The following is a 72,089-nucleotide window of genomic DNA, read 5'->3' on the forward strand; positions in this document are numbered from 1 at the left end:
AAAATCTGGCATTACAAGGCCACTTGTTCAAATGGATATCTTGTGCCTTTTGTTAATTGCTAGCCTAATACTGGGGAGGGAAATTATATCAACAGTTTTTACTAAGAGGCAAGAGGATCTACAGGGCAGCTCACTAGGAAACCACTGATACACAGTGTAATGCTCTGGACAACAGATGTGCATTTTTATTTCATTTTCTGAGTACAGCTTTGAGATGAATGTAGGTGCTCTTGTCCTTCTCTCAGAGACATGAATGAGTGGTGGGTTGTTAGATTTAGGGTAGCATGGTCAGGTTGTGGTTGGACCTGGTGACCATTAAGGTCTTTTCCAACTCAAGCAATTCCATGATTCTGTGATTCTCCCCAGGTACAGCAATAAACAGTGAAGTTTTAGGTACCTTGTACATGAAAGATGGACTCAGCTTACAATCAGCATGTGCATCTGGCCTCTCACAAAGCCTGTATGTGAACTCTAAAATGGAACAGACTCCAAGCTATGAAACCCACGTGTTCCAGGTGAAACCAGATGTTAATTGGCGCTTGTTTGCTCTCCTCTCCCTACCCCTTTCTCTTTAGAACATATGTAACGTATACAGTTTGTTGTCATTGCAGCAGTATGGATATCTTCTAAGCTGCAACCAATAAAGTCTATGAGCACTCTTCTGTTAAAGCAGTTATATAACTATTTTTGGCAACATTTTTTTGTAAAAAGTCTAGGAGTTAATTCAAGTCCCTTTTTTACTTAAAAAAACACCTGACTGCGCACCCATGAGTAATAATTCTGCTTTTCAGCATTTATTGGGATATCACATGATGAACTGGATTGCTCGTTAAATGCTCCTCTCGCCATGTTGTCACCACTAGTGTGAAGTCATCTGGGTTTTAAACAATGTATAACACTGAAACTTCCCTTTCCCTTTCTGCAACCAAATGTTTGTTTTTTAATAATTTTGATCCTACGAAGTTTGGGGATTATTTGCACCTCAGCTCGAGTTCTTAAATCCCTTTTAGGGAATACATTAAGCCTAAAGAACATCAAGATGCAATAATTAAAAAAAAAAACAAACACAAAAACACAGTATTTCAAGAAGGTGTCATAGCTCAGTATGGAGAAATTAATCCAACATTTCCTATGTTTGGATAAAAAACCCACAGATCCAGGGACTGCCAGGTAAAGAGGAAGCAGGAGTGAGGGCTTTACTCCATCCAGACAGACATTGGCATCTTTCCTTTTAAAGCACAACATGCCACATCCAACCCCATTGCTTTTTCAGGGCTAGAACTCATTGCACCTTTCAAAAGCAATGAAAGAAAGCACACTGTATGCTGCAAATGCTATTTAATCACTATGTCAACAATAGTACTGGCTTTAGCATTTAGCAAGAGCTATTTACTTTAGGGCTAAAAAGCCTCTCATCGGCTGGGGGAGATGGTACACAACACCATTCTCAACACAAGGTGCCTATTTTTTTCCGGTGTTGATACAGCAAGGTGCAGAAATGCTGCGCCCAGCTGTTGTCAGTGCTGTATTTTGCTACTGTCAAATTTGGTTCAAACCATTTCTACCTTGGTCACGTTCCAGTTAGAGGAGACATGGAGGAGAAGGAGGTTGCGGCACGGAAAGCATTAGAAGCTCCGTATCAACACTGTTTGCCAATCTGGAAAGGAGTTTTGCAAATAGGTCACTCATTAAAAGTTTATATAGCTGAATTCAGGAAGCCTCCTCTAAGTAGAACAACGGTAAAGAAAAAACAAACCATTTTATTGAGCCTTCTGGGTGGGCACAAGCACCTGGCAGAATCCAAAACCTACATAAGTCATTACCTTTCAGATACCTATCTAGCCCCTCAATAAGCGGCCAGTTATTATTTAGCCTTATGTAAACAGCTCTGTAATCGTTTTTGTACCTCTTTACAGAAGTCTAAAGGAGGAAAACTTGACTACAATATTAAATGAGTCACATTTGCTGTTTTCTTTTTAACCAAAAAGACTAATTGAGATGGGAAAACAAAAAAAAAAAGAAGAAGAAGAAAGAAAAAAAAAAGCCACAGTAGAAACCAACCTTACAAAAGAAGCCTCTCTTCTCAACTCCTCCTCTTCAAAAGCAAGGGGACCACTTAGAAACATAAAGTGAAGATTACGTGCTAATGTTGGCAGGATTTGAGACCTTACAGCATGTGAAACTATCTGAATTTGGTCTCTTTGGCTGGGCAGGGCAAGTATATTCTGTAACACACCTTCCTTTCATAATTGTTCATATCCAAGGATATTTTCAGAGCTCTCTGCGACTCCCTTCCTTTGTACGGAAACCAGCACACCAGAAGATGGCATGCAGAGCAGAATTTGGAGCTGGGAGGCTCTCCTATGTCTTGCAGGATGGAAATTAAATATTAACATACATCTCCTGCTACCTGCCTGGAATTCACACAGTTACAGCATTTAATTTGTTGAGCAGTGAGGAGGGCATGTTTGAGAATCTGCATAGTGGCAGACTCTCCTGTTCCCCACTGTCTGCAATTAAATACTCCAAGTCCTTCTGGTTTTTGCACTACATTTTGAATCACTTCTCATTGTGTAAGAGACTGAAATATTCAGACAACCCCTATATTCTGCTTATGTTGCAGCAGTATGAAACAGTTCACCAGAGCTGAAAGAACCTACACAATTCCTTCATCAGTATAGAGGCTTGTTCCAAATTTATCTGATGGAGCTCATAGTTAAGTAACTTTGCATCATAATGGAAATAGGTTTTAAGGTTATGTCCGCATTGCTAAATGAGAATTGAACACTGAATGCAAGCAATGGGGCCCTGATCTTCTGCACTGTTGAGCTATTAGGTCATTCTCTGGCACTATTTCGGACTGCCCTAGCTAAGCTCTCTCCCCATGATTGAACTTGGATGCAGTTCTGTCAAGAAACTGTATTCCAAAGTGGCTCCCAAAAGGCAGCACAGCTAAAAATGCACCAGGTTTGACTCCCTTTCCTCTCCTACTCCTTAAGTCCTTGGAAAATAATACTTCTCACTGAAGACCCAACAGCCAAAGCTGAGTGCTGTGGATGTACGCAGCATAGATGCAGCCAACCAACTTGGATCAGGCTAAGTTGCATTTGTTTAGATGTACACCACTCCACATCATTGGCCTGGGGACCAAGGAGCCTCTTCTGATCTGGCAGAGATGCTGGCATTTTTGGGAGGAGGATTTGAGAGTCAAACAAGGCCACAGGTCTCAGAGTGCTTGGATGAACACTTGATATCTCAAAATCCATCCAAAGTAGCAATTAATCCAGAAATAATAAAAGCCATTCATAAGCTATGTAAACATGCTGGGAACATGACAAATTTTGACTAGCAACTCATTGTCTGGCATTCTTAACACCTCGCCAGCTTTATTGAGAAAACATGCAGCCCCAGAAACTATACCAAAAGGAGTATAGCAATGGAAAGTTATTTATCTGGTCTTTGTAATGAACTTAGTTGCTCTTGTCACCGCAGTACTAGGGAAAGGAGTCCCACAGCTAAATGGCATGTTTTGTGAAAAAATTCAACATCTGCATACTTGCTTCATTATGTTCCCTCAGTTCTTGGATGAGAAGAGAGCAAACAGCTGATCCTTATTTACTTGTGAAACAAAGTCAGTAGGAAAACAGGATTTCATGAAGTCCAAACCATTTCATTAAGAATACCACAGAGTGAAGCCTACTGCCAAATACGAAGCAGGATCCTGCAGGAACCCAGAGAACTGGCGACCCTGGAAGTTATGGTATCCTCAGACACAGGACAGATGTGCCCACAGGGCAGGAACACTGGGAGCTGGAGTAAAATTGCTTCACAGAATTCCAAAGACAAAAAGTCAGTTTCCTATAAATGAGAAACTCTTCAACAAGTTTCAATGTGACCAAAAGCTATTGTTTTCTTATGAATGTGCTGGGCACATTTTTTAGAAGGTATCAAAAGGTACAGTTTGCAGTCCGAGTTCTTCTGAACACTGATTCAGTTGACTCCATTTGGGACATGCATCTTCACACATGAAAAAGCATCCCTTGCAGATGACACTCTAGAGATAGCTGCAAACTAATCCCTGGTGACTAGCTTAGACCACACAATCAAATATTTAGGTAAATGAAATTAGAAGTTCTAAATACCACTCCAAGCGATTTAGATACCTCAGCTTGGAGTTAGTCTACAGTAGGACACACAGAAGGATACCTAATGTCATGTATGGAGGAAGAGGCCTACTGGAAGTGGCAGTTTTAAAAATTTACAGCATCCAGTGCTCTGAGGATCAAGATCATTGAAGAAGCTGACAGCGGAAATAGTAGAAGGAGGCCTGTCATCCCTTATTCAGTGTTGGAAATGCCAGCAATTCATTAGAGACCGGATGCTCTTTCTCCCTCTCAACACTTGACAGCTGAGCAGTTTGCATGGCTGCTTAGGCACTAAGACATCCCTCTTCATGCCCCAGAGCCTGGGATTTGCCTGTCAGGAAATCACTCAGGGCTCTCGGGTACTGTGGAAGGAGCCATTGATTGTCTCTTTCACAGAAACTAGGTCAACGATGATCATGAATGAGGATAACAAAGAACTGGAACATGGCGTCCAGAGAGCGTGTGGAATCGCTGCTCTCTGGGGATTTCAAAGTCCTAAGCAATATGGTCCAAATTCAGCACTGGCCCTGCTTTGAATAAGAGGTTGAACTAGAATACCTCCTGTGCTCCCCTTCAACCTCAACAACTGACCCTGCAGTGAGCGCAGAAACTTGGTCCAAAGGAAAGCAAATAAGAAGATACCTAATTCTTTAATGTGCTGAATTGTAGCTCTCAGACAGGAGCTGGGATAGTCAGGAAATTATATTTTCCATTACACAAAGAATAGAAATGATCCTGAGGGTAGTAACTCAGCTCCTACCCATCGTACACCTGAGCAGTGCACCACAAAACATAAAGAAACTTGTTACATATATCAGGTTGACACGCATTTCTCACTACTATAAAATGGTCCAGGGATAAGATGTGCTAAAGAACACCATGCTGATTCTCAGAGTGGCACAAAAGGCACAAAAAAACATCTGCCTGATCATATTTGTTTTACCTCGGTTGCAGCCATGATCCAGGCTGGCTCCAAAGTGAAATTTCTGCACAATGTTTCCCACTAGTCCAGGTACCAAACATACAGCACAGGAAATCTAATATGGCACTGAATGCAGCCAGCTCAGCTTCAGAGGATGTATTTGCTCTGTCTGTGACATGTAATGGCAGCGATAACACTTCTAAACTCAGACCTAAATCAGGACTCACAAGCAGTATTGTTGCCGTGACTAAACTGATGAGTGTAGAGCTGGCAGCCAAACAAAACCACTGCAGGTGTCAGTCTATGGCATTCATTGATTCATAATGCAGATAAACTACCTCTGGATAATTGAGAGTTAGCTGTATGGCATTTTTCATTTGAAAGCAAAACAATTCTGTACTAATTAGAAGCACAAATACTACTGGATTGCATTTTATGCATTTTACAAGCCTGAAATCTGGAATAAATCATACACACTGGCTGTTTAATCATTTTTATAACACAGATGATGCATAATGAGAAGGTCTAAAAAGACATGGAACAGGACAGTGCTTAGCACTGCACAACAATTAGGCCTCAAAATACGGAACAGAAAAAGTCCAAGGAAAGAGAGAAGGAGAAATCACTATTATCACTGCACTGACAGCAGAGATGCAGAAGCAGTAAGCAGCCAACTGAACATCCCAAAGCAAATCTCATCACATTTGTATTATTTTTTAATCACACACCATCTTTTCTCTTGACACCATCACAGATGAAATGTATACTACTGTCCATCTATAAAGTACAGTAGGTTACTCTGGGTATGGACCACAGATACAGCTCAAATTTTACATATAATATACATACGGTCCAGTTACCATCGTGAGAAAGATTTANCTACAGGGAAATAAGCACACAAAAAATACTTTGCAATAATGTTCACTGACATAAGACTAAGTTCTTTGACTTCAAAATCAACAACATAGCTTCTCATATTCTAAAACTATTAATTTGGCACTAAAGACAACAAAAGTGAAGGACCATCTTGAATTACGTATCTTTAAGAGAACTTTTGGAGGCATGGACTATGCATCTTGCACCACACACTTGTCAAGAGTTCCCCAGTTACTTCACACCATTTCTTTGAAGAATCTGATCACATAAAAGAGGCGGCAGAGAACACTTAGAAAAGACATTTCTAAGTGGACAAAACTTAATTACTAATCACAGGATAAAAACCTCTCTTGACTTACAAAATGTGGTGGTTTTCTTTTTCCTGCTAAGGAGTTTTTATATAATGGAATCATGCATTACATTAGACCTTATTAGTAGGGCAATGGAGTGTTCTGGGTAATGTTCCTCCTACAGCTGTTGCTGTAACTGGATAGACAATATTTCCAGTAAGCAGTAGTTTGTCTTACAAAGTGAAAATTTTATGAGTAAAATGGTAATTCCTAAGAAGTCAGTCACGAATCACAGCATTCTCTTTGTACCAGTCAATTATAGAAAGTTCCACTTAAGATCAGATACATTGCACCAACCTGAAAGATCTTAAAAAATATTCTAGAAAGAAACACGCCATTTTCCACTCTCAACAGAACCTTGTGTCAGGAAGAAAGCTGCACATCATCCCAAGATTTGTGCCAAAATATAGAAGTTGACAATACTCATTTCTTTGTTAACGTAAACCTCAATATTGCAAAAGATGAGGAGGCTGCATATGCCATGCAGATTATATAATAAAAACCAGGGCTAAAGATTACATTCCTAATGTTAATGCAGGTAGACAGACAGAAGTATTGACACGGGACAGCTAACTCTCACAGCCGTTGCCCAAGTGTCTTCACGGACAGCCAGCTGGGACTTTCCATCTGCCCAACTGCAGGAGAATTTGCTATTCCACTTGCCTCCAGGAGAGTAAAAAAACTTGAGGACTACTACTAAATCTGGAGGTTGGTGGTCCTGCCTGCAGCAGGGGGGTTGCAGCTTGAGGTCCTTTCCAACCCAAGTCATTCTATGATTCAACATACAAACAACAACAACAACAACAAAACCCATGAAGTGTGACTCCTTGCTGACTCCTCATCAGAAAGATAGCAACATTTCAGAAATCGAAATAACACTACAACTGAATGCTGATAGTTATTTACAATAGAAACCAGTGCCTTCATAAAGTGTCAGACTATCCTCAAAGTAACAGCATTTAAGTTGGGTTTGACTTCAATTTCTGGTAAAAATAGTAGGGTTTGTCTCATCAATTTCTTCTGCAAAAGTGATTCCCATGGAAGAGAGAGTGACCTCTTTTGCTGTTGCTACTGCTGAAGTGTGCCACCTATCACCTCACTGTGCTCTCATCCACTGTTTGGTCTCTATAAACACTCAGCAGACATCAGTCAGTGTCAGTGAGTGTCATTTTTTCTGCAAGGAGGAATTCAGTGATGCACTTTTGCTTCATACACGCTTCCATGACTTCTTTACAGTGAGGGTGACGGAGCACTGGAACAGGCTGCCCAGGGAGGTGGTAGAGTCTCCTCTGGAGATATTCAAGACCCACCTGGACGTCTACCTGTGTGACGTGGTGTAGGGAACCTGCTTTGGCAGTGGGGTTGGACTCAATGATCTCTGGAGGTCCCTTCCAACCCCTACAATTCTGTGATACCAGTAGCAGTCTGTTCCACACACAACTGGGCATTTGGAAGTCAGGGTACTACAGCAATCTAGAAAATCAAGGTTAGATATTTTTGTAAGGCATGTGTAATGAAGAATCAATGAAACATTTCCTGCATTACATTGAGGGTACCTTCACATAGTTTTTCTTTTACCACAAGAAAATTTAAGAGTGAAGATGCAAAAATTGCAACCACGTGCAAAGAGGAGAAGATACAAACAGTACCTTTGGAATAGAGGAAAGCCACGCTAAGCATCTTGGGATAACAGAAAAAGAAGTAACATACATAAACCTGGATAGCAGTGTGTACATGCTAATCCAGTTTTGGGATGATTAGAAACACCTTTGATACTGAGAGATACCTATTTTCATACCAGATGTCAGTCACTTTTCAGAAATGAAAGTTTGATAAGATCACAAGATGAATACTTTGTTCAAGTGAACAAAAAAAACACACCAGACTGACACAGAGTATTTAGGGGAAGAACATTCTCAAAAGGCAGAAAAGAGATTAAAAGCTTTCTGATGTTACAATACATTAATAAAATCTCTTTTCCTCACCTGTTGCCATCATTCAAAGATGGAAACAGACTCAGAAAGAGCAGGGCATTGAAAAAGGTCAAAATATATTGCATGCAGGATGGAGCCTACACCAATACACTGGAGCTGAGACAGCAAAGTGAAAGCATAAAGGCAACCTTCACCTCCCCCCAGCCACCCAAAACTATAATTTCAGAGTCATCTGCTTTGGAAGTGTTAGTGATGGATCATTTCCCAAGCGTGAGCCGCAAGCTTCTTGAATAACACTCATGATATCCATCTCCCTGTGGTGTCCACATCAATAAAAGTAGATGATAAAAACTAAACACATTACACGCAGACAGTTGAATAAAACGAAATTTTCCCTTCTCCGCATCCTCCAACTGTTTTTGCCCCAAACTTTCAAAGCCCTATTTACATTCATACAAAATCTGTTTACAGTCAACTTCAACATTGAGTTGATGATTTTTATTTTTTTTTTCTTAACACCAACTATAACACAAAGCAAAGCTGGCCAGGTGTCTCTAAACCACAGAGCCAGCTGTTCCTAACCAAGCTCACAGGAAATAGCAAGGAAAATATGCAGTATTTGAAACATCTGGAATAGATTGCAGAGTCTTTGAAAATTGTGTTACAATTCCCTTCCTCCTGCTGATGAGATTTCAGGCTACCAAACTGCTGCATCAACTATAGAGGATTAGATAACCCTACATATTGTTTGTCTGAAAGAGAACATTTCTGAGCTAGTGCACTAAAAAGCAACACACACGAAAAGCCAATAAGCATCTGTAGGAAACCTTCTGTAGAACGCATTGGAGCAAACCAAAATAAATCTGTCAGATGACTGCCATTTAATTTACGGAAATTGACACAGATGGAAAACTGTACTAGTTAACAGTGGTAAACATACAAAAAGGAATCGATACTGCACGCTTTGCACAGTTGCATCAACTCATTAAAAGAAATGCCGTTACAGTATGTTGCCATAAAACATAAGAAAAGAGACTACAGACTGATCTCTTTTGTCAACTAACTTGCTTGAAATTCCATAAATATTGGAGTGGGTGGTTTCCAATATGAATTAGAAAAAACAAACAAACAAACAAAAACAAAACAGCCTAAGTCTTTTTTAGCAAAACAAAGCACTGTTTTATTATCTGTTTCTTATTTCATAAGGACAATGGATGCAAAAGAACAAAGAAACCGACAGCTAAGTTTAGAAGGAACTTCTACTTAATTTTATTTTCCATAAAAAGCTGGGAAGTGAAGGTGCCCCTAAGTTTTTTATCACTTTCAGTATCTCTGAAAGATTAAGAAAACTAATAACAACCAGTTTACATATGCATATTTTAAACATTCATTACAGATACAAAATTGAATACAGCACTAACTCAAAACATAAACCTCTTTTTTTTTTTCATGTTAGTAACAAAAAGGCAGAATTCTAGTATTAAAAAAAAACAAAAACTGGAGGAAAGTATTTGCAATTTTTTTCCCCAAAGGTGCAACCAACAACAAATGTATTTTGCAACTGAAATTCCAGTTGTACAAAGGACTGAGAGATGCATTCTACTTTTTAGGTAGAAGCATAAATGACAAACATTAAAGGAAATAAAATGTGCATTAACACTTAAAGTAACCCCCCAAAGAGATGATACTTAATAGCAAAGTAATGGTATAACTTAAACAAATACTCAGAGAGGTGCAACACACTTTTTCCAATTTTGGGGCTTTAAAAGTAAGATTTCTTTTCCTTCATAGATTATTTTCAAAGTTACGTTGCATTTATTTAATTCTTATGAAATGGTAGAGAATTTATTCTAAAACAAGCCTTTCTTCCTCTTTTTCTTGAGAATATCCTAAATAGATGTTGAGTTTATATCAAACTCAAGACTTTTTGAACAGAACCAGCATCATAACTCAGGGAATATATCTGCAATTCACTGTTTCAGGAACAAAGGTGCACACACAAGGATCCAGCTGCATAATCCAGGACTACAGGTGCAATGCTGTTCATCCCTGCTAATCATGAGTTCCATTAAGTAATGGGATCATGCATACACATAAGAGCTTTCAGACTCAAGCCCTTTCCTGCTAAAATCCATGTGAGGAAAGCTGTGATGAGAAACAATTCAATGCCTTTACCTCAAAAATTAGACCTAGTAGTAAGTATACCCAAACAGTCAAATTAACAAAAACAAACAAACAAACAAAAAACTGCATACAGTTCTTATGAAGATTAAACAATTTGGAGAATATACTGTTACAAAATATATTCTGACACAGTTCCTAAGAAGCAATTTAAATAGTAATCTATGCAGAATTATTTACAGGGGACTCAATGTGGGGTATCATCCTTAAGAAAACCAGTATACTGGTGTGAATTTGATAAAATATTGATGAATGCAAGTTTGTGACACCAAGGAAATTCTGAGTTTTAGTAAACTTAGTAAAATTGCTCTACATAATCATTAGATGAATCTAAATTATAAGGAAAAAGAAAATGGTGTGAACTGGTTAATCTAAATCATTTAATGCATTTCATTTTTCTCAAACTTCAGATCAACAAGTCAGTGGCACATACATTTTGTGAAACAAGTTACCACTTACATGTCTCAGGTAAAACAAGCACAGATTAACCAAGTCTGACTGTACCTAATCTATACTAACAGATGATTTGTTCTTATTTCAGCACTATTTTTTTTTAGTAAGCACAAATGCAAATGTGCTGAAACAAAAGGCAGCATTTATAAATATTTATTAGAATGACCACAACTGGCACTTTAGCATAAGCCATACTGTCATTCAGTTTTGAAGCTGTATCTTCACTAATTTGTCTTCTGTTTTTAGTAGTCTTCTATCCTATTAACTTGCAGGATTACAGATCATCTGGAAATTTCACACTGGTACAAGAAAGGAATGTCTGTTTGATGCAGTCTGGAGATAAAGAAAGAATTGTACTTCAGTTCATTGGAGAGATAACATGTAAGCAACACTGCCAAATGACATGAAATGCAGAAGCAGAAAAGAACAGCCTTCCCTCCACCCATGTCTGGGTGGTACAAATTATTGACATCTTACTATTTTGTCAAAGCAATGTTTCTGGAGAACATCTGAGAATATTTTATTAAAGGTTACATTATTTCTTTATTAAAACTAATAGTCATTATGCACAATGTCTACAGAAGAATAAGGCTATTTGAAGTGTGCAGCAATTTATTTGAACTTCTTGTTTCGATACTTATGACACATAAACAAATAGCATTTAGGTGTCCAGTTCTCTAAGGAAGTTCCAAACCCCTTATCAACTCATACATCCCAGTGGTTAGAAATACTTATAGTTAAAGGAAGCCACCAAAGTCAAGCAGGACAACTCATTAACATCACTCAATACAGAGTAAGGTATCAGTCCTTTATCCAAATGCAGAATTTTAGGCAGGGACAACAAAGAATCACAGACCATATTATCCTACACTCTCATTCTCTTTAAGGTAGTTTTCAAATAGCACTTAGTCCTAGAGATTACTTTTAAAACAATATTTTTGCACTTCATTATAATGAAAGCTAACAGGTACAGGTTTTCACAGTCTCCTTTATATGAATTTCAATATTCTGAAAAGATTGTGTTATTCAAGAAAGTGAGAAACATGCTATTCTTGTACAAGGGTAATTCTGTCATGCAGATTCCAATTCAGATTGATAAATACCGATATACTACATTTTAGTGAAGTTTAACTTACTACTGTTTCACAAAATGTCAGAGTAAAAAAACATTGCAATAATGTAAAGAGGTTCGTTCCATGACCAAGAACTGTACCACATGGCACAATTATTTATTAGTGTTGTTCACCATACAGCACTGTCTTGCATAAAAACAATCATCTTTTCCAGGTAAATACTTTTTTTCCCCCCCTCCTCAGACCTCAAAAAAGCGTGTTGCTGTTTACTCCATATTAACACCACGGTCAATCTCAAGAAAAGTTAGTCTGCATTATCACATAAAATCTTCTACACAGTTAAAATGCTTAAACACTGTGCTTTGACTTAAGTAAACTGCAGAGTAAAGGAGATGCTACAGTACTTATTTCTGGATTTAAATTTATCTCATCATGCTGTTCAGGTAAAAAAAGCAGAAACCTCCATTTGTATTTAATTCACATTATGAAGTCCAATAGGTCCACCTAATGGATAAAAAGCATTAAGAGTGGATATGTGCCAGACTGATTAGTCAGCTACCTGAAGGATACACAAAGCACATTGTTGTATACACAATAATCATCCTTGTATGTGACTGTCTTAGGCCAGTCATGTAAAGAGAAGCAACACTTATCTATTGTTTGCATGTTCAGACTCATGTCAATCAGATTTATTATGCAGGCAGATTAGTGCTTCCTAGCTTGCTAACATCAGGTTAACTACTAAAGCAAGTTTTCCTACACAAAGGACAGTATCTTGATGGGCAGCAAATACTACATCTTGCATGTGATGAACTACTAGTCCTATTTTGTTTTGGCTACTGAATGCTGGTTCCAGGGAGGACTGGGAGTAGCAATAAGTATGCATTGTTTATTTTCAAATGTAATGACTTCAAGAGACCTAAGATACTCCCAAGTACATGTACAATAGATGTAACATTCATGACAGATGCTAAAAAATCACACAACGGCAAGATGTTCTTGCTGTGTGACTGAAGGTTGTTTGTTTTTAATTGCAAGTATTTCATCCAGTTTGTCGGGGAGATAAATCTCATCTCAATGTATAAACTGCTTACCTTTAATACAAGAAAAAGAATCTTGTTCTGTGAGCAGCTGCCATGCTTTCAGACATGTTTCTGACTTTAAGATAATTGACAAAGCCTCGAAAGAACAGAAGGAGTCCTGAAAGTGTAGAAAATTAACAAAATGAAGTATATCGACCTGAAATACCCCACTTAAGATAATTCATAAAAATTCACGTTATGCAAAAAACGGAGGCCTTCATGCATCATTTACAAATTTACAAAGCAAATCTTCTACTTTTACTTTGTATTATATAAGAATATATCCTTATGGAATGTTTTTCAATTGTTTTACACTTATTCTGATTTCATGTATCAATCTACTAAAGAGACTATGTGAAAAGCACTAAAAAGAGAATATATATTCCACATAGTATTCAGATAAAACTCTTTAAAGAGCCTACTAGTGTGTTATGAGTATCTGAAGTACAAAACTTACTTTGGATGTATTTAAGGAGTCAAAATAAAAAGAACACAGTACAAATTGATCTCACAACAATAATAAGTTACAGAAGATTATGGCTCAAGAGTAAATCTTCTAGAAAACTAGAAAAATGCACTTGTCGAAGAAGAATATGAACAGCAGTCAATTCAAAGAACACTACTCATCAAGTGTAACAATGAACTTTTTGTCAACTACACAAATTATTTTAAACTTTTTAAATTTAGACACACCCAGAAAAGCACTGGTGTACAGTGAACATCTAGAGAGACGTATAGCAATTTGGTCCATTCTCCTGTGATAAATGTGTTTCAATAGATTGTTTTAGCTCTGTTGGATTCTCCTTAACCCAGCAGATCAATTCACCCCTAAAGAGCTGGAGGTTGAATTCTGACTTTTACAGATAGCAGAGAGAAGCAGAAATCTAGAGAGTAATTCATTCTAGAACAGGATGTACTATCTAAGGAGGTCCATGTTCTTCCATTCATATGTGAGAAAAAGCCCCCCAGCCTGTGATTCAGATACAGAAAACCAACTTGTTAATGTTCAAGGCAGAGCTATCCATTTGAGAGCTCATTTATCATTTTGACAAGCATCAACAAAATAAAGCAAGTAATAGTAAATATTTTCAAAGTCTATGGAGACAACACAAACCCTTAACTTTTTTTTTTTTTTTTTTTACATCATCTAAGACTGATATGTTGGCAAATCTTTGTATTCCTATGCTCTACCTGGTACTTGCCCTTAGAGGAGCAAAATATACACTCAGCAAGATCAATGCTAAGTATGATCCTCTATGAAAAGCCTAAGTTTAGATTAAATATACATCTTAGCATTTAAAAGGCAAGATGACCACAGTCAGAAAACTAAGTTTACCACACATACGCTTTAGGTAAATAACCAAACTCCAGGGGTAGCTCTCAGTATACAGGGATTGGGTTCATTTATGCTTTTAAAGAATGTCTAGAAACCTTGAATATGTATACCTGTGTTTATATGTACACATAAACACGTTCCGAATATTCAAACAAAGAATTCAAACAAAGATTAACAAATTCAACAAGAGTCCATTCTGTTCTCTCATATCTTAATAATAATGATCTACAGTTACGTAGATGTATTTTATGTCCCTGTTGAGATATTTCTTTCGTAAATGTTTTCTTGCCAATTTTTATTTCACTTCCCTTTTGTGTCTTCAAGTTCCTTAGGACATACACAGACCAAAAAAAAAAAACCAAAAAAGTTAAGAAAACAACCCTAGAGAATACTATACTAACTACTGGAACCTTGACCTAAGCCAAACACGTTTCTATGATTAAGGTGAATTCTGGATGGAAAAAAATTTTAAAAAAATCAGTCCATTACAAAAGCTACAACACAAACATTACCAGAGATAGCCCCATATTCAGCTCAAAATCAGCTGAAACAGCAAAAGGTGGTCAGGAAGATTTTAAGGTGTCTGAAAACATTATCTTCTGCATTACAAGCTGGAAAACCAGTCCATGTTCAACCCATATTTTATATTTCTATTTTTAGAGAAGAAAAAACAACACAAAACACAGTTTCTATTGTGTTCCTTAGAAAGAAACCTTGGCTAACATTTGAATTTATATATGAAAATTGTCTCTCTCTCCCCAGCCTGCTCACTGTGTATGATAAGTCCTTGGAAATAGACCATTTCACTTTTCCAAGATTTTTCCAGACTTTAGAAGAAGTGAGGGGAACATAAACAGATACTCATCTGTTCATGAGCAACATAAACTTTCTCTTCTGAACAACAGAAGAGAAAGACAGCAATATGTGTGCTTGAGCATGTCAAAATACAGAAGGAGTCAGATTCTATTTACTCACTTTTAAAGAGAAACAGGATATACTACTTAGTACATTCTGACTGGAAAGTTACCCGAAACCATGATATACAGACCTAGCTGGCAGAACCTCCATGATTTTTTTTGATAATACCTCTTCATTTGCTACTAAGAAGGTATATTGGGGCAAATCCATGTATGGTGTTCTTGCAATTTCAGATTAAGCCATGTTATCAGTTTAAAAACACTGTTGGCTTATGTCATGTAAAACATTTGTAAGACAAGGGAATGCTAACACTGGATATAAACTGCATAGATCACAGTGCCTTGGAATAAAAGGTGAGTAAAGCTCAGGCTGAAAATAAGGCTTTCAAAAATCAAAGTGGACTGACTTCTGAATAGGACAAGTAATGCAAAAGACCAGTAAAAAAAGCACCATAAAGGTTTGCTTTAACTAGATGTTTATCTGGAGATATTTGAGCATGTAAAGAGTTGTTTCACTTGCTACTTAAACGCAATCATCTCAGAATATGAAAGTATTAGAAGTACTGGTGTTGTGGAGTGTTACATCTGCCTCCAGTAACCAAGAGGTACATAGAGCACAACAGTAGAGGAAGCTATATTAAGAAGCCTAATGAGTATCCTCAAACATTATTAAGAGAAAGATATATAAAATACAGAAAAAAATAACTTTTTAATGTTCTAGGTTTTTCTTCTGTGAGATAAATAAATCAGAAGCAATCAGGATCTCTCTCTCACAGACACAGAAACCCAAAAAACTTAATGTTTTACTAAGATGTGCTATTAGACTCAAAGGGAAGAGTGCCACCTACTGAACTAGCACTTTACTATGCTTCCAGAGCTAGAAAATAAAATGGATAGTGGCACTCATCCTGTAAAAGCAAATCATTCCAAATTTCACATTCAAATCACAAAATCCACACTAGGAAAAAGGGTAAAATGCTTGAGGTTTGGTATATTATCATTAGAAGTATACCCATCAAGTTCTGGTCTTCTGTCTAAAACTTAGAGAACAGGCAGACAGACTTCAGAAAAAGCTGATGTTATGGAAGCACTGTGATCAGAAAGCATGAAGCCGTTCTCTTGTTTGACTGAGCAACTACTGATGCAGTATGCATTTCAAAGGGCTAGAAAGGACACTTTATAACCTACATGCAAGGTACCTGATTCCACCTTCCGAAGGTCAGTTGTATTTCTTAAAATGTTAAGGCTTGATGTACATGTCATGTATAACTACTTGGTATCACTCACTTTCACTATGTTTTCTGCATAAAACCTAGACACATCATGCAATTCTGCATCCTTACAGCAGCACGAGCAAATTAAAATTCACAAGTTACAAGACTCAGGTACTTACACAATTACACATGCAGAACAGAATTTTCAGATTAATATTAATTGAATATTCTGCAGTTCACACAGTAACATGATAGTAACCTAGTAAACACTACAGAAATCGAACAGCATACAAAACTATCAGTAGCAAAAGAAAAGTATACAGATGAACATGTCAAAGAACTCTACTCACAAGGACATAATTAACTTCAACAAATTAGAAATATTTTCCTTTGCCACTTACCAAGTACCAGAAATATCCACCAAAGCCAGTACTGTCCATTGAAATATCCAGTAAAGTAATCCGAAAACTGCAATTTATACACAAGTCTTAGTAAGACAAATGACTAAAACACATTTAATGCTTCAGGCAAATACTGGGTGCAGAGAAAAAAGTAAATTCAAGTTAAAATAATGTATTCTTTTAAAATGCAGAACCAATATTTGTGCATTAGCTTAATATACAAGAAAAGCTACCAGTATCACGTCAACTCTGGCGAAGTTATTTCAGTAACTTTAAAGAGATATTATATATATATGTTATATCTTTACACACACACACACATATATACACACACTGGCAAGTAATACTTGCTAGAATCATCTGACATTTTCTATTAGGATGAATCACCACTGACAATTTTTTTCCATGCCATCCCAAACACATTACAGCAGCCTGCTGCTTCAGATATTAACACCAAAAGCCACATTAGTTTAATCTTATCAGATGGGGATGTTCTGCTGACCCCTCAAAAGAAGAGCTTTTGACCTTCTGTATACCCCCTACTGTTAATCGCTGCCAAGAATACCAGCCCCATAAAGACCTCCAACTCATTAAAGTCTTTTCATTTTCAAACTAGCATTCAGTTCCCAGCAGTGAGCTGAACCAACTAAATGAACCTTGAAGAGGCATTTCAACTGTTCCTGTTAGTGACCATGGTAGACAGTTTTGTCCTCTCTGATGTGGGAGGCAGCTGGAGGGCAGGGTGTGATGATGTTGGAGACAGGTATCTTTGCCTTTACTAGGCTCCAGACTGCATGCTTCACTGATAAAAAAAAAGGCTAATCAAATGTCTCCAAAGCATACACAAGAAATAGGAAGGAGGAGATGTGTGAAAAGATGCTTGACAGAACTAAAAAACCTTTTTAGTATATTTCTCATACACCTCCATTCCTTCAGTCATTCAGTATGTTTATTGTATCCTGTCCCAGTAGACACCATTTTCATTTCTAGGACATTTCAGTAGTTATCAACCAAGAAATCATGCAATTCAGGCAACACTTAGTGTAAAATATATACATATATATATACACACACACATATATATACATATATATATATGTATTGGGCAACCTCTTCAAACAGATAAAATCAGAAATGCTAAAAGAACTGTAGATAGAGCTGTTGTTTTTTGTTCCCCTCAAGTAACTGCACAGAAATTAAAAGGTTTTCTTCAAAATAAGGCCACCTCCTCTGAAATTTTTAAAGGCCTAATGCTGTACTGTATTCACTTCTAATGACAATCCAAAAAATAAAAATAAAAATATCTAGAAATAGAATTGCTGAACTGAACTAAAAGAACCAGTAGATACTTTACCCCTATATAAATACTACATTTTCTGTTATTCAGCTGTAAGCATGATATATTTTGTAAGTTCATTAAAATATCAAATGGATACTTAATTCCCAGGAGAAAAAAAAAAAAAAAGAAAAAAAAAAAAAAAAAAAGAAATCTTTTCTTTTCTTTTCTTTTCTTTTCTTTTCTTTTCTTTTCTTTTCTTTTCTTTTCTTTTCTTTTCTTTTCTTTTCTTTTCTTTTCAAAAAGACCACACATTTTTATTCACTTGGAAAGATATCTTAAAATCATGGATCAATCAAGTATTGGCCTATATGCATTACTCTCTTTTTTCCAGCAAAAGAAATAATTGTTGTGGAATTTACTGAACAACAAAACCAATTCTATTTGTTTTCTATATATATATGTTTTAATTTAGACATGTGTAACGTGTAAAATATGACTACTTAGACGTGTTGTTTTCTTACTACTGAATGAAGAAGTGCAGCACAAACCTTTTAAGGAGACTGAAATAATGGAACAGAATATTTGTGTGCATATGTACACACGTGCATCACCATTAAAACAAGCATATATCCTATTTGCTTCTGTTATTTTCTCTAGCAAGGGATACAGCACAGGAAGATAACCACTACTGTGAAAAAGTAGCTTTGAGGTAATGGAATTAATCAGATCTAGCGTTTCCAAATGAGTAACAGACTATACAAAAGTTCTGAAATACAGACTGCAACTTAGTAATTATTTAAAGAAGTTTAGCGTACATTCATTTTTGTGTTATGAGCATATCTTCAGGTAGTCAAGAAAAACAGAACTGATAAAACAATCAAGTTCTGCCTTCTGTTTTCTGTGCCTCAAGTGAAGTTCAAAAGAGCCCCAGCATAGTTAAAAAATTCATATCTTGTCCATCGAGACAAATTCCATTCCAGACCTGCATCCACTGAAATATACCAGAATCCAATCTAGTCTGCTATATTCCTCTGTCTTGGGGAAGAAAATACCTTTCAGATATAAGATGGACATGTGCCATCCATGGCCCCATGTAATCTCTCCTCACTACAATCCTTGTGCTATTGTGCAAAGAGTAAATGAAGTTCTGTTACTAGCATGTACAGAAAAAAATTTAAAAAAAAATTAAAAAAATCAGAGTTGGCAGCACATAAAAGATGACTAATAATCCAAGATCTCCTTCACTAGGCAGGGTGTGATTTTAATGTTGTGAAATAGATGTGCAATTCTCGTTCAGAATCATTAAGTTTTATCTAGTATTCTCTTAAGTGAAATTGCCTCCATTTACTTAACATAACTTTCTGAAAGTATTTAAGCTGGTCAAAACATGACTAACTTCAAATTTGATTTTGACTCAACATTGTGCGTATGTACCTGGCTTTCTTTTCCCCTGGGAAGATATAAGAAAGCAGTGTTGTTCTTATTTTCCACTTGATAGTCTGAGCCACCACTTGTCTTTCTTTTAGGAAACTTTTTGAATAATAAAAACGATATTTTTATATTTGCTCCACTTATGCATGCTTTTAAATATTTGTGCAAAGAATGAGTCAACCTACATTTGTTTTAGAAGAAGAACCATGTAAATGGTAAATCAGATAAAAATAGATTAAGCTTCATCGTTACTAAGCATATATGAACACACAGCAAGTAAATTCCCTACTAAAGTGCAAGTTAGAAAAAGTTCTAGGCAGTAAGTGCTGGAAATTAATAAACTTGTTTAAAATGCCAATACTGTGAATACTTGGATAATTTGACATGGGTTGGGTTTACAAGCAGAATGGAAAAACATACCCGTACAATGAGAATCCATTTGATCAGAGAGAGACCAAATCCACAGATTGCACCATACCTTCCAGCTATGGTATTTGTTATACAGAAGGATAAACAAAATCCAATCCAGTTGAAAATAAATGCCACTATAAAATAAAAGAAACAGTATCTTATGTTAATCTGTATATCTAAGTAAACAGACTTAACATTAATTTCACTTATTAACTAACAATGACATGCTTATAATCTCCAGTTCCCTTTTGGTAATTCAGGCTGTTAGATTACTTTGAACCCAGACATTCTCAATGGTATACTCGCTTAATAATAAAGTAAATGGTAAACAGGCTCTGACCCAATTCTTTAAACAAGAGAACATTCCAACACAAAAGGAAGTAATACTTTGCTACAGAAATCTGACCAGACAACAGTAGGCAAGAAGGGTGAATGCAAATAAAGGACTTGATCATATAGTATTTGGATTCAAACAGAAAATAACCTTGCTACAATTTTATAATCCAGTTATATGCACACATTCATGTACATGCAGGCGCTGTGCATTCATCTTCATTCAGTTTGAACAGAACAGAGTAAAAGCATCTGATCTTGCTCTGCAAACACAGTATATGAAGTTGAGTAGTTGGTGTTTCATTGATTACCATCTTCTCTTTTAGATCTATACCCAAGCATCCTTTACATAGAAGCTTATAAAACGAAGCAACAAAAATGACATTGAGCATGAGTACTATTGATACTTCTATTCATTTGATACCGCTTTCAGTAGTTATACAATTAAATGTTTCATGTCTTACTGTTTATCCAGTTGACAAGCAACAATATTATATGCACAGACTTCATTCTGTGAGCATTGGGTCAAAGTGGGGTAATCCCCAACTAGGCAGTATAACAGGAAACTAAAGAAAAGGCCACAGATCAGAACAGCTGAGAGTGCTAAAGGAAGATGACAACTCCTAGAAAGGATCAGACAATGTATATGAAGGAAATGAAGCCCACATTAGACCCAGAAGACATCAAAGAGTCAAGGAGAAATGGATGTAGGACAGAGGGGAGAATGTCTGCACACAAATTCATAATGGACTAAGACCCAATATTTGGGGGCAGAGCACTACGTCATACAGGAAATAAGTCGGTCTTTGCAGTAAAAATCTGAACACGCAGTAAAACTTTATGAACAGAAAAAATGTTTCTGGGTAATCCTTCCAAGTGTTTATTTATTTATTTATTTGCAATATAAAACCTCATTACAACTCCTCCAATAACCACACTGAGTCATGATGATTTTCCCCTCGTGATGATTTTCCCCACAAATGCAGAAATTGAATGGTTTGTAACACTGCAATTCCATTCGCTGTAAAGAACTGAGGTTTCGAGAGAAATTCTGAAAGACTTCACATCACCATCCCAGTCATTTTGTACAAGTGAGAAAACATTCTGCCTCTGATGTTGATGAGACAGTTTGTTAATTACCAATAAAAATTGCTCAAAACTTTGAATAAACACTAATCCAATCCAGTATATGCAGAAAAGAAATAAACAGAAATAGTGTTTTATTATGTATCAGTTGCAGAACAACAAGTTAGCAATCCTAACATTTACACAGCTTCCCAAAACAGACAACATTTACATTTGAGAAATCTTGGACATGTTAATCTGGAAGCAGGAATTCCCATTTTTAAGCATGCTTTCCAAGTTCACCATGCTTTCAAGAGTAACAGATTTACAGTAGTTCTTCAGTGTGCCTGTTCCTGCCTCACCGTGACTGGTTACTGCTCTTCCCCTTTTCCTCATTATTCAAGCTACTAATCATGACTGACTGTGGCTCTGACAGGCAAGCCAGCAAGGAGAAAGAAGACAGGCAAATATCTAAGGGACTAAGCATAATACTTACCACATTAATGGTTATATATAAAGGTAAGGATTTATAGCACCTAAATTTTATATATATTGTAAAAAATAATTTACCCAAGTATACAAAGGGAATTAAGCTTTACTCAATGCGTTGTCCCATCAAGTTAGCAGCAGACAACAAAAATGGGAAAGGAAAAGCATAGACTGTCTACAAGCTTTAAACTACATAAGTTTAGCTTTATCCATGGACTAAGTAGTGAGATTTGCCTTCTGTATGTTCCTACTTATTTCAAAGTAGAGGAGAGAGACACTGATGAAACAAAGCACCTCTGTTTACAGCTTAGAAATCACTAAATTGTGCAAGCTTCTTTCTGCAACAAAAGCAACCTTCTGCATTATGCAACAGGAACTGTTTCCTATTCCAAAGATCATATTCATATTTGATCCTAACTCTCAGCTTCTGTCCTCTTCTCTTTAAGAAATTTAAGATATTTAGATTAAACTTTCAATGGCTGCACTGAAGCCATGACTTTAGTCTCTCTCTTTACCACTCTAACAACACACAAGTAGGACTGTTTAAGGTTGAGGTTTTTATTTTTAATACATTTTGGAAGTGTATTAAACACAGTGTATTAAACAAGGAGTGTAAGCGTATATGAATGTATTTCAAATTACATTAAAAAAGCAGCCATTAGAGTCATTTCACAACAACAAAACTCATACTGAGCACAGGTAAGAAGCTGCCAAAAAGCGCAATAGGTTTTGGTGTTTTCTGTTGGCCTTCAGAGCTGCAAGAGCACACTGCTGGCTCATGTCCATGTTATTCCTCCATCACCATCCCTCCCCCCAGCCCCCCAAGTCCTTCTCCACAGGGCTGCTCTCAATGAATTCTTCTCCTAGTCCATACATACCTGGGATTACTCCAAATGCAACATCTTACATTTGGGTTTGTTGATCCTCATCAGTCAAGCTAAACTAGACTTTGCACTAAAACTGCCTCTGCGTTCATGCCCACTTGCAACCTCCCCAGATGGATATCCTAGCTTGTGTGCAGCTTACTGACTGAAGTATCTACTAGCTTTAAAAACGGTGAAGGTTAGCTTATGACTGACTGATACGGGTGGGTATTATTTGTTCCAATATAGCACCTGGAATAAAATTTAAATTTTTATTTCTCTGTGAGTCTTCTCTGATGCTGAGTTGTAGACATGTTTAAACTGTCCAGAAATTATTCAAAAATAAATTGCATCTACAAATGTAAACTTGAAATTCAGCTGTTTGATCCAACATCTTTCTTCTTTTCTTACTCCTTTCCCCATCAACTCAGCTGCGGTGTTCAAATTAATGTTTGGTTTTTTTGGTTTTTTTTTTCTGGAGTTCAAGGACACCTGCAGAGAAGGACTTGAGAAGCCCTGATGGACAAAAAAGATGAACAGAAGCCAGCAATGTGCTCTTGCAGCTCGGAAGGCCAACAGTATCCTGCACTGCATCAAAAGAGGACCAGCAAGTAGGGAGAGGGAGGTGATTGTCCCTCTCTACTTGGACCTTGTGAGATCCCATCTGGAGTACTGTGTTCAAGCCTCCAGTTGAGAAAGAATGCAGAGCAGTTGGAGCAGGTCCAGCAGAAAGCCACCAAGATGATTGAAGGGCTGGAGAACCTCTCCCATTAACAAAGGTTGAGGGAGTTGGGCTTGTTCAGCTTCGAGAAGACAACAGCAAGACCTCATCATACACTCCCAATACTTACGAGCATTAGGGAGATTGACTTTTAATTAAAGCAGTGCAGATTTGAGTTTGAAATTAGGAAGATTCTCTATTTTTACTCAGAGGGTGGTAATGTGCTGGAACAGGTTGCCCAGGGAAGCTGTGAATGGATCCTTCATAAGTATTCAAGCTAGGCTAGATTGGATCCTGGGCAGTTTGATCTAGTGGTTAGCAACTTTGCCCATGGCAGGGAGTTGGAATGATCTTTAAGGTCCCCTCCAACCTAAGCTATTCTGTGGCATTAGAAACTGATTGAAATCTCGCCCTGATCACTAGAGAGCAGATTCTTTGCTCACCAGCATAATCACAAATTCCAAAAGCAACACAGTTTCTAAACAAGCACTGAAACAAGTGCTAAATCAAAGAAAAAATACACAAAACCCTTAGTCATTTTGAAAACAAAGCAAAATGTTGATGTAAAAGACTTATTCTTTAGACTAAATTGTCTCATTTTATTTTATTACGCCAAACACAACAGTACTTTTCAACTTAGATGAGAAAGAGGTTTGTAACTTTTACACACCGAGCTCCTACAAAAGAAATATCTGGCCACTAGATGGCCTCAAAACAAATATTTTTGCAGGTTCTGCAACTACCACTAGATGGCAGCTACACATCACTAGTTAATGTCATTAATCAGGCAGGAACAGTTAAAGCAAACAAACAAAACAAACACCCTTTCCCCTCCCCCCGCCTCAAAAAAAACCCAAACCCACCACCAAACAAAAAATGCGTATTTGATTATACTTCACTGAATAAAATGAAGTAACTAAAGCTAATTTCTGTTTGATACTTAAAATTAATGCAACCACCTCCCAAGATCTTCCTACAAGTGCTGTATGTAACAGTCACAGAAAGGATCTGAGTGAGCACCATCTAGAACAAGTTGTTCTTTCTGCAGTCCTCTCACTATAACACAGTTCCTGATATTGTTTTCCTGCATTTTAACTACATGAGGAAATTTATTCTAGGTTTTCACTGATCTGTCACCTCTGCTCCCAGGATTTAAACACAACCCACCTAGAAAATAAAAATAAGAGAGCTGTTCTGGAAATTTCATTTTAACTCCCGCTCTCTTGAGTTTACATACTTCAAATTCATGATCCTTAGGAGAAGAGACAGGAAGCACTGAAAATGAGTATTACAGATCTATATATGCAGTGAATTGTTAACTCATCATATAATGAGCATAAATACCAAGCAAACTACATAAATTCTCATATGTATGTATTGTACTATTTGCTTCTAGCTCAGCTTCTGCACAGCTTCTGATTTTAACTACCACACTCCTAGGTGCAAACTGATGTGCTTTCATGATACTAAAAAGCTTGAAACATTTTGGAGCCAACAATTCACCCACTTGACTTCCAAGTGCAGTGCTAATGGAAGCCTGAACCAGGACTTGAAAGCAAGATCAAGTTTATACAACACAGAGCCTAAACAGGCTAAATACAAATGGCTGCAGAACACAGGGCAGGTGAAGAAAGGGAAAAAGAAACTGAAGAAATCCCTTCACCCCTCAAAATTGGACTCTTTTTATGGTCCAATTACAGAAACAGATTAGAATACAAAAGTCACTTGGTCACCAAACATAAATATTTGTGTATTTGCTTTGTGAGGTAGACCAATTATTCTCCTTCCAAGACACAACCCCCAAGCCGTGCAACATATATTAGAATGAAAAAATTTTGAAGTTCCATAACCTGCATCTCCAGTCATGAAATAAGTAAGATAGAGATAGAAGGGACATGAACTAAAATGAAGTTTAGGTTGAAAGGCATGAAGAGTATTTCAATGAATAATCAGCTTCCATCCTGATGACTGCTAAGAAGGATGGCTGCGTTCCCCACCCCAAATTTTTACACAGGTTGCCAAAAGCTCATTCATTTCAGAATGGGAAAATATCCTTAAAATTAGAAATAATTACATAATTAGTGAAACTGAAGCGTCTTTCTTCTTGAAGTAACTTCCAGCAGCTAAATCAAAGTTTGCACAACACAGTAGGTAAAGCACAAGGCAAAGGATGCACAACATACAGAGACAGTGCCCAAATAACTAGTCAAGTAGTGTTGGCTGTAACCAGAGATTACCTGAAAACTACATATTTATGCACTAGTGGATTGTTCAATGTGAAATTAAGCGTGGCTGCATTTGTACCACAAGGTCACACCGCTACTTAATTCACTCTACTAATAAAGACAACGTTTATATGGCGCACTCTTACTCAAATTTCTTCTACCTAAAAGTTGGTTGCCAGGTCTCTGATCCAGCCTTTAGTGCTGGTTGTCCAACTAGAAGATGACAGAACTACCCAACTTATATTATAACAGTATAGTCTTACTGTATCTCAGAACAGTGATTATTTTGTGTTCTAAATTGCAAAAGGTGTCACAGGAAAAAAGCAAAACACTGGCTACATCTAAAACAGGTTGTACATATCTCTGCATACAGGTAAAAAAAAATAATAATAAATTACAGTACATTAATGCAGTTTTATCACAGTCATCTTTTATATTCCATAGAAATAAGGTACAATTAAGAGATACCTCCATAGGTCTGGGATACAAGATAACTTACTGAAAAATGCCAACATGAAGATGCCATCATTGCCCACTCTAAGCTGATCTGCATCACTGAAATCATCCCGTGGTGGATACTCTTCTTCCTGGATTTACAGGTTAGTGATAATTTAGTGAAAAGTTTATTTTAGAATAACTAACTGTAGGATTACAGTATTAATCATGTTTCTAAATCTAGAAAAGAACTGACATTTCTGTAACACGTCCACACCAAGGAACTTTAAAGAAAAATAATATCTGCAAACAAGGCTTATGTTACTTATGTTGACAGAGCATGGATTTAACTGCACAGTTTCTGTAGAAGACATTATCTATTCATCTTAACTATAAATTATTTTCAACAACTACTTTGGTAGTCTAAACCAATAAAAAATTCTCTATTACTCTATTTATTTTAATATGCAGCTAAGTTGTTACTAATGATTTTTTTTTCCAGTAAGTTTGTTGTTTTATTTTTTTCTCTAACAAAAGATCTTCTAATGCTTTGAGTGGTCAGTATCTTAAAAATGCTGATGCAAAAGCACAGCACTCATCAATTTACAGATTATCCTACAAACCACTGTAAAATATATGTAAAGGAAACAAAACCTCCAGAGACACTAGAGGGCGTTAGCACATTAAAATTGTTTAAACAAGTAAACTCAGAAAACACAATACTTATATTAAGTCAAACAAAAGTAAACAGATGTCAGTCAAAACAGTGCAGAAATTTCTCTAGTCATGTCAAAATACTAAATCTTAACACACTGAAAGTATGCGTCTCTAATGTTTCTCAATATTTTCAGCAGGACTTGGAAGATCTAATTCACATACAGCTGTGTAGGCTTGGAAACCAAAGTTTTACTGTGACAGATAAAGAGTCTGATGCAAACTGTAGAAAACAGCTGAACATTATGTTAAATCTAAACATTATGTTAAATGAATAACAAAAAAACTAAGCAGGGTAATAAGTTAAATAACAGCTGTCAGTAATGGCAGCAATGTAGTCTAGGCAGAAACATGAGTAACGTCTATTTACTTTCCTGCAGTTTTTCAACGATTGATCATAATGACTTAGAACTGAAGTAAGAAATATCTGATTAAAATAATGAAAAACAAATTAAGCTTAAAGTGAGATTTATTTAGCTGTTTTACCCAGAGTAAACAATTACCAATGAAATAACGTACTTCTGATTTTAGCATATTATGCACTCACTGTATCAATGTATTTTTATACATACATCTACTCATAACTAAAAGGTAATTAAAAATCACAATGATCTGTCATGCAATTGACATATTCACTTTAGTGAACAGTAATAAATAAATAAATAAATAAATAAATCTACCATGGTATAGTGATTCCAGTTAAGCATGCTATAAAAAATTGTACCAACTGCAGGCAGCCACTATTAACCTTTATAACATGGTCATGAAGTTCCAATTGCTATCTGCCATTTCAGTTCATTTACCAGGTCTTCGTATCTCAAAAAATATTAAAACACTACTGTTCACAAAGACAATTCCAATTAAATCACAAAGAGTTGAACAGCAATCTTAAGAGGGTATAACTCAGGTCTAGATAATTTCAAACATCCATAAGTGGCCATCTTAAGGAGCTATGAAAGCATTAGTTTAGTTAGCACGACTTTGCTGCAGCTGCAAGACTGATGAAGGGAAGGGAAGTCTGAAAATACATCAAACAAAAGGATACATTTGAATGTGCTTATATTTAAAATATATATGCCTCAGAAGCTTTTTTTCAAGTTTTAGCAACAAATGTTTTCAATTCTAATTTCAGGAGGCCCATAAAATCCCATTTTTTCCCCCTTAAATTATTTGCTAGCTGCTGTAGCTCACACTGGCTTTTACAGATCAGTTCACCATCTCGCTCTTACCCTTCACTAAATGATCTTGCTTAGTTACAGTAATAAGTTTAATATACTTATATATATATATATTTGTATGTGTGTATGTGTGTATATATATGTGTGTGTGTGTGTGTCTGTATATATACACATACATTACTAAGGCTTGTATATGGAAGGAAAGTGCATCAATATATGACCTAGGGACAGGAAAACAGTCACCTGCACTAAGTGTGAGCAACTTATTCATCATATTCTATGCCAAAAGGGAATTATAGTAAGCGATGTTCTATTTACTGTCTTCAAGAATCAGCCCGTTAAAGTTACTTCAATCTCCAATGAAATGAAACAGTTTCCTACCTTTAAACCACATTCTGCACATATACAATCACACAATACTTGGCTTTTATCACTGGTCCCAGAGGCAAAATACATTAACTGTCTGCTGATCAAATACAGGTTGCCCTTCACAAACCAGTTGCTCTCACTCAGTATACTCAGTGTCAAAGCTATCACTTTCTTCAGAATATAATTGCTTGCTACCTTTTTGGTTCCAATTTTTGGAAATGAAAAGAGACAATACAAAATGACTGTTCTCCCAACTGATGCCTAGAAACTGAATAGTTTCATAATAATACTTCTATTAGATATTAATATTTTAGTCAATTAGAATAAATTTACGCTTATGCTTGTATTCTTATTGCCATTGATATCCTAGTGATATATGTACACACATGCACACAATCGCTAAAAAAATCTCTTTTTCCAATGTCTCACACTGCTTTTTGACAAAATAGTCATGTTAAGGATCATGGATAAATTTATTTTGATTGCTGAACATTCTGAAATTTGTATAAAAAGAAAATGTAATACTCCTATGACCAGGGAAATGGTTAAACAGCAAGATATATTCTCAACATGAATGACATATCACACAGATAAATTTCTATAAGCTAAATCTATAAGCTAAAGAATATCCAAAGGCACACAGCACATAATACAGTCAAATCTGTTTGCTCCCCCAGAACTACAGTGCTCTCCATAGCTATTTATGGAAGAGAAGGCTACTTGTTTGTTTATACCCTTCCCCCAAAGACTTTTAAACTGAAACCTGGCATGGCATATAGTGGGACAACCATCTTTGATTAAAGAAACATGTTGGATAACTGAACTAATAAAAAACTATTCTCTATGCAGAAGGTTCACAGGGAAAAATTAAGAAAAAAAAAAAAGATAAACAACTTGGTAAAACCCAGAAATTATATTTTCAGCATACAAAATAAAAAATGAAAACTTAATGATGAGAGGGGAAAAAAGGGTATGATGAAAACCCAGGAGCATTTGTGTGCCAGAAGGAAAATTCACAATTAGAGTCTAAACTAGAGAGAACTATACCATACCTCGGGACGACTGCGGAATATTTCATCAAACAGACTCCTAGACTCCCTAAACTGGGCGTGCTAAGCATGTAAAAACAGAAAAACATAAGACAAATGCAACTAAAGAGCATTAAGTAAAAGCCATACATTGCAACATACAAGTCATTTACCTGTAAGCAGTATGTTTGTCTGTTTAAATTAACCTTTGAAAACTAATGTTGAGAATAAAAAAAGGCAAGCATGAAGAGTCAGCATAGCTACTGCTGTCACAAGTGATGACAAATAATTGCTACAATTTCTTTGGTATGTTGAGCATGTAACTAGGAGCATAATGAAAGAAATGAATGTTTACATGATCTGTTCTTCTAAGGCAAAATACACGAAGGTCTACAAAATCTAGTACCAAATTTATCAGTAAATTTTAAGTTTTGATTGTTATATGACCTGTGGATTCAAGGACTATGACAAAGCCTTTAATATGATCACAGTTTTGTTTGTTTGTTTGTTTTTCTATAGCATCCTTATATCATTCAGGGAAAAAAGAAGAAATCAGTTAATTAAACACACTTTTTAATGCAGTTTTCTGCTCTTCTGGAAAATTAATAGGCTTGTAGCCTTTTTTGCTGTACATTTTAGAGTACATCATGAAAGGGTTATCAGCTTCATGTATTGCTCAAGGTAACATAAGCTCATCTAACATTTTAAACTGTTCACATTACTGTGGTAAAGCTGCAAAATATCCTCACTCAACAAGTAAGAAGTTAGAAGCATAGCTCTTAGCACAGTTCACTACCTTAAGAGCACTGATTTCATAAACATGAAAATTAAAAATGAAAAAGCTGTAGTCTGTGTATGTTTTTCAAAGTATGTAATAAGTTACTTAAACACTGCGTGCAGATGTCACTGATTGTAATCTCAAAGTGAAAGCAAGAAAATAATTACAGACCACTAGTGCAAATTTCAAGTGATTTAATTGCTCTTCTGCAAGTACTTGGAGCTAAGAATCAAAATCTTTCCCGCAGGATGGCAAATAACCCTAACCATTGCGTGCCACTTTCCAGAACCTTAATAGTGTTTTATTAATATTGCTTCTGTGTGCACTTAAAGGAAAATAAAGGAAAGATTTAGAGGCAAAATGACCAGAAACTACCATCAAACTTGAGATCCTTAGAAGTCAGCAGGACCTAACACTTCAAGGTACATCGAGAAAGCTTCTGATATAAACAGTACTGACTTAACCTACAAATCATTGAGCAAGCTTCTTCTTTTGGGGAATGATGGTGCATTCCTACTGATTTTTTCCTAAGTAGGTGAAACTTTTATAAATTTCAGTAAGCATCAGCACTTATATCCCAAGTTCTTCTGTGTGTTTTGGAAAAGAATGTACACTGTTAGATTTTATGCAAAAGTTCATTCATTAATTCATCACCATATTCTATAATCCTATGTCTGAAATCTAGATTCCTGCCCCTTGCCTCCATTTTACTTGTTTTCCTGCCTTGGCCATTCTTTCTTGACTGATCAACTAAGTTTTACTAATGCATTTGATTTTTACTATTCTCACATTGCATAATTTCTAAATAACTTTATTTCCCTTCCTCAATTCCAAAAGCATCTACCCACAAAGCAACACAATCCTATCAGTGTTCTTTCTTCACTTCTATTCCCATTTTCTCACTCAACACCTTCAGTTCCCTTTCCAGTATCACACTTGGTTTTCACTTTTATTCTTTTCTCCACTAACCTCAACTTATTCTGTTCCCTCTGGCTTCTCCTTAAGATCACTCTGTACTCTTTACACATATTTGGATTTGCTTTTTTTCATTTCAACTCACACCAATCCTCCCTCATCTTGCCTGTGTTCATTTTATTAGCAATCTTTTTGCCACCTAGATCTAGACTTTACCTCCTGCAACATGCAAGCTTCAGAGTTGCAGTCTTTGTCCTGCTTCACTCTACCTACTGATGACGTCCTTCTGTGAGTCAAATGGCCTTCCTTTTCCCTACCGATCAAAGGCCAAGAATAATAAAACTATCCATGGCACACCAGAAGCTCACAGTCCCAGTACTGAAAGTATTTAAGAGCAGTCAGATGGTCTATCTTTTTTTTTTTTTTTTTTGGTCTCATAATCTTGTTCTTATTCAGGAAATCTGCAAATGTTCTCTTGAGACAACACATCTGCAGCCCCAGCCCCTGCAGAGCTATGAGCAGTCTGAACTTGTTCATGGGAGACTATCTCCACAAATTTAGAGCTTTAGAAGCTCTACGTATCAACAGTGGAAACTCATTTTTCAGTAACTTATGTTGGCCAAAGCCAGGCAGATTTTCTGAGGCAGGGTAATAGATATTTCCAACACAAAAATCTAAACATATGAGAATAAGAGCACTTCAAAATAAAAGGCTTAAGAACACAAGCAGAAAAACAGTGTTTTACTTAGATCTGTTCTTAGGTTGGCTACATCTCAGCCTCAGGCTTCACTCTCCCTTTCCCTCCCCCCTACTTAAGTGTAGGTCAGAGACAAATGCATCTATGTCTAAAGCTTCTCCCCCATAGGGTTCCAGATATACAAAGTTAAAAGCATAAAGAATATTGCAAGAGTTGCATATGCCCCATCTGAAGTATTGTAAGACTGGTAACAGTACCCATAAAGTTAACCTTTCAGTTGCTAACATTTCCAATAAATTTAAAGATTACTGATTGAGATTGAGGGCTGCATTCAGACCGAAGTTTGAGCCTAATTACTCCTATTGCAAGCACTAATAAAGTAAATATAACCTATGCTTCTGTTAAAGCAGTTAAAAGGTTACAAAATCATCACCTCCTAGCAGGAACTTGGCAAGTAACCATGCAAATACTTTGCATTCACAGCTACATTTAGTAAAACAGACTTGTATAACACCTTCACTGGTGATGTCACATAGATCTATTTTAACTACAGCTGTGCGCACCTCTAACTTCTGTGCTCTGTGATTACTGCACAGCAGTCAAGGAAGAAACCAATTCTAGCTGAACGAGCTGAAGTTCTCCATTCAAAAGCATGCTATACTTGACATATACAACCTAGTTAGGAAGATTTTAAATGCATCTCAAACTCAATCACCATAATCTCAAGGTGTGGACTTCTAGAGAAAGCTCTGGAAGCCTAACTTAATTGTGGCATATTACAGTCAATCCTACAAAATAGCAGAATTTCAAAATTTTAGAGAGAAAAAAAATGAAGTCATCAACATATTACAAAAATAACTTAAACAATAACTGGAAATGTGAATCGTGCAGAGTTTTGTTTGTTTTCTAGGTTGTTTGGGGATTTTTTGTTTGTTTGTTTGCTTTTGCTTTTACTTTGAAGACAGCATTCATTATGATGTTCATTCTTACAAAACCATAAATATTGAATGCATGCCTATTAATTTACTGTTTACCACAGTTGTGGTATATGACATTTTCTTTAAGTAATTGGAACATTTCTTCCAACTTGTCCTTGCTTTCCGGTATTTAAATTTGCAAGAAACAAGTAGCAAGGACTTTTCTTTAACAAAGATCTACACTGGTTGGTGTTTCAACTATTCCAGACTATGAGAATTTTACTCCTTTCCAAAGCTCTGCTTACTTTACTTATCTTTTTTTAATACCATATGAAACACTCAATATTATCGTTAACTCTAGAATTGATATTATCAGTGGGTATGGATACTTAATTAAAAGATGACAAGATACTGAATAAACTATCAAAACAGGGCAATGTATGGCTTTCAGAAATATTTAAGCCTCAGAAGAGTGCAAACACTATACAAGTTCTCTAATACTAGCTTACACTACCTGTAAAAAATTAACATATAACAAACTTAAAATCACTTGCCCATCATTACTTTAGTGAATAGGCCATGAGATGGTCCCTATTATTGTAAATCATTACATTAGTCTTAAAAGTTTCATAAAAGCTGAAACAAAGAACTGCATTACTTACACGCTGGGCAACTTCTGCTGCAGCAGCTGCCATTGCTGCAGCTTTGGCCTTCTCTGCTTCATCGTAAGTAGGAAGAGAGGTAGCTACACTGTATGGAGGTGGTACAGGATAAAATTCATTGTGTGTTTCTGTTCAAAATAAAGAGGTTATGCATTTTTAAACTAGAAAGACATAAAAAAATAATAAGATTCATGAGCACAAAACTACTGAACTTGAAAGCGCATTCTTTCAAGAGGTATAGTAATAATCATGACATATCCTTATCAGTGAGACCCGGTTGCTAACTCCAGTTGCTCCTTGAAAATAAGTTTTTCCAGGATTTCATTTTCACCACTCTTGTAAAAAATATTCCTTATATCAAAATGAGCCACAGACTCCATTGTTAATATCAAACTAATAAAATGCCAACATATAGAATAGCACCATTAACAAAACAAATAACAACATTTAAAATACACTTTCTGTCTACAGCCAGTAGCAAGTTTATAACAAGACTGCTTACATGGTAAAAAGATGCCAGCACAACAATCCAAAGTTATTAAGTGCAAGGATAATTCAGCACAGCTATATGTTATCATAGTTGCAAGCACTGACATAAAGTCTGATACAGAAGGGGTAGGAAATTGTTTAATCAACATTAAATACCTAAGTCAGAGTAATTCTGAATCATTTACTTGGTGAATGTGAGATGCAAATTCAGGCAACTATGCTTAAACAAGGACTTTGATGTTTCCTGCTGTTAATTCTCCTATACCCTAAAGGAAAGTCACAACCTCATCAGAAAGGGAGCAGTGAATAAAAAGCTCTACTTTTTTTATTCAAATTTCCTTCAAGAAATTTCATCAGGAACCTTTAAAGCAAAATCCATCTTTTCATGGCAGTATTTTTCACCACACATGGTACATACTTTTGCTTTCAGGGGTGAGGTGGAGGTAGCAATTAGAAGGGTAATAAAAATTGCTAATGAGGTATCAGAATGAGCACTGAAGTACGTAGATTAAATGTGGAACTGAACTACACACAGACTTAAATAAAAGCTAACCATTACACTAATTAATGAACAACCCCTTAGTCAAGTAATTTGGAACAACCAGCATAATTTAGAAGCATGCTTCTTCTGAACAAACTTAACAAAGGGCTGTGCATGAAAGCCTTGCTTCTTGCTGCGATTGTGCATGCAGAAAAACTAGTCAATGTGGTATGTGCTGCAGTAAGTGCTGATTGATACACACTCCTCTCTCACAAGCTGTTGTGTAAGAAAAATACCTGAGGTTGCAGCTGCTTCTACATCTATGCTACAGTAAGGTGGAGGGGAGGTATCTGCTTCAGATAAGGCTGCTGTCTGAGGAGTCTGTGTAGTCTCTGTAGAAGTAGAAGGCTGCTCAGCCACTGAAGATTCTGGAGGGTCATCCTCATTGTGAAGCTTAAAAGAAAAACACACAAAAATCATGGAGAGAATTGCCTGATAACTTCGTACTCGCAGGACTATCATCAAGAAAGAAAGAAAAATGCCCTTCGACAAGCCAAAAGTTATTTACACAAATAGTGCATGATCACTAAGGAACCCAGTGAAATACTTTTTAAGCAAACAGTCCAAAGAAGCCTTAAGTGTCTCTTTTTTTTTTCCTCTTTTTCCTTTTTACAACAAGTGAGAAACACTATTTTTTTTTTATTACCTCTCCATTGCTACAGTAAAAATAACACTACTTGTATAAGTGTGACATTTCTATTCTTGCATTTCATCAGATAGCTTCTTCATTTAAATTCTTAGCCTATATATCCCACAATGTCAAAGATCTGCAGATTATAAATTCTGTGCTATTCTTTCTAAACCAGCACTAGCAGCAGAAATTAGAAGCAAATATGACATTCAACAAAAGGCAGGTAAATGGAAAAGATAGTTAAAAGAAAATTTAAAAAAAAAAAACAAAAAAAAAAACTTCAGAAGAATTTAATGAAACATAATTTCATGCAGTTTTTGTATGGCTTCTTCTACAAATACTCTCTCTTCCAACGTGTTGAACTCAAAAGGGATAGTTATTTGCTATAGCCTTTTACAATGAGCTCCCCCAAAAACTGTATTCTGAGAATAACAACTTAAATAGGAAAGGCTTTATCTAGACGTGAAGTACAAGCTTAAGCTATACAAGCATAAACAAGGTTATATATGTTTACACATAGATCAGCATATCATGCCTAAGTACATACATATATAAACACACACTATTCACAAAGCAGACTATTAAGGAAAGGTCACTTTGAAAGAACTGATAGAGGTTACTGAAGGTTTTTGGGTACTGAGCAATTAGGTCATTTAGCATCTAATCAGCGATCCAGAAAAAGCAGTAAACAGAGAAATATGCAAATCTATTCATAGTAGTTAAGGTCAGAGAAAAGAAAGTAACTTCAAAATAACCCAATACATTTAGGGATACAGAAAGCATGCGAAAAGACAAAACACTTGATTCTAAAAAGATAAAACAGGTCAGAAAAACAGCCCAAGATGGAGAAATGTGGTTCTAAATTAAGTACAGTCATTCACAAGAAAAATCTGGTGCTGAAACAGGTACGGCCAACAAAATCATTCTAAAATAAAGTTGTAATTAAATTAGCAGTGAGACAAACAGCAGAAAATTACTACCTTTTTGTGTTAACACCCAGTACATGCAATATCAAAAGGCATTTGGGATGTATGTGTTCTTCTGGTCTATGAACAGGGCAAGCAGTAAAGCCTAACAGGGTTCTGTTGGTTATCTTCATTCTTCCTCTACTCTCACCCTGCGCTTCAATAACTGCTCTGTTATTTTATTCCCCCCCTTGCACAGTTTGCACTGACCATACGACAGATGCACAAAGATCCACAGCACCCACTGGCCAAGGAGCACATCAGTGCTCAGTACTCATTTTGCTTTCACAGAGAAAAATTCCTTTTGTCTCTTGGAAGCTACTTATTTTCCAGATTTGTGATTCAGACTCACTTACAAACAACAGGGGTAACAGGGACAATACGCACCTAAGACTTATTTCCTTCATAGACAGCATTAACAATTCATTCTGTTGCTACAGAAAGACTAAGAAACAGAGAAACTCCATACTAAAGGCTCTATTCAAAGGATGCCTGTTATGACCTGTCGTGCACTGAAAAGGCATAGTTCTGGCCTTTATTTTGTATGACTCATAAACAGGGACTAAACATTTCAATTTATCTTGTAATTTACAGATCTGTCAGACGTTCTGAAGTGCGTCAAGGTCATTCTAATGCAACGACTTTATGCTACACTAGATAGCATGAAAATAGCTTATACTTTTAAATAAGATTTCTATAATGCTTGTAACGTGCTGTTGAAATTAAATACACCTTACAGATGATTTTATAAAATGGGAATGGTTAACCTTTGAAAGAAGTGCATAAAATCATCGAGCAAAGCCTGCCATTGGTAAGTCAAGCTAGCTAGAGCAAGCATGCTCTACTTGAATTCACTTCATCAGAAAACATTATCCTAATGGTGTGAGTGCAATGCACAGAGCATTAGCTGTTGTTATACTATATTTTCCAGTGCCTTTTTAAAAAAAAATGTGGCATATTGGTCTGTCAGCAAAAGAAAAGCATAAGCAGAGAGAGAGGCTTTCTTCTGGCTCATATTCTTTTCGAAGTGTCAGTGGATTTCAGGTATTGCATTTGATTATTTTGGAAGCAACTACAGAAACAAAAGAATGAAAAGAGGATTTAAGGAAAGGAAGAGAAGAAGTACTTCCTTAAAGACGTTATTTATGATGAGAATGAAATGCTAAAATAAAGACAGCCACGTTTCCCACAATATTTAGATATGGAACCTCTGGTAGTCTCTGTGATGTTTTGAGCTGCTGGCATCAGAAGAGCCATTGCTTCCTGTATCTAGCTCTGAATTTTAACTGTGCTGAGATAAATACAGCTTGCAAATACATGCATGGTGACTCCTCAGCCTTCAGCATGCTGTAGTTCAAGAGCTGTGAAAGCAGGAGTTGAAGCATTTTGCATATAGTTTAAGAGAAATTAAATCTCTAAAATATTCCTTTTTAATTGCAAAGCTCAAGTAGTCAGCCAGATACACTGTGCACAAACCAAGATGTATAGGACCTTCTTCATCGTGACAAAAGCAGCTGTAGTGCTTACAAGTCCATAATTTTTTTAGCAGATGAGATGTAACTTTTCTGTACTCTTAATTAAAACAGCAGGAAAAGCCATCTTACTACTGGAAAAGTTTCCAGGTCTCTTTATTTTTTTTATTATTATTTTTATTTTTAGTTCTAATGTTAAATGCTGAAAAGGTAATGCTTAAGTACATAGCTTAAGTAATACCTCGAACAGACATTTTCTGTTCCCTTCTGACTATTTTTTAGCTTGGTTTCTATGGAAATGAAACCCATGCAGCATGTTAGGCCCCTTCTTCCCCTGCTTCCAGAAATAGCTTCTAAATTTACCAGCCAGCATAAGCCAAAATTAAACGAGAAGGGAGAGGCTCAAGGAGAGTTGGGTTCCTACAGATTTCAAGTGAACTGGTAACACCCTAGAGGAGGATCAGTGCCCTGTGAACAAGGCAAGTAGAAGTGTTGATGCTGTCTTCTCGCAAATGCTGACCCTGTTGGCACAAGCAAAGCAGAACTTCTGGCCTGCCACAGCAAGTTCTGCTTTTTGTTTTTGTTTGTCTTCCTGTGGAGTCCAATGAGAGGACAAGAACTGAAGTTACAGCCTTGAGGGAAGAGCAGGAAACAGCACCTGATTCATCACTAACAGAAGCTAGTTTCTGTCCTTGGGATGACTAGTGTTTATCATTCTAGCTGTAACTACTTATAATTCTTAAGCCGCTTCTTGTAATTTTTATGCTTTATATTCTGTAAGGAGTCATCAAGCTAGCTTGCTTTTTCTGTTTTCTTTTATATCTTTATTACCAACACATCTTAGCAAAGCCTGACTTTTAGTTAAGGTTACACGTAAGTTTTAGGAGTAATTGTTCTGCCTGGGTCATCACAGGTCTTCAACAGCATTCTTGCATGCAATCTTAAATTAGAATTACTTTTAATTTGTCCTTTCTAGCTTTTCAAATGATATTACTACTACATTCTTCAGTAAGCTTGACTTCCACAGTTTGACCTCACACTGATCGATTCATGAGTTCTTTCCAATGGCATTCAAACAAATACAATGCATAAGAGCTCTGTAACACTAGACCTTATGATATGCTTTAAACGGATATAAGATCACGCAAGTTCAAATTCTGTATGCTAAACCAGTCAACTGGTACAATCGCTCTACAAAAAGCAACACTCTCAGCAACAGAGGTTCATCTTTTTCACTGAGAAGAAGTTGACACTTCTACATTTAACATTTCCTAGAGTAAGTTTCAGACAGCAAAAGGTCAACCAGAACTATCCACTTACCACAGCTTCTAGTGCTGCAGAGAAGGATTTATCTTAACGTTGCCTCTGCAGTGCACAACTATTTCAACACTTCTGCATTAGATCCAAGACCCCTTCCACACTGCTACACGAGTACGTATTCCTCAAGAATTTGAACATACTACATATTAGAGATGGAACCAACAGTAGGTTCAGCACAAAAATTCTGTCATTTCTCTCCATCAGTTTTGAGGAAGCTGCTCCCTTTTTTTCTAAAGATTTTACCTACCTACTGGTAACAATTTGCTAATCTATAGTAAAAACTCTTCCCTAGAAGTGAGGTGCTACTCATAAGAAATTTAGGCTTTAAAGCAGGATGCTCCATCTACATAAAAACAGTCTCACTGGGCTACATATGAGTTGTGTATTCAATGCTAGTCTTGTAAATGCATCTTACATCGCTTGTTAGTTTGGGGTTTTTTTCAGCTTCAGTAGTATAAAAATAAGTTTACTTATTTGCCCATAGCAAAGTGATAGTTTTCGGATGTTCTAGTGGTAAAAAAAGCAAAGGAAATGACATAATGGTAAACAGTTCACACTGTAGCCTACTGCTTTCTCATTTTTAGAAGCATACGCATAAAACCTACACCGTTACCCTACAAATGCCATTTAAGTGTTAAGATCAATAAGATCCACGTAATTCATCATCAAATGCATTCTCCTGAAACACACATTGCCAACCACAGAACTCCAGAAGAAAAAAAAGTGAATCTCTAAAGACAATAAAATCTTCTAATATGTAATAAAACACTACATGGAGAAGACTATAGGGCACTTCAGTACATTCTAGAAGTCCAGCAACCTTCAGCAACCTTTCACTCTTAATTATATTGTTCTTAGCTATAACTCAACGAATATAATCAGCACTTCAAAGTGCACAGAACAGATCCACATAATTTCTTTTCCCTACCATTCTATCCCTTGGCAAGTCTCAACACATAGTGAAATCTAGTGACAGTCCTTCAACACAGAAGACTATTTGTTGTTGTTGTTAGATTTTCATTTGTCTTTAAAATCATACATCTCTGCACAAAGCTTTCTACAGTAGTCACTATGTCATAAAGTCAAATATGTAAAATCTGCAGAAGCAGAAAAGCAGAACAGAAGTCCATTGCTGCCATTCCACAGCTGTGTAGAAATACCAAATGTGTCTGCTAAATAAGGATTAGGTACCATGGAAACCCACAACCTCTGGAGGCAAACTTCTAGCGAAAAGAATCTGAAGAGATTTATAATGAATGTTGTTGAAAAATATGTCACAACAGGATGGCTTTTCCACCAAAGTTAGACTTCTCCTGCAAAAATGAAGTGAGCCATAGCCACTGAAAATGCTTTACAGGAACTCAACTTAGGAAATAATTAAATCACTTCAGACAGTTCTGTTTAACCAGAAATCTAGACTAATGGATTTTCCAAGTTATTCTTCTAAGAAACATATGAGGAACAGGAATCAGAAATAGCAATCAGGGCTTCCTGGACCAAAGATGTGCATCTCCACAGTTGCTGTTTTACATACTTAAATTTACTTGTTAGTTTTTTTATGGATTAAAATATAAATTTAAACTGTTACACATTGGACAGCACAACACGCACATCTGCATTCATATCCTATGGCATCTGAGATGCATGTTCTTTCCCATCTCCTCAATATTAATAACAAGTGCCCCGTTAGTAAATGACAGTAAACATATTTTATGCCAATATCAGAATATTTACTGTTAGAAAATAGTCCTAAGACTTTACACAAGACCAGGCTGGATGTGGCTCTGGGCAGCCTGGTCTAGTGGTTGGTGGCCCCTTGACAGGGGGTTTAAAACTAGATGCTCTTTGAGGTCCTTTTCTACTCAGGCCACTCTATGACTCTATGGCTTAACATTACCTACTTACAACTTCTTTAAGTTCCTTTTCTATTACAGAATTATTCAGAATTGCAAACACTTTAATTTTGGTATGATCCAAACATATACAACTTTCATATTTGTTGCAAAATAGTGTGGCCAGCAGGAGAAGAGAGGGTAATCATCCCCCTGTACTCATCACTTGTGAGGCTGCATCTCAACTATTGTGTTCAGTTTTGGGTTCCTCACTATAAGAAGGCCCTGGAACATGTCCAAAAAAGATCAACTAAACTGGTGAGGGGTCTGGAGCCCAAGTCTTAAGAGGAAAGGCTCAGGGAGCTGGGATTGTTCAGTCTGGAGGAGGCTCAGGGGAGACCTCATTGCACTCTACAACTTCCTGAAGGAAGGCTGTGATGAGTTAGGGTTGGTTCGGCCTCTTCTTCAGGCAACAAACAGGACCCGAGGAAATGGCCACAAGTTGTATCAGATGAAGTTTAGACTGGACATAAAAAGGAACCTTTTCTCTCAGAGAGTGGTCAGGCACTGGGATGGCTGCCCAGGGAGGTAGTGGAATTGCCATCCCTGGCAGTGTTCAAGAAGTGTCTGGATAAGAAGCTAGGAGATATGGTTTAGTAGTTTTCTGTAGGTGTGGTAAAGGGAAGATGGTTGGACTAGATGATCTTGTAGGTCCTTTCCAACCTTGTGATACTATGATTCTATGAAAATTTCAAGTCAGGCATAGTCTCCAAGAGTTTTTTGTATGATATGACTATAGGAATTAATGGTGATGTCCACCAACAAAGAACCGGTGTCTTTAGTGTTAGTGAAGAGAATGTGAGCAGTTTCTTTGAAAACTTTAAGCATGAGTGTAAAAATATTTCTAGAATTATTTGTAGAGCTTACTCTAAATCTTGTACACAGTTACAAATCACAATTCTGTCCTAATGTAGAACTCTGAAGTTACTAAAAAGATCACCAAGAACCACATAGCTTTCCGTCAATTGCTAACCCAAGGAGAGATGGAGGAAGCTAGTCTGAATTCTACTTCTAAAAAAAAGTAGCATGTTACTCAGAGTTCAGTTTAAGGAAGTGTACCATTCCCTGTGCAACCATCAGGAGACACATGAAAAGCACACAAACCTTAGCCACTTATTTGCCATCCATTTTATTCAAACTTCCCTAATACACACAGATGTTATATCATGGTTGGTAAAGGGCCCATCTCTGCCTATTCCATTTAGCATCTGTTACGGATTTGATGCATATGCTTTCCTGAATCTGCTAATAATCTGTGCCTTATTTGTTGAAATAACAGTTCTGCAATTGCTTTATCTGCTGCTTTGATGACTTCACAAGCACCAGTCACTTCCAACACCCACCACTCATTTTAGACTGTGCCTTCAAGACAGCTGTTTCCCTTTACATTCTGTAGCTTCACTAAGCTTTTCTTGTAAGAAACCAGAACAGTTCCCAACATGAAAGCAGTTCCCAGCTTTCATATAATAATGCTTCTTCTTCTCAGTATTTATATTGATAATGGGCAATGCTTTGTCGGGATTTGCTGGCAGCTAACACCAGTGAACAACTCTGGCAAGTCCTCAGCAACAGGTGATTAACTGGGAAATCCAAGTGTGACATCCTAACTTACAAGCAATTTTACAGAATCAGTTCATTAAGTACATTCCCACCACTGTAAGTACACAAAGAAATGTAAACCGTAAACAGGAATAGGAAAGCCTGTAAAATTGGACAACGGACAGGGCTGTCACCAACAGCAATCTCAACGTTCAGTAGTTATATCCAGCCTCTGTTTTAGCCTACATCCATCTAAGCCAAGAAATTGAAGGTTCATTCAAAATGCTGAGTATTTCTGTAAATGTTATGCTGAACATTTCACTTAAGTCCAAGCGCAGTAGAATGGCTCACACACATCTTCCTAATGAGAACAATGCAAGATGATGCTAAAAATGTTCTCATTTATATATTTAGGTGGTGAGGGAGGGAAGAATAAGAAACAATTTATTGGTTGGGTTTCCCTACATCCCACCCCCCATTCTGGAGAAGCACTGTGGTAACTAAACTGCAGAAAGCATAAAGTTCCACCTCAAGTCCCTGACTGAAGAGTGGCTGGAAAAATAAGACTCCAGTTTGTGTCTCCTATATGGCAGTAAGAATGCATCCATAAAAATTATGTAAAACCTTAAGAAAATCTCCCCATGTCCCAGCTTTATTAACAACACTGAGGCTTCACCTCTTCTGTAATTGGAAAAGCTAATCAAGAAGGAGTTTTCTGCTCAACACTACAAAACAGTCCCAAACTGAAAAGTGAATGAAATACATGTCAGCAAATCAGTGTCCAAAGGAGGGCTACAAAGATGGTGAAGGGTCTAGAGGGCAAGACATATGAGGAGCAGCTGAGGTCCCTCAGTTTGCTCAGCGCAGAGCTGAAGGGAGGCCTCATGGCAGCTGCAGCTCCTCACAGGGAGCGGAGGGGCAGCGCTGAGCTCTGCTCTCTATGACAGCAACAAGGCCCGAGGGAACGGCATGGAGCTGTGTCAGGGGAGGGACAGCTGGGGGTGAGGGACAGGGTCTGCACCACAGGGTATCGGGCACTGAAAAGGCAGGCATTCCAAGGTAGTCGTCACAGCACCAAGCTGAGTCCAAGAAGCATCTGGACAACGCTTTCAGATGTCGGGTTTAAATTCTGGGTGGTAATTTGTGGGGCCAGTAGTTGGACTCGATCTTTATGGATCTGTTTCAAATTGGGATTTTTCTATGATTCTTTAAATTATCATACTGGTAAAGAACACACTATTCTTATTAAGAGGTCAGTCATACCTGATGTTTCGAGCGCATTTCATTGGTTTTGTAGCGTGGAGTACTCAAGCTCCTCAACTGAAGATATCAGCATTACATGCAGAGGTCTTACCCTTCTCCATCCACCAGAGAACTCACAGCTTCAACAAGACAAGCACAACACACACAGCAAAAACGAACATCAGGCTTTTTTAAAGAACACCTATGTATTTCTCTATAAAGAGAAGTCCACATAAAATGTGCCCTTAAAGGACAAGTCTCTGGACTTCTGAATCCTTACATGATACAGACATCTAGAAGCAGGTACTTTTCACCAGATCATTTTTATTTTTTTACTAGCTAAGCTAGTTAAACTAAACAAATGAGATTAGCATTCTAGGAGAAAGCTGAACTGGTCAGAAGAGAGCACCAGGTGACCAAACAAGTGCTACCTCTAAAACACAGGAAGTACATAAAAGTAACCAACACTGAGGAAGGAACAGAGGCTGCTGTTCATCAATTATAGCCCAACACTGCAGGGCTTAAGTAGCCTACCCATTTGTTTTAATTATGGATTCTCATTCTAGAATTTGGTATACCTTTTTTATTAACAGTTTGATCATCTTTGTGGCCCTTCTCTGGACCCTCCTCAACACCTCTATTTCCTTCTTGTATTGGAGGCCCCAGACAAGGCCTCACAAGGGCAGAGCAGAGAGAGACAGTCACCTCTCTGTCCCTGCAGCCCACCCCTCTTCTGATGGAGCCCAGGATACTATCTTAATGCTTCAGTACATTCAAAATAACTTCAGTACTGTTTCTGTTAAATTCCAAAATGACAACTGATTCAAAATGCCACGATCAAGGACAACAGGCCTCAGGAACACCCAGCACTCTTATTCTAATTGTCTTATGCTTTATCTAAGGCATCCCTCACTTCTCAATGAAGTGAAGAGTCAACCATGCTAAGCACTACAAGAGCAATGCTTCAATGTGAACTTGTGCTACTTTGGGGGGGGAAAAAAATAAATAAATAGGTTTTTTTTTCCTGCAATAAAGAGATAACTGATACTATAAACATCCTCCAGTTAGTAACTTTTCCTCTAATCTGTTCTACATAATCTTTTCAGATTAAGCAAGGAAAAGCAAAAACAAGTTCAACCATTCAGGCTACACATACAGCTTTGCCAAGGACACGATTCTGACCTCTCTTACTATCAGTCAACATAAACAGTCACTGCCAAAAGGTAAAATAGTCTTCAAAGCTGAAATGGACAAACTATTTTTGGGAATGTGTTAAGCTACCACACAGAAGTTAGAGTGAGATCTCTCCTCTATTTTTTTTCTCCTGAAAGGTCACTTTATATGAGAAGGAACATGATAAATCTCTGCCATGCACCTCAAACCGTAACAGAAGAAAAATGGGATTACAAACAGAAATAAAGTAGTACACAGGATATGACAGGGTTGTTTTTTGCGTGCGTGTGTCTAAATTACAGATGTAAAGCTAAATCATTGTGCCTGTTCCAAACCCCGTTGGACGAGGTACAGACAGAGAAAGGGTTGGAGGGTTACTCAGTATCTAATTGGAGTTGGATTTGACCCACCATGGGTCCATTCCAACTCAGTGTATGCTATCATGTTTTGGTTATAAAGTGATTGGAAAGTTAGACTGTATCAGTTATAGGCTAATCAGTATAAGGCAATGGAAATGCTTAAGCGGAATGAACAGCTAAATGTTAAAATGGAAATTTATTTTCCACTTTCATTACAAATCTGAAAGCCGTGAGGCATCCACATCCTGACGTGTGCTGTAAGCCTTGGCTGTGGAGGTTTGAAATGACTTCAGCACAAAACAGAAGATATTAGTCATTTTCATTAAGAATACAGCTGGCAAAAGGGACGCCCATTTTAGTAAAATATGCTGGCTTTTACAGTGCTTGCCCAGGAAGTGGGAGAACCAAGCCTGAGGCAGCTCAAACCCACAGTCTTGGCTGTACAATAGCTCAGCTTTAGTATGAAGCACTGGCAGTGCCTCTCCAGCCTAACAAGTTGCCAATTTTTTCATTGCTTTCTGCTCATCTCCTCTTTGGATTGCTTTCCTTCTCAGTTCAAAAACTATTTGCTAACGGTGGGTATGTTGGTATGGGCCCATTCGCTCATTCTCCTTTCTACATCAGCATAAGTATTTTAGGTCTAGGAGGTTTGGAGACTATGAAACTCAACACTGTGATCAAATCCACAACAGCAAACTGAAGATGAGGTCCGAAGAAATTAGGTATGATGACATGATCAGCTGTTATTTTTTCCTTTTTCTGTCAACACTGTCATTAGGAAAAACGTTTCAAAAATAGCATAGAATTAGGAATTCTTCCTAAGTACCTCATCTTCTCCCAGCTGGAAGAGGGCAGCTAACATTCTGAATTACCACAGCACTTTTTAAGTACAAGGCTTCTGAGTCTCTCCTCATGTAGTTTCTACCTCATTTTTCAGACAAGTTGACAGAGGACTTATAGTTCCTCATTTTTAATGTAGCACGATCAGAGCAGACACGATTGGTCACTTTACAGGTATCTTCTGCTGAGAACCCTGATATTTGCAAGCATCCTGTTCCTGTTACTGAACTTCTGCCTTTTAAAGGAATTATGAAACTTACAAGATGTGACGTTTACACAACGTGGCCTGAAGCCTTACTCTTACATTTCACAGTTTTGTGCCATTACTCAGAGCAGGTACATCTTCCTTTCATGAAACCTAAGAAAAACCCCAGATTCACAAGATAGGCTCATTCAAGTCAACAGACTGCTCCCACCAGAAAGAACAATGCCGTTCCCATCCCTTCCTCCTTCTATTTCACTTGTGCAGACACAACCTTCAATTCAGGCCTAAAAAGCCTCTCAGGATGTATGTACCTGCAGCCCAGGTACATTTTTATCATCTTTTACTCCTCAGGTGTTTGGGGTTTTTTCCCAGTACGCTAACACTGGTGTCCTACATATCTCATCTGTTTTGAACACAGGGCTGATAAAAACCACCTTACTTCCCCGTGCATCCCCACCAAAGAGATGGGGACAGCCCACACGCCACAGCCTGCACCCACAAAGCAGCAGCAAGCTTCTGTGTCTGCAACTGCTCCTGCTGGGTCACTGAGACTGCATCTCTCCCTGTGAAACAGACACAGGGCTGGGCATTACATCTGCAGCCCTACCAAAAACACCGTCAGGACAATAAAACAAGCTAGATCACCCTGCTTAAAATTTACGAAGGGGCAGAAAGGATTGTAGCTATCTTGTATGTCAGCTCATCAACAAGGGAGGAGCTAGCTTAGAAAGGACTTGAACTTCATTTCCTTGTTTCATATGAAACACAAGTATGTTCAAAAACCCAACTGAGAAGGAAAAATAAAGTGAAATTTCTTACTTTTTAAATGTTCACTATATCACTGCTGCATTGGAAAACACATAAAAATTTGCAAATGTTCATCTTCATTTGTGACAAGATTATCCACAAAAACAGTATCAGTGTTCATAAAAACATTAAGACAGCTTCAAGAAAGACACACTACGTTCCACTTAATAGACAATTTTGTCACAAAAATGTTATAGAAAAACTCAAAATAAGTTATTTTTTACAGTTTAATAATAAGATGCAAAGACAACCTATTCTTATAAAAAAATATTATATAGATTTACCTCATTTCAAAAGATCCTTTTTAGCCCTTCTAAAATTCAAGTACAAAATGCACTGAAAGGACTTTATCAACGGATAAGAAGTCTGTATACTAAAAGTGTCAGCTTAACCATCATAGACAAGCAACAGTAAAGCTTATCACTCAATGCATCTTTACTCAGTATTCTTCAGTACCATAAACTGAGTCTCCTAAACGTAGCATCTTATCTTCCAGTTACGACTTTATTATCAGATATGTGGAAAACAACAGAATTTCCATCACGTAAGCTAGCTTAATTTGATCAATAATACCAACTAGGCAAGAATTATCCAAACAGAATAAGTGCTACATAAAAGTATGCTATCTTTAGGCTACAGTTCTTAAATCAAAGACATAATCAATATTTAGCTGTATTTATTTGGCAATCACTGCTGGGCTGTGTCTCATGACAAGAAAGGAAGGAGAAAGTTTTCTTTGTGCATATTTCCTGTATAGGTTGATTTTCCTGCCTAAAATTTAAACACAACTTGACTTTAAGTAAGGATAAACCAGGTAACACTGTAAAAGAAAAGACTCAATAAGACATTCAAGGTTTACAGGCCAAGTTTTTGGTAGTTGAGAGGTACAGGGGTGTTTTCTCTGAGAAGAGACTGGAAGCTGTCCCTCCACTTCAGACTTAACCAGCTCCAGCTAGATGCAAAAGGGATGTGCCATTGGCCAAAGCTAAGACACAAGCAATGCTAATGTTGATTGTGCCTCCAGGAGAGCAGACTTGTGAAAGGATAAAAAAATGCTATACAGCAAATGTGAAAAAGAAGGACAAAACATAGGGAAACCATCATACAGACAGCCAGGTCAGCACAGAGAGAGGGTAGAAGATACTCCAAGCATTCCCCACAGGCCAGGAGAAGCCCATAATTGAGCAGGTTGTCCTCCTCCAGCCCATGGGCACCACACAGAGCAGATCTCCACATGCACCTATGGTCGTTCACAGGACAGCAATGGATGAGGCCTGAAGGAGGCATGGCCCATGCTGGGCCCATGCAGGAGTTGGCCCAGAGAGGAGCCTCAGTGAGGCAGGAAGGCTGGGAAAGCTGCTGCCTGCGAGGACCCGTGATGGAGTAATTCCTGAAGGATGGTCCTCATAGTATGGAGCCATGTTGGAGCTGCAACCTGAGGGAGGCCTATGTAGAATCACTTTGGGAAGGATGGCAACCTGCAAGAGGGATCCCACACTTGTGCAAGAGCAGAGCACAAGGAGGAGTAAGGAGCAGCAGAGATGTTCCTAGAAACTGCCTGCAAGCCTAATTCACTATCCTGCTATGCCGCTCAGGGTTGAGAAAGGAGGCAGAACAGAGACTGAAGCTGAGCCTAAGAAGAATGGATGGGGAAAAAAATATACTTTTAGTTTTATTTCTCACTACTACTCTACTCTTATTCATTAACAGCAAATGTCTTCCCCAGGTCAAGTCTGTTTTGTCTGTGATGGTAATTGCTGAGCCATCTCCCTCTCCTTATCTCAGCCCATGAGGTTTCTCATCTTATTTTCTTGTTGAGAAGGGGGAGTGAAAGAGCAGCACGGCCAGCAACTGGCTGCCAGCCAAGGTCAACCCACCACACAAGAGACGCAGAACATTAAACATTATCTAAGATAACTGCAAAGCTATTCACATCATGTACCGCTATACAGGGAAATTAATTAGAATAAATTGTTTATGGTATCAACTTTGATCTCTTCATCCTGTTTCTGAAAAGCACATACAACTTTACAATCACAAGACTGGCATCTTTGAAAATAAATACACTAATGTCTTTAATCCTTATAGCGCTGTACAGTAGCAGGCTGTGGTTTTAGAAGCCTTGCCCTCCCTATAAGTCAAAGACTGATGGCTGTCTGATTCCAGAACAACCCGAAGCTTTAATCAGAAATGACTTGGGAGGAGGTTATTACAATTCTTAAACAGTTGAACATACAAATTCTTTAGCTCACGATGAGATTTACGCACCTAAATCACTGACGAGCATTTGAAGTCCTCCCTCATGACTCACTCACCCATAAAATCCTGTCACAGGAAAAGGCCATCCCAAGCTTTAGTATTTAGTTGCTCACTCATTTTTATGCAATGGAAGGAAAAAAAAAATGTATTTCTTTTCCTTTGCTTCAGTATGGATTCGGAAAGCATCATTCACATCACTTATTCTGCAAACAAGCTGCACGAGGAGCAGACATCTCAAACAGCAAGACAGCAATGCTCAAATTAAGGTCAGATGACAAAGAGCAAGAAGGTAAAAAGAATCACAGCTATCACTCAGTGAAGAAATTACATTATAATTTCCCAGTGCTGATGCCTCGGTCCCTCTGTCCAACAAGGAGCAGAACAGAGAAAGGAAAGAAAAAGGACAAAGGACAACAAGGGAAACAACTGTAAATGCAAACAATAATAATTTTAAATTTAAGACATTTATCAGAGGGATTGCAGTATGACTAAGAGGAAAAAAAAAAAGGTAGTAAAGCACGACAACCAAGACTGGCTTATTTCTAATGTCACATTCAGCAGGGAAGCATGACAAATTCTTACCCATCCATTAGTTGTCTTTTTGCCCTGTGAAGAAAGGACAAAAAGGAGGGGGCAGAAAGCAATACAAGTCACACACACGCCTGCAGCAGATAGTTACGTAATGCTGATTTACTGACTGCTCTGAGTTTACAACGTTCTGCTACAGTTCCAAGTAGCAGCCTTTCCACAGCTGCATTGTTTGAGCATTTTAAAACTGTTGTATTCAAAAACAACAACAACAAAACCAAAACACAGAAGGAAAATTAAGAACAAGAAGAATTTAGCACTTGTATTTTGATGTAAATCAATGAAGATAAACCAAGGGTTAACTTCATATGAAACAAAATGTCTGATCATAAAGTCTTAAGAGCGGCTTATGGTCTGAAGCTCAAAATTTAAGTACCAACCATTCTTTAAGCCCTTCAGTTTGAGGTATTCAGAGAAAGCACCAGCAGAAAGAGGCAGTAGTAATGCAGGTCCTTGAACTTCACTGAAGTCCTACTGTCACTGACACAAACAGAGACATAAACTGGTGATTCTGTTTTGATTTAGAAGAGAACTTGCTTTAAGTAGAGCAAAGAAAGATTAGTTAGAAGCAAAGGTGTACTGGCAAAAATAGGGGTGGGAGGACGAGGTGCTATTTTCCATGAAGCAAAACAAAAACATAGAACCAACATATCAGAACCAGTTTCCATATGCTTAACACTAGGGAATGGTATGCTAACAAAGAATGCAGTATTAACCACATTAGGTTGTATTTCACCTCAGTAATTTACCCTTAAAGATGAGTACACAGCCATAAAATCTGCAGTAATCTACTGCCTACTACCTATCACAGATGTTGCATAAGGAAATACCTCCTAACAAAATCACAAGCTGGAATAAACAGGTGCTAATTAAGTACATCTGCAGTTGCCCAGGTCTTACCATCCTCTGACTCAACACAGTAAATAAATAAATAGCTTTACCAAAATCTCAACGCCTAAGCAGGCAGGTATACTAAAGAGAAGATAAAACAGCATGGTCTTACAGGATAGTAATCAGCAAGGTGTTTTAAACTCTGAAGTATTCTAGAGATTTAAAATTGCAGTTTCATTATGACTTACAAGAAATTCAATGGAACTAAAGAGCATTGTCACCATGAAGGTTTCAGAGAACACTTTATAATAAAATACAGTGACATAAACTGACCACAAAGTTTATCACACATGGAAGTCCAAATGGGGCCAACTAACATTAGGATTAGCCCTTTTGGAAGGCCACACTAGGAAACACCCAATGCTGGGCACCAGCATCAAGACTTAAATTACCAATTAAGTATAGCTTGCCTCTAATATTTTTGCTACCTCTTTGCTTCATCTTCCAGTGCTTTTTTTCTACGCTAGGAGAACTAAAATTTCTAAGGCCTTTTAAAACAGTCCCAGGTTATTTCAGGCGTCAGGGAGGACTCAGCATTTGAAGGCTTTTAAGAAATGGCTCTGCCAGCATTTTCATTCTCCTTTTCAAAGAACAAGGAATGACTCCAGGACTTCTGCTGACTCTAAATTACAGTCATGTGGTATGGGAAGAGAAGCGTGCTGGAAAGCATGGACTCACTTTGGGACCCACTGCTGCTCTGAAGGCGTGCATTGCCCCTTTGAGGTCACAGGCTGCTATGTTTATCAGCTGTGTGACAATCACAATGGATGAGCACACAAGGACAGAAGCCCCACACAGTCCCCAGGTCTCCCAGTGGAAACACTACAAACCTATACAAGGGATTTCCTATTATGTTTATCTGCATCATAGCCTAGAAACAATGTGATAAGTTAATGCTGATTGACGTTATGTAAAAAGTAACACGAGTTTATGGCCTGGAACCTAAAGGCAACATTGTAGACTGGGGAAATGGGTAGGTCAGAACCAGACACACAGGGAGGTGCAAAACAAAGCAGATGCAACTACTTCTGTTTCCTCTATTTAAGGTGCCAAAAACAGTATCATAGTCAGGATTTAGGCAAAAGGCTGTATCAGAACTCAGAATCACAGTCAATAACACAAGTTTCAGGGTTCTGTAGCATATCCTCAGCAAAGCCATGAAGTACAAGAGGAACCGAAGGATCAAACTTAAACTTCTGAGTAAACTGACTGTACCCACACGACTTCAAAAGCCCTCACGTCCCAAACCGAGCGAGCTTCTGGGGGGGAATGAAGGAGCATTTACAAGGGACTCCGGGAGCCGCGTAGCGTTACAGGCTGACCCCGTTAAACCCCGGCTCCCGTGTGCCGGCACACACCGACCGCCGGATCCCCGCGCATCCCGCGACCCATCCCCACCAACCGCTCTCGAAGCGGAAGGCTGAAAGGCGCAGCCCGGCTCCCTCTGCCCCACCGGATCCCCGCACCAACTGCGCCGTGCGGAGGACAGAAGGCGGCCACAGAACCTCCGGGCAGCCCGGGGCCAAGCCCCGAAGACGAGTCCCCATCGGAAGGAGGGGAGGGGGCGGGCGGCGGCGGCTTTCCGCCCAGACGGGCCCCCCGAGGGCCTTATCCACGCACCGCCGTCAAAACGGGGAGAAAAAGAAAATGGTTGGAGAGCCGCTGTCCCCCACCACGCGAGCCCCGGCGCTTACCACTTGGTAGCGGCTGGCGGGCTGGTGGTGCTCCATCCCTGCCGCCGCCGAAGCTCCTTAGCTCCGCCGCTCGCCCTTCCCCCACCCGCACCACCGGAGCCGCCGCTGCCGCCGCCTCGGCCCTTCCCCCCACAGCGGAGCCTCCTCCGCTCCGCCCCCGCCCCGATGGGGCCGCGCAGCTCCGCCCCATCCCGCCCGCCTCCGTGACGCGCTGTCCCCACCTCACAGAGCTCGGCGGACGCGCATGCGAGGTGAATCGGTGAGAAGCTTTGAGTCATAGGATCCGAGAATAGAAACGTTAAGGTTGGAAAAGACCACTGAGAACATCTAGTCCAACCATCAGCCCGTCACCACCGTGCCCACTATGACCCTCAGTGCCACATCTTCATGTTTCTTGAACACCTCCAGGAATGGTGATTCCACCACCTCCCTGGGCAGCACATTCCAATGCCTGACCACTCTTTCTGAGAAGTTTTTCCTATGTACAACCTAAACCACAGCTTGAGGCTATTCCCCCTAGTGCTATCACTAGGTACCATGGGAGGAGAGGCCAACCCCCACATTGCCACAGCCTCCTTTCAGGGAGTTACAGGGAGAGATAAGGCCTCCCACTGAGTCACCTCTTCTCCAGGCTGAACAATCCCAGCTCCCTCAGCCACTCTCCATAAGACCTGTGCTCCAGACAGCTTTGCTGCACTTCTCTGGACACACTCCAGGATGTGACATATGTCATATGACATATGTTCAATGTCTTTCTTGAAGTAAGGGACACAAAACTGAGCACAGTACTCAAAGTCCAGACTCGCCAGTGCTGAGGAGAAGTGGACAATCATCTCCCTGCTCCTACTGGCAAAACTATCTCTGATACAGGCCAGGATGGCATTGGCCGCCTTGGACACCTAAGCACACTGATGACTTATGTTCAGCTACGCATGAACCAACACTCCCAGGTCCTTCTATGCAGCTTTCCAGCCACTCTGTCCCAAGCCTGTAGCATTGCATGGGGTTGTTGTGACCAAAGCACAGGACCTGGCACTTGGTCTTGTTGAACTTCATCCCATTGGCCTCAGCCCATTCATCCAACCTGTCCAGGTCCCTCTGTAGGGCCTTCCTGCCCTCAGGCAGATAGACACTTCCTGCCAACTTGGTGTCATCTGCAGGTTTACTGATGGTGCCTGGAATTCCCTTATCCAAATCATCAGTAAATATATTAAACAGGTCTGGCCCCAATACCAACTGCTAAGGAACACCATAAGTGACTGGTCATCAGATACATTTACCTCCATTCACCACCACTCTCTGGGCCTGGCCTTCTAGCCATATTTTTACCCAGGAAAGAGTACACCTGACCCTGCATGTGCATTTGCAGTAGGACAGAGAAGTGGAGTGCTCCAGGGCTGGAGTTTGGGCAGGGTGGGAGAAATGAAGCATCATGATGAAGTAGGGGGGCTGGACACACTGCGGACCAGCACAAGGCCTCACTTGTAGGCAGCTTGTGGCACACATGGCAGTCAGTAAACTACCTCAGCTGACCTGGTTTGGGAACGTGGGACCTGCAGTGCTCTGTTGCATATCTCACTGCTTTTCACAAGAGAACTTTATTGGGCATGGAAAGCCCTAGCAGACTGGAAACAAAGTTGGCAGAGAAAATAGGTTAGAATTGGATTAATGTTATTGTTGTCCTAGCAGGATTTCCTCCTTTTTCATCTATGCCTACACACATAATGAACATTTCTATGTTTAATTCTTCTCTCCTAAAAGGAACAGTTATTAGTAAAGTAGCAAAGGTCCCATTGGTTTTAAAAATAGTGTGCACAGAGTACTGTACAGTGCTTCTGTTATGTAATGTAAGGAAAATCTCCTAATTGTATTACCAGATTTCACGGCAAATGGAATTTAGACTGTTGATGTAATAGATTTAACTTCCCAAAAGTAAACTTCCAAAGTGTCCATGTCACATCTCTGACAGATCTATGCATTTTCAAAGTAGCAGTAGCTCCATATGTTTTATATAACCAATTGGTTCCAGAGTTTTTGACTGTTGCATTGTATTAATCTGTATTGCAAAGTATTCAGCAAGCACTAAAACAACTTTGTGTACATACTGAAGGAGAAACTTTTGCTTCAGAACAATTTGGACTTTGATGAACAAGTCCAATATCCAAATTCAGGCAAACCTCCATGAAATTTCAGACCTTTATGTGGGTTTAGATAGCCCCTTTAAGTAGGAAGATAACTTAAAGAAACCACTGGATTTAATTTCTCAGAAAGAAACATCAAGAGGACAGCTTGGTGTCCTTCATCTGTTCTTCTTTTCTAGGCAACACAGAGAATGCCAGAGCCATCCTTAACAGGACCACTAGGCTACATTTAGGGTTTCCTAGCTAAACATAGATTCTCAATTACATTGTCACCCTGCTTATTCAGTGTGTAGATGCATAAAGTCTTGCAGTCCTGGCCCTCGTGTATGTCCAAATGCCATGCAGATACAACTGAACAAGTTTTAAATGTAATTCCTGCAGCACAGAGCTCAGGGTGGGAAACATCTCAAATATTTGCCTTGGTTTAGGATGAATTTTGTAGTCTGTACCAATCTCTCTGTTGCCACAGCTATTTCCTATTAGTCACAGAGATGGTTTAAAACTAGTTCAGGTATATCCTGACAAGCTTGTCACAGCTGTCCAAATTATACTTTGTCAAAATCTGTAGCATGGTCAGAGCTCGACCTGACTCTGAGACTGCTTACATTAATTCCCTTTGCTGGCCATGAGCACAGTTAAAACAAGAAACTGTAGAAGTAAGAACAAGTTATCTGCCAAATATAGTTATGCTTAAATTCAGGAAGCCAACACTCATGGTAGCATTGGTGCAGCTTCTTCAGCATGTCTTGGTGGTTTTGTACATAATAATAATAATAATAATAATAATAATAATAATAATAATAATAATAAATGTCGCAGGGTGCCACTTTAGATTTTATTTATTTATTTATATTTTAAATAATTTTGTGGATGAAGATGTGGATCCAGAGGAAATTGTCCTGAGTCCATCAGTAGAGGCTGCTGCAGTGTATGATTGCCACTAAGAATGGGTTCCTAAAAATCCACGTAACCTGACACAAACTGAATGTTGCTGTGAAGAGTAAAAACAGAAGCTGAGTTTCACACAGGCAGCAGAGGAGGTTCTAGAAGTAAGCAAGAAGGATCTGCTAAGTTTCACCTCATCTGAGGTATGTGTGGTTCAAGAGAAGAATTACAGGAGTAAATATTTGACTGTGCAAAGTTGGATTTTTTTAATCTTTAAAACTAGTTTAAAATCTATGAGTTCATATCTTTTTAAAATAACTTAAATAAAATATAACCAGATGAATATTTGTATGTAACAAAAATACATCCCTGAATTAATTTCATTTTTGTTTTGTTTTTTAAATGTTATGGTACAGTTATTTCAGCATTTTTTCAGATACAGACGTGATGTTAAAACCCTAGTCTTGAAAATGCCTACTATGTGCTGTTACAGAAATAACGGTGTTTAAAGAAAATACCCAAATGGCTTTGAAGTTTCTATTTAACAAACAGAGCAGAATGGAATGTGCATAAGTCAGACAGAGTCAATAAAAGTGATGACAGAAAAGGAGAAATACGGAATAAAGAATGTAAATATATGACAAATTATGAAGTAATGGTAAACGTGGGAAAATGTCTCCTGTGAGAAAACATCGAACACAAAGTATCAACCCCAAACCTTGAGATATGATGAGAAAAAATGGAAGAAAAGGTAGGAAATACAGATAGCAATGCACTTTGTGTGCTGACGATCAATACGGCTGGATACTGTGAGAAGAAATCCACAGCTATTATGAAGTCCTATTTGGAGAAGATACGCCACTATCATGGCAATGCTTGTATTTTTTGTACTAGCAATCCAGTATGATTAAGTACAAAACAGTTTTTTCAGTGTGTTCCTTAGGAAATAGATTATTAAAATCTTTGTTCATCCAATAATCCAAAAGTTACTTTTCTAAAACTAATTCTCAGTCTCATCAGAATGAAGACTGTCTCCATGTTAAAACACATTGAATAGAATTGCACAAGACTAAGTACGTGATAAATCTAAGTGGAAAAGGCCTGGATATAGTCTGAAAATCATTTGGCTATACAGAGAGAACTGGAGAGGCTGAGGAATAGATACACAAGTAATTCCTTGCATTTGTAGTGCCAATGTTGCTTTGAAATATTAACTGCAATGCATGGTTTCTGTCCTGCAGAAACAGGAGGAAGCTGAATATATATTCACACTTAAGTTACTACAAGGTCAGTAAGTTTAATGTGTTGGCATTTCTCCTGGCACTTACAATACAATGCAAGAATCTGCTTGAAAAAGCTATGAAATGAATTTTTAATTACCAAAACAGTGCTAATGATTCAAATTAGATGCCCCATGACATCCTGTCCTGCACAGAACAGATAATGGTTTTGTTCTAGACAACATTTCCTTAGGTCACCATTATTTATGCTTCATGTATGCCCAGGTCTTGAGTAAGCTTTATGCCCAAATTGATTTTCTTCTATATAAAACAAAGCTTTACATAAATTATAAGCCTCTTGCATTAGGAACCACTATTTTATTCTGTTTTTAATATACCTGCATTAAAAAAATATACAGTTCTGCACTGTGGCTTTATGTAACACCAACTTTGCTTCCTTTGGAAGTAAGTCAAGAATAAAAACAAAAATATAGGATTACCATGTAATTAACTACCATATCATAAAGCAAATCTAGGCAGCTGCAGCACAAAGAATAAATTTTGCCTACAGCCTCATGCCTTGACTTTTCTCTTGGTAGACTATAAACAATCAGTATTTTGCAAAGCCCTTCAAAAGGCTTAGATGGGAGTTGAGTACAACTGCTTACTTCAACAAGCAACTTAACATAGAAAATCTTTTCTTTTACACTGGACTAGCAAGTTAGCAGTCAAACAACAGGTATTATTACAGTGTCAGAATGCATTGTACTGTTTTGATGAACCAGTGGCAGTCACCCAAAGTTTATACAGACACACCTCAGGAGCTAGTGATACTCAAACACAGAGTCACAGCTGCAATTGAAAATTCTCAAGTCTTCCCCATACTTGCTTTTCCAAAAGCAGGAAAAAAATGCCTAATACACTGAATCTGTGTAGAAGTATCTTTCCATGTCTGCACTGACTTAGGGCTGCAGTGGCAGAAAGTAAAACAGAACTTTGAGAAGTAATCTTCACTGTCATCTTCCACTGAAGCTGGCTTTTATTATTTATTGCAGAAGTGTCCAACCTTCTGGCTCTTCTGGGCCATGCTGAGTGAAGAGAAACTACAGGGCTACAGGCTGCTCTGAAAGTAATGCCTCCTATTTATTTCCACAAAAACTAAAACTGATATACAGACCACAATAACACTGAGCACATTTTCAGCTACAAAATGCTATTTTTTCCATCATAGCATTTTTCCACAACCATTAGCTACACATTTTCACCAGTAATGAACAAGAGCCTTCATGTTCTGCCTGTAAAAATCTGTACCAGCAGAGGTGACCCACTGTCACTTCTCTCACTGCTGAAGTGCACCACCCACCACCTCACTGTGATCACATTCACTGTTTGGTCTCCTCAGATGTTCATCAAACATAAGTGAACATCAGCGAGTGCTATTTTTTTTTGCATAGAGGAATTAAGTGACATATCTTCACCCTGTATCCACTTCTGTGTGAGATGTCATTGAATTATAGAATCACAGAATCATAGAATCAGAAGGTTGGAAAGGACCTACAAGATCATCTAGTCCAACCATCCTCCCATCACCTTTCCTACCACAAGCTACTAAACTGTGTCTAGTAGCTCCTCATCCAGACATCTCGTGAACACTGCCAGGGACGGTGACTTCACTACTTCCCTGGGCAGCCATTCAAGTGCCTGACCACTCTCTGAGAGAAAAAGTTTTTCCTTATGTCTAATCTAAATCTCCCCTGATACAATTGTGGCCATTTCCTTGGGTCTTGTTTGTTGCCTGGGAGAAGAGGCCAAAACCCTCCTCACCACTAACTCCATTCAGGAAATTGTAGAGTGCAATGAGGTCTCCCCCGAGCCTCCTCTTAGCTCCAGGCTAAGGAATCCCAGCTCCTTCAGCCACTCCACATAAGACTCATGCTCCAGACCACTCACCAGTTTTGTTGCCCTTCCCTAGACATGTTCCAGAGCCTCAATGTCTTTCCTGTAGTGAGGAGCCAAAATCTGAACACAATACTCGAGGTGTGGCCTCACCAGTGCTGAGTACAGGAGGACCTCCATGCTCCTGCTGGCCACACTACTTCTAATGCAGGTGAGGATGCCGTTGGCTCTCTTGGCCACCTAGGCACACTGTCGGCTCTTGTACAGCCAAGCATCAGCCAACACCCCCAGGTCCCTTTCCTCTTCACGGTCATCCAGCCACTCAGCCCCAAGCCTATAGTGCTGTGTGGGGTTACTGTGGCCAAAGTGCAGGACCTGGCATTTGGCCTTGTTGGACCTCATCCCATTCACCTCAGTCCAGCAATCCAGCAAGCTCATCTAGATATCTTTGAAGGGACTCCCTACCCTCAGGCAGATCGACACCACCCCCTAACTTGGTGTCATCTGCAAACTTACGGAGGGTACACTCAATCCCTTCATCTAGGTCATCAAGAAAGATATTAAACAAGATGGGCCCCAGTACCGACCCCTGGGGGACACTACTTGTAACGGTTTGCCAGCTGGACTTAATTCCATTAACTACTACCCTTGGGGCATGGCCCTCTAGTCAGTTCCTTACCCAAAGAAGGGTATACCCATCCAGGCCACAGGCAGCCAGTTTCCCCAGGGGAATACTGTAGGAGACCGTGTCAAAGGCTTTCTGAAGTCTAGGTAGATTACATCATCAGCCTTTCCCTCATCTACCAGTCTGGTCACCCAGTCATAGAAGGAGATGAGGTTGGTCAAGCATGACCTGCCTTTCATGAACCCATGCTGGCTGGGCCTGATCCCCTGGACACCACACACATGCTGTGTGATCTCACCCAAGATCATTTGCTCCATAACTTTCCCTGGTACTGGGGTCAGGATGATAGGCCTGTAGATCTCCTGATCCTCCTTACAGCCCTTTCTGTAGATGAGAGTCACATCTACAAACCACCAATCCTCTGGGACCTCCCCAGATAACCAGGAGCACTGGTAGATGGCTGAGTGACTTGGCAATCACCCCTGCCAGCTCCCTCAGCACCTGAGAGTGGAGCCCGTCCAGTTCCATGGATTTGTAACAGTTCAGATGGAGGAGCTCTTTTAACTATCTCCACCCGAATCACCAGGGGTTCATTCTATGTAGCATCCCAGACTTCCAGATCAGGACGAAAAGTGCCCTGAAGATAACTGATCTGTCTATTAAAAGCAGATGTAAAGAAGGCATTGAGGACCTCAGCCTTCTTACCTTCAGTGGCCATTGTGTCAGACTGCTCCTCTGCTGCCATCTGTCACACAGCAACAAAGTCTGGAATACTAGTGAGAAGATCCAGCCTCTACTGCCATACCATCAGCATCATGGGTCAACAAAATAACATAGGAGGCACTGCCTTCAGAGCAGCTCTCCTTAAATATACAGGTAATGTATTTAACGTAACAGAACTAATTTTAATTTCTATTATCTTTTTATTAAAATTTAGAAAAAGGAGCAACAAAACCACAAAACAGTGGGATGCATGACCTTGGGTCCACACATGGGTTGGACTGATTTATAGCATGTCTATAGCTTTGGGCATGGTATTTCAGCACTTCTATCAGTTTTGAAGCCAAAAGCAGTACTATGCTTGAGGGCTTTAAGTACTGCTGAGTTTAGATGTACTCTAATAAACTCAAAAGCTCAGTAAGCATTTGATTCTGCACAGGATTACATGAGTTCAGCTGAACTGAAGGAAGAACACTTATGCTAATATACTGTCAGCTGTCTTGCCTGGATTTATTCCATTAAAGAGAATTTAGTTCACCTAAATGTTGATGCTTCTGTTATGGATGTCAGCATCTGATCTAGATACTCAGACATTTCTTATAGTCAGTGAAGTAAAGCAGGCACTTTCAGTGTACAATTCTTCTCATTCTAAGTTAAATGTCTAAAATCAGTCAGTTGAATTGCCCTTAGTAAGAGCCTGTTTCTCATTCGTGACTACAAAGGCAGTCTCTGATGACTAGCTTAGTGGTAGTCGTTGATAAAATAGATCTACAGCATTTGATGAAATTAGTCTTACCTTACTGCCTATGTGCCAAAGAGCATATGAGGAAACACTTAATTCCCTCGTGCTTTTCGCCAAGGTTCTAAGTGTTGGATTCAGCACTGCATCAGTTAATTGGCTAAAACATAACCTTAATTGATAAGTCTTAATAATTGGAGAATAAATTATATAGATATTTACAGAACTAGACAGTTCTTGGACAGTTCGTTTCCTATCCCTGCCGACAAAATCTAAAGGTCCCAGATATCTAAAGGCACACTGTACAACATAAGGAACCCTTCCTTAAAGAGCTTGATCTTCACTGATTTTCTTTATTCACAAGTAGTGAGCTTAGGTGAAGATCAAGGATTATTCTGCTAAAAGGAGTATCAGCTCCGCACAGGTCTGTCAAGGACAAATGTTATACAAGGTAGGTAGAGAAACCTGACTGCTCTGTGCATTACAGAACCACTGAATCAGAATTGTGGAATTGCAAAACAGTTGAGCTTGCAAAGAACTTCTTGAAATCTCCTAATCTAACCTTCCTGCTCATGCAGGCTCACCTAGAGAATATTGCCCAAGACAATACTCAGTTGACTTTTGAGTATCTCCACAGGTGTAAACTCCACAGTCACTCTTGGCAACATGTCATGCTCACAGCAAGATAGGTTTGAATATCCCCGCAGTAAAAATATGTGCTTTTCAATATTTAGGAAACCTCAGAAATCGAATCTGCTTCCATTTGTGCCCACTGGCTCTTGTCCTGTCTGCAGGCCCCACTGAAAACAATCTGACAGCCTCTTCTTCATTCCCATCAAGTACTTATACACATTGATAAGATCTCTAAGCTTTCCCTTCTTCAGGCTGAACAGTTCAAGCACCCTGAATGTCAAAGAGCCAACAAGGAAAGGTATTCTCCTGGACAACATAAATACAGCTACAAAGAAGGGGAAACAGATCAGGAATGTGGAAGTCATGGGCAGCCTTGGCTGCGGTGATTATGTGATGGTGGTATTCAGAATCCCAAGAAAGGAAGTAGGACAGATGATCATCTGATTAGCTCTTAATATATATAATAGTAGCACCTTGTTGTAGTTTCTGTAGTTCATCCAATCTGATGCTGCAGCCTTCAAAGGCTTTGAAGTCTCCCTCTAAATGTATTAACTCCAAGCAGATATAATAGAGGTATTCCTGTTTACTTCTGGCTGGAAAGTTGATGAGAAAGCCACTTAAGAGGTAATTTTGCTCATCATGGAATAAGAGGGAGAAGACAAACAGGGAAAGGAAAACATCTAATTCTCAGCATAGGAGCCAACTCTTATCTACTTCTGGAACTACGTTCACATGCTAGCCATATTCTCTTGGAGGTAAAAAACTTGTGGGTATCAGTCAGCATGCTGGTTCTGCAGTATGTACACAATAGAAGCAAAAATCAGGTATGATTCTCAGGCAGAAGAGTGACTGTCGAAGGGTGGAGCTGAACAGTTCTGCAGGCCCTTCAGCTGTACAGCATGGCACATAAAGTGTTCCCATTAGCAATAAATGGCTGCAGGGTCTGTTCAGATGGCAACACATATCTTCAGACAGAGTTTATCTGGGCAAGTCTAGGCTAACATGGCGCTTGGTCTTGTTTTGTTTAGCTGTAACAACAGTAATCTGACATCCTTGATTTGTCCTTGCTTAGGTTTGTATAGTTGAATGGTGTTAGAATTGCACTTTTATATGTAATGGATATTAAAAGCGTGTAGTTTTCCTTTCTTTAATAAATTATGATGCTAGAAAAAGCAGCACGAAATACAGGCACGGGATGATAACTTGAGCCTTGAAAGTGCAGACACAGGATGATAACAGAGGCCCCCGGGTCATAGCTCAGCAGTAGTCAGCTACTGTCCATAAAAGGAATGCAACCTTGTGAGCTGGGTAAAACAACTCAATGATAAAAAAAAGTACATGGAACAGTTATGTGAAACATGTAATAAATATTGTACATAGAAGACCTAGATGTAATATAGAGTACTGTACCAATAAATAAGGAGCAAGTGGACTACAGCTAGTATATAATGATGACAAAAGACATACTCAAGAATGAGGAGGAAGAAACCTTCAACACCTTTAACATCATTGTGTTTCCAGAAACAAGGAGGAAGAATTCCCCAATGTTGCACTCTTTCCAATGAAGGGCATGAAGTTGGTGACTTGCCTTACTCCAGGACTGAAAACTTCAGCCTGAGGAGGTGACCTCTGTGTCATCCAAGTGACAACAGGAGGGTGAGCATGACAGAAAAGAACAATTACTAGAAAGTTTAGATATTATGGATATCCATCATGGGATAAGCTGTAATAGTTGGATGACTGCAACTACAACTGTATCTTTGTACCTGGACTAATAATTCTTTGATTAGACTGTCAAGACTTTAATTAGAATAGCAGTAAATTTCTATCTCCGCATAAAACACGTGACTCACCTAAACTGAATAAGTTACAGCACACCAAATTGGCAGGAGCAACCTAAGCTGTAATTTAAATAGGAGAAATTAGAAATAATTTTATAGAGAATGTGGGCAACCTAGATTATTAAAATTTAGTGCAAACGTTGACTGCATTGATTTGATTTTCTGAGATTGTAATGGTAATTTAGGCATTTAGCTCATATGTAGACAATTACATTCAGTCATTGTTTAAGCACCTCACTCTGAAAGTAATCTTTATGTTCTTATGCAACTATCAGTTAGAAGAAGCCATAGCCATATTCTAACATAAAAGACTTGAGAGTAGAAGGAAAACCAGCAATCCATATGCAATTCGTTGCTACTGGCTATGATTTATTTAGTCAGTTTTTTGATATCTGTTTCTTACATTTGCCAGGCAGCATGTCAGAATTCATTTAAAATCAGCTAGCAGGTCAAAATGCTACAGATTGTCTGTTTCAATGTTCATTTTGCATAATTGAGAAGATCCTAGCTGAGTGCTAGAAGGATTTCGTTTTCTCCTACCATGAGATTAGCAATGGATGGATGCTAACGAAAAGGATAGAAACACAGAATCACAGAGGTTAGAAAGGACACACAAAGGTCAGCTATTCCAAATCTCTGCTAAGACCAGGCCCAGTCAGATGAGGTTATTCAGGCTCTGCCCTGTCAAATTTTGGATAACTCCAAGTATAAAGAATCTGTTTAAACTGGAGACCACGTCTATACCATTCTTTCTTCTGTATGTAAGAAGGGCTTCTTTGTGAACTTTAGACAAAGCCTGATGAACAGCTGAAAAATTCAGTATATAATCATGCTATCACTGTCTAATGTGCCACATGTTTTTGATCAGTGTCAGAGGGAGGATGTGCTTTATATGTATATATATAATTTCTGTCTTATTCAGTGTAGTTATTTAATGCTTTTATGTGAGATTTCTTTTTCTTCAGCATTTTTTTGGGAGATAAACTAATAACTCTGAGCAGGCACCCAGTTAGGAAAAATCTCCCCTTCTATAAATTCCCAGTTTCAATAGGATCACATCAGTATTTTTTAGGAAAAGAAGCCAACGGACACAAAAAAAATTGGAATCCTACCAAGAAACGAGTATTTATAGCACCAGATGTTTGGATGAACTAGAAGACCCTTAACTCCATCTGAACCAGATGTCTACAACAACAGAACTAAGAAAGGAAAAAAAATACATCTTTTCAGGCTCTGAAGCACAAAAAGAAAAGTGCTGTTTAAGTAGGAGAGAGATTTATGTAATTGGAGTCTAAGAGTGTATTACAGAATTAGTCTATACTAATTTTGCGAAGGCTGCTTCTCACCACAGTAGAGAGAACTGATACAGAAGTTCAAATTCAGAAAAGGAAAAAGAAATAGGAATCTTTTCTGTAATCTGTTTCTCTGTTGTTCCCAAGCATTATCACGGACATTTGTTACTGAAAAATGTAATAGTGAGTGATATATCACAGAGAACAACAGCCAGTCAGCCAGTATTCAGGAAACCAGTATGTTAGGCTTCTTTTTTTTTTTTATGTTTTAACATAAAGATGTCAATGTTACAGTCTTTTACAATTCTTTTCTCTAAATCTAGGTGGCAAATGAATATACCCAATAGAGCTTCACTATTAGTACTGTTGCTACCATAGATGAGTAATTATTTTCAGTGCCTGTGTTTGTAAACTTTGTTAGAGTTGGTTTGTGTGATCACTGTGCCACAGCCATGCTATTTAGCTCTTAAAACCTAAAGGCTGAGTTTCAATTCAAGTACCAGAAAAAAATATATACATGCAGAACCAAGTGACTAGGGCAAAAATATCAGTGCATCCAATACTAAGTGGCACTGACTGGCTTACATCCCAATGACACGAACAGCAAAAAAAGAAACCACAAAGCAATGACTAGGCTTCTTTCATTCATCATGTGTTCTGTACTGAGCCTGGTAATATTCTGAGCACAAGCACAGACTCAGCAGACATTGCTAACTGAAATGTGTCCTAAGTGTGGGCACTTAAGTATGTATACCACAGCTGGAATGCTCATAAACAAGTGCTCAAACTTGATTCTTCAGAAAAATAAACCACTGTATGTTGGCTTTGCACCTTCCTCCAAATTTGTCATTGATTTATGCCCATGATAACCAAGAAAAGACACAGAACCACAACTGCTTTCTGCTGTTTTCAGAAAATGAAGCATGCAAAAGTGAGTGTAAAAGTTGCCTGTGATTTTTGAATAGTCCCTCCAGGTTTCAGTATCTACTGTAGAATGTAAAATCTCCCACACCCTTATCTTCTTTCTGCTCCAAAGTGCAAATTGTAACCTATTTTTCTCCCAAAGAAGTATATAGGCAATGATAAACATTGTCCAGTTCCCATTCATGAGAGGAAAACAATCTGAGGCATCTGATACGCAGTACCTCAGTACCAGGTATATCTCATAAGGAGGGTGGCAATAAATGCGAAAAGACATAAATAAGAGGAGTATTTGTGTGTGTGTGTGTTATGGATGCACATAATATTGGTCTTCTAAGACGATATGAAGACCCTTAATGTCTTACTTGACATTACTAGACAACTAAACATAAATGTGTGCAGCTGATAGGAATGAATGTTTAAGGTTATTTCTGAATTTCAGGTAAATGTAGAGGAAATGCTGTTGGTATGAACTAACAGAAAATTCTTAAAGGCAGAGAAACATACTTATCCTGAAGCCTCATTTCCTTCCTTTACATTTCTATGGAACAAAAGCAAATTTCCTGTGAAAGAGCTCATTCACCTAAATGAGAGCAGAACTGGGTAGTTAAAAAGGAAAGAGGATAAAAACAAGCCTACTTGGAAACTGACTATAATGTGCTGAAGTGTGTTTTCCCTGGCTACTGTAGAAGAGCTACTATTTTGTTTGGCGATCCCCTGAAGTGGTGTCCTTGTCTACCCAGAGGCTGCATGAAAGCTCTTACATCACCTTTTATCAGAGGGAGAAACAAATGCTAAAGATGTTTTGCCAAAGTACACATTAGTTGGGTGTTTTTTTGTTGTTGTCTTTTTTTTAAATACCCGAGTGTCCAAAGCTAAAGAACAAACAAAATTTTATATTTTCCTGTATCCTGAAACAATAACACATTGTCACTTCAGCCAGTTTGAATAATTCATTCAGTGAATCATAATCATTTCTATTTAAACAAGCCTAGAATAAGATAATAGTGCCTTTTGCAACAACAGTTAGTAACGTAATAGCAGAACTTCCTAAGGCTAAAATAAGCAAGGCTAAAATAAACATCTCTAACCTGTAAGGGCCAGATATTTTGCACGTCCCTAACTGTTTTGATCTGCCCAAAAGCGTGAAGCATCTATGTATAGTTCTTTTCTTTTGTTGTCTCCCTTCACATCATAGTTGTACTACACAACTTACCCAACCAAAACTAAACCAACCAACAAACCAAACCAGCCAAACCAACAACCAACAACAACAAACCCATGAAACAAAAAAAACTCCAAATGCACTTTTTTAGCATTTGAGACCCGAGGTGAGGGTCAGTTGAAATGCCCTTGTAGGACACTCAAGTCATCCCAATAGGGCTCAACATTTTCAGGTGTTAGACAGCATCCATCTGAGAAATCTGAGGGCTCTGAAAAGGCAGCTGAATAGAAGTTCTCTTGTCTTGCTTCACATGAAATATCTTCTTTTTCCAGGGATTTTTTTTGAATAATAATATTGGAACATATACTATCCAGTCACATAATATTTCTTCCTGGAAACTGATTGGGTTCCAATCAACTGTTAATGAAAACTGAAAGACATTGACAATAATTACATTAGTCTTATAGCCTCTACCTATCAACCATTTCTTATTTAAGGAAAGGTTTTATAATGCATTACTCATATTGACTTCTTTTCTGTATTAGATACACAGAATATATAAATACATTCTACATAAGCAAAATTACAAGTTTAGAAAATGCTTTGAAAAATTATGATACCAGCTAGGACATGTAACTTTTGTCTTTCGGAATACTGGTAAAGGAACTTGACTGAAGCTGCATGACGGTGAAAAGGCAAAACCAAAAACACGGCACAATAAAGAACAAGGAAAAAAAAATAGTTCAGTTTATCATAATGTTTTTGAGGAATCCAAATAAAGATAGGAAGATCAAATAATAGTAATGGAACAGACGTGGATTTTAAATCTGTGAATGTTATGGTTGACCTTCATGCAAACACATAGGCTGTCAGTGTGGCTACAGGAATGTTATAAATAGGGTTTTGATAAAGACTGGAAAACATTAACTGAGAATTAATGTGTATCAAAGATCATATGCTTTGAGAAACAGAATCTCTGCAAAATGAGATAAAGAAGAGAAATGTGATAACGAAGTAAGGCCAGCCTTACTAAGTCACACATGTTCCAGACCTATTGCTCCCCATAACTGCCATTAGTAGATGCACAGAGAGGAGGGTAAGAATAAGACAAGCATGTAGTAATACATCCCCAGCATATTTGCACAAACTCCAGGAGCCAGTGGCTTACAAACCACAAGCAAGAACTTTGTATCTAACAGGCCTTAGTAGAATTTTCTTCAATAAATGTATTCATTGCCTTTTGAACCCTAGTAACCTTTATTATCCCAGTGCCAAATGGACAAGATTTCTACACTGTGTGAAGAAGCATTCCCTTTTATATATATTTTTAATCTGTCACCTACTAGCTTCACTTGACAAACTTCCTTTTTTGGGGGAGGGGGGAGAAGAGACAGTAAGCAGTAGCTCTCTATTCATGCTCTCCAATCTACTTCTATAGACTGTTGTAATCACAGGGTTTTCTCTTTTTTGGACCTACTAGGTGTGGTATTGCAAGAAGCACAGAAAAGCTGGTGGTAAAACTGTGTAGGTATGTGTTAGAGATAGAGTAGACAAAAGGAATACGGGAAGATACTACCACTGAACTAGAGGAGTTGTTCCAACAGTGACAATGAGAATATTTTCATTTTAAAGAATACCACTACTGAACAACTGAGGGAAGATTTGAATAAGCTTCTTAATTACGTTAAATACAAACTCCTTCTGGAAATAAAGCCGGGATAAACAATTTTTTAAAGAAATTGAAGAAAAGAGTTGATTTTGTGGGAACAGAACATCAACAGATATTGGAAAATCCCTTGATTAATTACTAAACACACAATGTAACAAAAACCAAGCTTGTTTAAGTAGACTGCAAGTATCTCCCTGGAACAGAAAATCATTACCAAACCAAATCATGAGAAAGCATGGTAAAACTAAATCTAAAGATTATCATGTCATCTCTACTGTTTATGCCATCTATCTACACTATCTCAAAAACAAAGGAAATGAGAAGGGAACATCAATATGGGATTTGGAAGTACCCCTGGTGACAAAATAGCTCTAATTTGTCAGCTGCTCAAGAAAAACATGAAAAAAGATGATGAAATATATTGATTTGATCCAATCGAAAAAATAATAATAACACACTTAATAAAGTTCTGTAACATAGCCTTGAGCTTTGATGAAAAATTTGGAATCTAAAATAAAACATCTTTGTGATCAATTAGACGCTTGGAACTGAAACAGTATCCTATTTAGCTACTTAAGGAAATGACTCTTTCTGTATCAGTTCATGAACATGCTAGGGCATACCCTGCCCTCTTTAAAGTGACTATGGAACAAAAGTGTTTTAATTTAATTTAAAACATCCAGGACATCACAACTACAGAAGAGTTCTACCATCTATTAAGATATGCTGATAATCTAGTTATGATGCAAGGTGTGCAATGTGTAGGAAGAATAAATTGGATGAGGAAAAAGATGAACAAACTGGAAAACAAACTTACTGTTGTAACATGATAAATGCTATTAACAACCTGGCTGTAAGCATAAGTATCTGCAAGTCAAAGGAATTTGAATACATACAAGCATTAATTGAGAATTATCTGTAGAGTAATTTACAGCCTCATTGCAGAAACTGAAAACTTTAATTTTTCTTCAGACAACTTTAGCTCCAAAAAATCAATTGTGAAAGATCGTCTTTTATAGGAAATATATATATATATTCTTTTTTCCATTAAATTGATGGGAACCTAATTATCATTTGAATTCCCATCCTTTCTTCCAGAATACCTTGGAATAATAAATAGATTCAAAAAGAAGGGCACAGAGGAAAATGCCTGGGTGGTACAATCTAACCGATTTCCTCAGAAGAGGTCTCATTCTTTCACTTAATTGAGCATTTATTTTACTGTGGGCTATTAAAGAATCATCATTCTGCAGTGATTGCTGCAGAGTATCTGCTCCTTAACAGAACTACACATATGACACTGTTGCATCAACTAAAAAAATTTAAGTAGAAGAGTGTGATGCAGTGCACTACAATACTGATACAACCATTTTTCTAATTCAAGTAATCTGAGGATTTAGGAAGCTATAAGAACTTAGGATAAAATTATTCCCTTGATATTCTCTCTGTTCATTCAAGCCAAAAACAGCTGTGCATTTCAAGGTAGGAAACCTTGGCAGTAGTGAATTCTATCTTTGAGGATCTAACATGAGAACTGCTTTCACTGATTTGAAGCCTTAAAGGTGTAAGTTCATTAACTACTTTTTGCTTCAAAGTGTAGTCCCGTAACAAAGAGGACAAAGGAGTACAAGCAAACCAAGTCAAGTCATTCATGCCGTTACTTTTGTCACAGCTGCTTGCTGGTTATAACCTGTCTTTTCATGTGAATGCATTATGCACAAATAGAATAATAGAATAATAGAATGACCTGGGTTGAAAAGGACCACAATGATCATCTAGTTTCAACCCCCCTGCTATTGGCAGGGTTGCCAACCACCAGACCAGGCTGCCCAGAGCCACATCCAGCCTGGCCTTGAATGCCTCCAGGGATGGGGCATCCACAGCCTCTTTGGGCAACCTGTTCCAGTGCATCAACACTCTGTGTGAAAAACTTCCTCCTAATATCTAATCAAAACCTCCCATGTCTCAGTTTAAAACCATTCCCCCTTGTCCTATCACTACCCACCCTTGTAAATAGCAGTTCCCCTTCCTGTTTGTATGCTCCCTTCAGGTACTGGAAGGCTGCAATGAAGTCTCCCCGGAGCCTTCTCTTCTACAAGCTAAACAAGCCCAGTTCCCTTAACATTTCATAGTCTCATAGTCTCATAGTCTCGTGCAGGTTGGAAGCGACCTTAGAGATCATCGAGTCCAGACCCCCGGGATTCGAGCCTCCTGTGTAGCAGAGCGGCACTTCTACCACTTGCACCACAGGGGGGATTGAAACCCAGGGCCTCCAGTGTTGCAACGCGGCATTCCTACCACTTGTGCCACCTGGGCACCTAATAGGAGAGGTGCTCCAGCTCTCTGATCATCTTCTCTAAGAACTCCACATCCTTTCTGTACTGGGGGCCCCAGGCCTGGACGCAGTAATCCAGGCAATGGATAAAATATGCAATGGAAGAAGCATATCAGGGCACTTACTGAGCAGACAGTGGAAGAGGGAAAAGCCTACACAGGGCTCAGGGTTATCCAGCTGGGAGCTGGCATGTCTCCTAGCCATCAGTTTTCCTTCAGCAGTAAGGAAGAACAATTTGCCCTGTTCTTGTTCAGTTATTCAGATCAACATCTTTTCAAAAAGAAGTCTATAATCAGGCCTTGAATCTATACATTCAACTTCAGTAAACATACTTTTGGAATTGTCATGCATCCAGAAATTTCCATATCATCTGGCAAGTCCATGTTAAGTAATCAAATGTACCAAGGTCTGTTCTCTGGCAACAAAGGCAATTGGCGTGGAACAGCTCCCCACCCCCATACTTACATCACTAAACTCTCTGGAATAGGGTGTCCTGACCTAAAATGCCTACTGGGAATGTTCTTACCCATGTTATTTCCCAAACCATGTGCCTAGGAACAGTCAGAGATCATAGCAAACTCCAGGGATCATATTTGCAGTTTATGATATAAATCACTGAGTTACTGTGCATGAGATACTCTCTGGCCTTTTAAAACTGCTAGTACAGCAATAGATAGCTCTGGATTTCTAAAAAATCAAGGCCTCTTCGTTGCTTTTTCTTCTTTTGTTTGTATTTTGGTTGGTTGTTTTGGTGCTGGGTTTTTTGTTTCTTTTTTTGGGGTTGGGGGGGGATTTACTCTTTTGCAAAAGCCACTTTGTTTCTTTATTGATATCAGGGAGAAAGGACCTTCCAATTGCCTTCACATCTTTCCCACTGATCTAGGAAGTTCTTTGGAGCTTTTCACCACCTTCTTGCCTTAGATAAGTGGTTACACATTAACTTCGGAATGTTAGACTGGAGCAGTACTTAAGAAATTCGATCCTATTCCTTGTCTGTTTTAGACAGCCATACTACAACACGCTTTCTTATAGTAAAGAAAAACTTATTTTGAGTAGTCCACTGTTATCACTGCAACATTTATTAGAAATAACAGAGGTTAAAAAACTCTGGCATACATAGTTTCTAGGAGTCATTCCCACCTCATTTTCCACAATTCTATGATTTTTTTTTTGATTTTTTTTTTTCTTCTCTCTGTCACATGCCAGTTGAAACTCTGAACATTTCACAACATAGTACATCAATAAAGAAAATGAAAAATGGATCACATTACTGGTCTGTCAGTTAAAAATTAAATATGTCTGGTATAGCTGCTTTGTTTGAAAGACAAAATGTTTTGAACTTCTGAAATTACTGCCGTACAGTTAGCTCTGTGAATTGCTGTTTTGCTTGTAAGAGGAGATGTATCATTATTACCTCAACAGTCTACAGGCAAAGACTAGCATGACTGGGTGGCAAGAGACATACTGGTGATCAGGATCATACAAAAGAACACATAGGGGCAGGAAAATTCCTAGATCTAATGGGCATTAAAGAGTTGGATCAGTCCAGTCACGTGGTTCAATAAGACAGTATTCTTCCAGACCTCAGATTTTTTTGATGTTGCTTCTTTATAATACTTCAAAAGTCTGAGAATGAGAGTAGTAGTCTACTGTATTTCATTCTTACATGGTACCTTATTTTGAAGACAGCTGCTATTAGGACATAA

At 38.3% G+C, this 72,089-nt stretch overlaps 1 protein-coding gene across 5 annotated transcripts; it reads right to left on the bottom strand.

Moving 5' to 3' along the window:
- Positions 1-9,380: 9,380 nt before the first annotated feature.
- NDFIP2 (Nedd4 family interacting protein 2) lies at positions 9,381-52,447 on the bottom strand. Of its 5 annotated transcripts, XM_015851587.2 has the most exons (10): positions 52,302-52,428; positions 43,507-43,625; positions 34,661-34,817; positions 33,395-33,522; positions 29,450-29,509; positions 26,201-26,288; positions 20,015-20,139; positions 16,885-16,951; positions 13,029-13,134; positions 9,381-11,194 (listed from the first exon to the last, which is right to left on the bottom strand). In XM_015851587.2, exons 2-9 carry the CDS (start codon positions 43,522-43,524, stop codon positions 13,031-13,033), a joined length of 747 nt encoding a protein of 248 aa, XP_015707073.1. In that variant the 5' UTR covers positions 43,525-43,625; positions 52,302-52,428; the 3' UTR covers positions 9,381-11,194; positions 13,029-13,030. The 5 variants fall into 5 exon arrangements, with proteins under 5 accessions (XP_015707073.1, XP_015707071.1, XP_032297937.1 ...); XM_015851585.2 differs by lacking the exon at positions 43,507-43,625 and having other exon boundaries at positions 52,302-52,446; XM_032442046.1 differs by lacking the exons at positions 43,507-43,625; positions 52,302-52,428 and adding an exon at positions 51,286-51,333.
- Positions 52,448-72,089: the final 19,642 nt, after the last annotated feature.

Source organism: Coturnix japonica, chromosome 1 (assembly GCF_001577835.2).
Source record: "Coturnix japonica isolate 7356 chromosome 1, Coturnix japonica 2.1, whole genome shotgun sequence".
Lineage (NCBI taxonomy): Eukaryota > Metazoa > Chordata > Aves > Galliformes > Phasianidae > Coturnix > Coturnix japonica.

Excerpts from the sequence above, each read along its gene's own strand:
- NDFIP2 (XM_015851585.2), bottom strand. The coding sequence starts at position 52,337 with ATGGAGCACCACCAGCCCGCCAGCCGCTACCAAGTG. Across the intron at positions 29,510-33,394 it reads CAGCAGAAGTTGCCCAGCGT|CACGCCCAGTTTAGGGAGTC; the intron begins GTAAGTAATGCA and ends TTACATGCTTAG. Across the intron at positions 26,289-29,449 it reads TATTCCGCAGTCGTCCCGAG|GAAGAAGAGTATCCACCACG; the intron begins GTATGGTATAGT and ends CTGTAAATCCAG.